The sequence below is a fragment of the Eubalaena glacialis genome, chromosome 17, assembly GCF_028564815.1.
Source record: "Eubalaena glacialis isolate mEubGla1 chromosome 17, mEubGla1.1.hap2.+ XY, whole genome shotgun sequence".
Classification (NCBI taxonomy): domain Eukaryota; kingdom Metazoa; phylum Chordata; class Mammalia; order Artiodactyla; family Balaenidae; genus Eubalaena; species Eubalaena glacialis.
The window spans coordinates 36,820,176-36,891,804 of record NC_083732.1 but is presented as its reverse complement, the minus strand read 5'-3'; positions in this window follow the sequence as shown (position 1 = coordinate 36,891,804).

Here is a 71,629-nt window from a genome sequence, read left to right as displayed (position 1 = left end):
TTGGGAGAGGCATATCGCTACATGCAGAACACCTTACCAAGAGAAGTGGATTCAGGGAAGGGACGCGTGTGCAGCTAGCGTCTCTTTTTACTTGTTGGAAATCACAAGGAGGTAGGCTGTGTGTTCACTGGAACCGCGGGCCTGATGGCACAAGCCTTGCTTTCTCATTTTGAAAGATCCATTCATGCTGCCTTGAAGTTCCCTAAATAACACTCTTTTCGACGGGCCTCTAGTCACTGCAGGCAGGACTCTGGGAAGAGAAGGAGTTTTCTCTAAATAAGCAGGGTGCTTTCATAAGCTTGGTGGGAGCTCCTTATGACATGCTCTAGGGCTAAATGGAAACTCGACGTGAGTACTTTCCTCAAGTGAAGTCTTTGAATAGCCCTCCTGAAGTGGAAGTGTGGAGCAGTTTCCATGAAACCTTAGTCGCCGTTCTGTTTATTTTAACGTTAGTACGCGTTTCAGGACAACTAGGCCCCTCGCGTGGGCACCCTATTCCCTGCAAGAACACTGAGTACCGGCAGGCTCCACTGGCCTGCTTAGAAACATCCAGTTCCGGAAGCCATTCCCAGTCATTCTGTGTATGCCGAGTGTAAGGCAACACACTGAACTCTTCCTTGGGAGAGCGAGATTTCCTCAGCACTCCACCGGCTCCAGGAACTCTTTTCTTTCACGTCCTACATGCCATGCAAATCTTCCTCATTGCCCTTGACGGAGCTGCACTAAGAAACCAAATCTGCTTCGCATTCCTTCTACAAACTCAAACCTGAAGACGCCAGACCGACAGGAGAAAGTCGGCTTGCGTTAATGCTGCAACGAAAGCACACTTCTTCCTTTTTCACTGCAGGATTTAAAAGAGGCTAAGGCCCGAGAGCGTACCTAGAGCTTTCCTTGGGAGAGGCAGATGGCTACATGCAGAACTCTGTGCGAAGAAAAATTTATTAAGGGGAGGGACCAGTGTGTAGCTAGAGTGTATATGTACTGGTTAGAAATCACAAGGAGGTAGGCTACGTGTTCACTGCAAACGGCGGTCTGATGGCACAAGCCTTGTTTTCCCATATTTAAATCTCCATTCATACTGCCTTGAAGCTACCTCAATAACACTGTTTTTGAGGGGTCTCTAGTCACTGTAGGCAGGGCTCTGGGAAGAGATGGAGTTTTCTCTAAATAAAGAGGGTTCTTTCATAAGCTGGCTGTGAGTTCCTCCTGACATGCTCTAGAGCTAAAGGGCAACTTGACGTGAGTACTTTCCTCAAGGTAAGGCCTTGAATAGCCCTCCTGAAGTGGAAGCGTGGAGCAGTTTCCATGAGACCTTAGTCGCCGTTCTCTTTATTTTAACGTTAGTACGTACGCTTTTCAGGACACCTAGGACCCCCGCATGGGCACCCTATTCCCTGCAAGAACACTGAGTACCGGCAGGCTCCATTGGCCTGCTAAGAAACATCCAGGCCCGGAAAACTTTCTCAGTCACTCTGTGTATGCTGAGTGTAGGGCAACACACTGCAGTCTTCCTTGGGAGAGCTAGATTTCCTCTGCACTCCAAGAGCTCCAGAAAATCTGTTCTCTCACGTACTACATGTCATGCAAATCTGCCTCATTGCCCTAGGCAGAGCTTCACTGAGAAACCAAATCTGCTTTGCATTCCTTCTACAAACTCATAGCTAAAAACCCCATACCTACAGAGAAAGTCGGCCTGCGTTCCTGCTGTAACCAAAGCACAGTTCTTCCTCTTACCCTGCAGGGCTTTAGAAGCGGCTAAGACCCGAGAGCGTACCTAGAACGTTCCTTGGGAGAGGCCTATCGCTACATGCAGAACACCTTACCAAGAAAAGTGGATTCAGGGAAGGGACCGTGTGAAGCTAGAGTCTCTTTTTACTTGTTAGAAATCACAAGGAGGTACGCTGTGTGTTCACTGGAAACGGGGGCCTGGTGGCCCAAGCCTTGCTTTCTCATTTTGAAAGATCCATTCATGCTGCCTTGAAGTTCCCTAAATAGCACTCTTTTCGACGGGCCTCTAGTCACTGCAGGCAGGACTCTGGGAAGAGAACGAGTTTTCTCTAAATAAGCAGGGTGCTTCCATAGGATGGGAGGGAGCTCTTCCTGACATGCTCTAGAGCTCAAGGGAAACTCGATGTGAGTAGTATTCTCAAGCTAAGGCCTTTAATATCCTTGCTGACGCCGGAGGGTGGAGGAGTTTCCTTGAGGCATTAGTTGCCGTTCTGCTTTATTTTAAACTTAGTAGGCTTTTCAGAACACATACGACCCTCGCGTGGCCACCCTATTCCCTGTAAGAACACTGAGTACCGGCAGGCTCCACTGGCCTGCTAAGAAACTTTCAGTTCTGGAAGCCATTCCCAGTCACTCTGTGTATGCTGAGTGTAGGGCAACACACCTCACACTGCCTTGGGAAAGCTAGATTTCCTCAGCACTCCAACAGCTCCAGGAAATGTGTTCTTCTCACGTCCTACATGCCATGCAAATAGGCCTCATTGCCCTAGACTGAGCTGCACTGAGAAAACAAATCTGCTTCGCATTCTTTCTACGAACTCATACCTGAAGACCCCATACCTACAGGAGAAAGTCAACTTGCGTTCCTGCTGTAACCAAAGCACAGTTCTTCCTCTTACGCTGCAGCGTGTTAGAAGAGGCTAAGGCCCGACAGCGTACCTACAGCGTTCCTTGGGAGAGGCAGATCGCTACGTGCAGAACTCCGGGCAAAGAAAAATTTATTGAGGGAAGGTTGCAGTGGGTAGCTAGAGTGTATATTTACTTGTTAGAAATCACAGGAGGTAGCCTGTGTGTTCACTGGAAACGGCGGCCTGATGGCACACGCCTTGCCTTGCCATTTGGAAAGCTCCATTCGTGCTGCCTTGAAGTTACCTAAATAACACTCATGTTGATGGGCCTCTAGTCACTGTACGCAGGGCTTTGGGAAGAGAAGGTCTTTCCTCTAAATGAGCAGGGGGCTTCCATAGCCTGGGAGGGAGCTCCTCCTGACATGTTCTAGAGCTAAAGGGAAACTCGACGTGAGTACTATCCTCAAGCGAAGGCCTTGAATAACCTTGCTGAATCGGAAGCGTGGAGGAGTTTCCTTGAGGTATTAGTGGCGGTTCTGCTTTCTTTTAAAGTTAGTACGCTTTTCAAAACACATCGGACCCTCGTGTTGGCACCCTATTCCCTGCAAGAACACTGAGTACCGGCAGGCGCCACTGGCCTGCTAAAACACATCCAGGTCCGGAAACCTTTCCCAGTCACTCTGTGTATGCTGAGTGTAGGGCAACACACTGCACCCTTCCTTGGGAGAGCTAGATTTCCTCTGCACTCCAACAGCTCCAGAAAATCTGTTCTCTCACGTACTACATGTCATGCAAATCTGCCTCACTACCCTAGGCAGAGCTACACTGAGCAACCAAATCTGCCTTGCATTCCTTCTACAAACTCAGAGCTAAAGACCCCATACCTACAGGAGAAAGTCGGCTTGCGTTCCTGCTGTAACCAAAGCACAGTTCTTCCTCTTACCCTGCAGGGTTTTAGAAGCGGCTAAGTCCCGATTGCGTACCTAGAGCGTTCATTGGGAGAGGCCTATCGCTACATGCAGAACACCTTACCAAGAAAAGTGGATTCCGGGAAGGGACCCGTGTGCAGCTAGCGTCTCTTTTTACTTGTTAGAAATCACAAGGAGGTAGGCTGTGTGTTCACTGGAACCGGGGGCCTGATGGCACAAGCCTTGCTTTCTCATTTTGAAAGATCCATTCATGCTGCCTTGAAGTTCCCTAAATAACACTCTTTTCGACGGGCCTCTAGTCACTGCAGGCAGGACTCTGGGAAGAGAAGGCGTTTTCTCTAAATAAGCAGGGTGCTTTCATAAGCTTGGTGGGAGCTCCTTATGACATGCTCTAGGGCTAAATGGAAACTCGACGTGAGTACTTTCCTCAAGTGAAGTCCTTGAATAGCCCTCCTGAAGTGGAAGTGTGGAGCAGTTTCCATGAAACCTTAGTCGCCGTTCTGTTTCTTTTAACGTTAGTACGCGTTTCAGGACAACTAGGCCCCTCGTGTGGGCACCCTATTCCCTGCAAGAACACTGAGTACCGGCAGGCTCCACTGGCCTGCTAGGAAACATCCAGTTCCGGAAGCCATTCCCAGTCATTCTGTGTATGCCGAGTGTAAGGCAACACACTGAACTCTTCCTTGGGTGAGCGAGATTTCCTCAGCACTCCAACGGCTCCAGGAACTCTTTCCTTTCACGTCCTACATGCCATGCAAATCTTCCTCATTGCCCTTGACGGAGCTGCACTAAGAAACCAAATCTGCTTCGCATTCCTTCTACAAACTCAAACCTGAAGACGCCATACCGACAGGAGAAAGTCGGCTTGCGTTAATGCTGCAACGAAAGCACACTTCTTCCTTTTTCACTGCAGGATTTAAAAGAGGCTAAGGCCCGAGAGCGTACCTAGAGCTTTCCTTGGGAGAGGCAGATGGCTACATGCAGAACTCTGTGCGAAGAAAAATTTATTAAGGGGAGGGACCAGTGTGTAGCTAGAGTGTATATGTACTGGTTAGAAATCACAAGGAGGTAGGCTACGTGTTCACTGCAAACGGCGGTCTGATGGCACAAGCCTTGTTTTCCCATATTTAAATCTCCATTCATACTGCCTTGAAGCTACCTCAATAACACTGTTTTTGAGGGGTCTCTAGTCACTGTAGGCAGGGCTCTGGGAAGAGATGGAGTTTTCTCTAAATAAAGAGGGTTCTTTCATAAGCTGGCTGTGAGTTCCTCCTGACATGCTCTAGAGCTAAAGGGCAACTTGACGTGAGTACTTTCCTCAAGGTAAGGCCTTGAATAGCCGTCCTGAAGTGGAAGCGTGGAGCAGTTTCCATGAGACCTTAGTCGCCGTTCTCTTTATTTTAACGTTAGTACGTACGCTTTTCAGGACACCTAGGACCCCCGCATGGGCACCCTATTCCCTGCAAGAACACTGAGTACCGGCAGGCTCCATTGGCCTGCTAAGAAACATCCAGGCCCGGAAAACTTTCTCAGTCACTCTGTGTATGCTGAGTGTAGGGCAACACACTGCAGTCTTCCTTGGGAGAGCTAGATTTCCTCTGCACTCCAAGAGCTCCAGAAAATCTGTTCTCTCACGTACTACATGTCATGCAAATCTGCCTCATTGCCCTAGGCAGAGCTGCACTGAGAAACCAAATCTGCTTTGCATTCCTTCTACAAACTCATAGCTAAAAACCCCATACCTACAGAGAAAGTCGGCCTGCGTTCCTGCTGTAACCAAAGCACAGTTCTTCCTCTTACCCTGCAGGGCTTTAGAAGCGGCTAAGACCCGAGAGCGTACCTAGAACGTTCCTTGGGAGAGGCCTATCGCTACATGCAGAACACCTTACCAAGAAAAGTGGATTCAGGGAAGGGACCGTGTGAAGCTAGAGTCTCTTTTTACTTGTTAGAAATCACAAGGAGGTACGCTGTGTGTTCACTGGAAACGGGGGCCTGGTGGCCCAAGCCTTGCTTTCTCATTTTGAAAGATCCATTCATGCTGCCTTGAAATTCCCTAAATAACACTCTTTTCGACGGGCCTCTAGTCACTGCAGGCAGGACTCTGGGAAGAGAACGAGTTTTCTCTAAATAAGCAGGGTGCTTCCATAGGATGGGAGGGAGCTCTTCCTGACATGCTCTAGAGCTCAAGGGAAACTCGATGTGAGTAGTATTCTCAAGCTAAGGCCTTTAATATCCTTGCTGACGCCGGAGGGTGGAGGAGTTTCCTTGAGGCATTAGTTGCCGTTCTGCTGTATTTTAAACTTAGTAGGCTTTTCAGAACACATACGACCCTCGCGTGGCCACCCTATTCCCTGTAAGAACACTGAGTACCGGCAGGCTCCACTGGCCTGCTAAGAAACTTTCAGTTCTGGAAGCCATTCCCAGTCACTCTGTGTATGCTGAGTGTAGGGCAACACACCTCACACTGCCTTGGGAAAGCTAGATTTCCTCAGCACTCCAACAGCTCCAGGAAATGTGTTCTTCTCACGTCCTACATGCCATGCAAATAGGCCTCATTGCCCTAGACTGAGCTGCACTGAGAAAACAAATCTGCTTCGCATTCTTTCTACGAACTCATACCTGAAGACCCCATACCTACAGGAGAAAGTCAACTTGCGTTCCTGCTGTAACCAAAGCACAGTTCTTCCTCTTACGCTGCAGCGTGTTAGAAGAGGCTAAGGCCCGAGAGCGTACCTACAGCGTTCCTTGGGAGAGGCAGATCGCTACGTGCAGAACTCCGGGCAAAGAAAAATTTATTGAGGGAAGGTTGCAGTGGGTAGCTAGAGTGTATATTTACTTGTTAGAAATCACAGGAGGTAGCCTGTGTGTTCACTGGAAACGGCGGCCTGATGGCACACGCCTTGCCTTGCCATTTGGAAAGCTCCATTCGTGCTGCCTTGAAGTTACCTAAATAACACTCATGTTGATGGGCCTCTAGTCACTGTACGCAGGGCTTTGGGAAGAGAAGGTCTTTCCTCTAAATGAGCAGGGGGCTTCCATAGCCTGGGAGGGAGCTCCTCCTGACATGTTCTAGAGCTAAAGGGAAACTCGACGTGAGTACTATCCTCAAGCGAAGGCCTTGAATAACCTTGCTGAATCGGAAGCGTGGAGGAGTTTCCTTGAGGTATTAGTGGCAGTTCTGCTTTCTTTTAAAGTTAGTACGCTTTTCAAAACACATCGGACCCTCGCGTTGGCACCCTATTCCCTGCAAGAACACTGAGTACCGGCAGGCTCCACTGGCCTGCTAAGAAACTTCCGGCCCAGAAACCTTTCCCAGTCACTCTGTGTATGCTGAGCGTAGGGCAACACACTGCACTCTGCCTTGGCAGAGCTACATTTCCTCAGCACTCCAACGGCGCAAGGAAATGTGTTCTCTCACATCCTATATGTCATGCATATATGCCTCATTGCCCTAGACTGAGCTGCAATTTGAAACCAAATCTGCTTCGCATTCTTTCTACAAACTGACACCTGAAGACGCCATACCGACAGGAGAAAGTCGGCTTGGGTTAATGCTGCAACTAAAGCACACTTCTTCCTCTTTCACTGCAGGATTATAAAAGAGGCTAAGGCCCGAGAGCGTACCTAGAGCTTTCCTTGGGAAAGGCAGATCGCTCCATGCAGAACTCTGTGCGAAGAAAAACTTATCAAGGGGAGGGACCAGTGTGTCGCTAGAGTGTGTATGTATTTGTTAGAAATCACAGGGAGGTAGGCTACCGTTCACTGGAAACGGAAGTCTGATGGCAAAAGCCTTGCTTTCCCGTTTTGAAATCTCCATTCATACTGCCTTGAAGCTACCTAAATAACACTGCTGTTGAGGGGTCTCTAGTCACTGTAGGCAGGGCTCTGGGAGGAGATGGAGTTTACCCTAAATACACAGGGTGCTTTCATAAGCTGGGTGGGAGCTCCTCCTGACATGCTCTAGAGCTAAAGGGCAACTTAACGTGAGTACTTTCCTCAAGGTAGGGCCTTGAATAGCCCTCCTGAAGTGGAAGCGTGGAGCACCTTCCCTGAGACCTTAGTCGCCGTTTGGTTTATTTAACGTTAGTACGCTTTTCAGGACACCTAGGACCCTCGCGTGTGCACCCTATTCCCTGCAAGAACACTGAGTACCGGCAGGCGCCACTGGCCTGCTAAAACACATCCAGGTCAGGAAACCTTTCCCAGTCACTCTGTGTATGCTGAGTGTAGGGCAACACACTGCACCCTTCCTTGGGAGAGCTAGATTTCCTCTGCACTCCAACAGCTCCAGAAAATCTGTTCTCTCACGTACTACATGTCATGCAAATCTGCCTCACTACCCTAGGCAGAGCTACACTGAGCAACCAAATCTGCCTTGCATTCCTTCTACAAACTCAGAGCTAAAGACCCCATACCTACAGGAGAAAGTCGGCTTGCGTTCCTGCTGTAACCAAAGCACAGTTCTTCCTCTTACCCTGCAGGGTTTTAGAAGCGGCTAAGTCCCGATTGCGTACCTAGAGCGTTCATTGGGAGAGGCCTATCGCTACATGCAGAACACCTTACCAAGAAAAGTGGATCCCGGGAAGGGACCCGTGTGCAGCTAGCGTCTCTTTTTACTTGTTAGAAATCACAAGGAGGTAGGCTGTGTGTTCACTGGAACCGGGGGCCTGATGGCCCAAGCCTTGCTTTCTCATTTTGAAAGATCCATTCATGCTGCCTTGAAGTTCCCTAAATAACACTCTTTTCGACGGGCCTCTAGTCACTGCAGGCAGGACTCTGGGAAGAGAAGGAGTTTTCTCTAAATAAGCAGGGTGCTTTCATAAGCTTGGTGGGAGCTCCTTATGACATGCTCTAGGGCTAAATGGAAACTCGACGTGAGTACTTTCCTCAAGTGAAGTCCTTGAATAGCCCTCCTGAAGTGGAAGTGTGGAGCAGTTTCCATGAAACCTTAGTCGCCGTTCTGTTTATTTTAACGTTAGTACGCGTTTCAGGACAACTAGGCCCCTCGCGTGGGCACCCTATTCCCTGCAAGAACACTGAGTACCGGCAGGCTCCACTGGCCTGCTAAGAAACATCCAGTTCCGGAAGCCATTCCCAGTCATTCTGTGTATGCCGAGTGTAAGGCAACACACTGAACTCTTCCTTGGGAGAGCGAGATTTCCTCAGCACTCCAACAGCTCCAGGAACTCTTTTCTTTCACGTCCTACATGCCATGCAAATCTTCCTCATTGCCCTTGACGGAGCTGCACTAAGAAACCAAATCTGCTTCGCATTCCTTCTACAAACTCAAACCTGAAGACGCCATACCGACAGGAGAAAGTCGGCTTGCGTTAATGCTGCAACGAAAGCACACTTCTTCCTTTTTCACTGCAGGATTTAAAAGAGGCTAAGGCCCGAGAGCGTACCTAGAGCTTTCCTTGGGAGAGGCAGATGGCTACATGCAGAACTCTGTGCGAAGAAAAATTTATTAAGGGGAGGGACCAGTGTGTAGCTAGAGTGTATATGTACTGGTTAGAAATCACAAGGAGGTAGGCTACGTGTTCACTGCAAACGGCGGTCTGATGGCACAAGCCTTGTTTTCCCATATTTAAATCTCCATTCATACTGCCTTGAAGCCACCTCAATAACACTGTTTTTGAGGGGTCTCTAGTCACTGTAGGCAGGGCTCTGGGAAGAGATGGAGTTTTCTCTAAATAAAGAGGGTTCTTTCATAAGCTGGCTGTGAGTTCCTCCTGACATGCTCTAGAGCTAAAGGGCAACTTGACGTGAGTACTTTCCTCAAGGTAAGGCCTTGAATAGCCCTCCTGAAGTGGAAGCGTGGAGCAGTTTCCATGAGACCTTAGTCGCCGTTCTCTTTATTTTAACGTTAGTACGTACGCTTTTCAGGACACCTAGGACCCCCGCATGGGCACCCTATTCCCTGCAAGAACACTGAGTACCGGCAGGCTCCATTGGCCTGCTAAGAAACATCCAGGCCCGGAAAACTTTCTCAGTCACTCTGTGTATGCTGAGTGTAGGGCAACACACTGCAGTCTTCCTTGGGAGAGCTAGATTTCCTCTGCACTCCAAGAGCTCCAGAAAATCTGTTCTCTCACGTACTACATGTCATGCAAATCTGCCTCATTGCCCTAGGCAGAGCTGCACTGAGAAAGCAAATCTGCTTTGCATTCCTTCTACAAACTCATAGCTAAAAACCCCATACCTACAGAGAAAGTCGGCCTGCGTTCCTGCTGTAACCAAAGCACAGTTCTTCCTCTTACCCTGCAGGGCTTTAGAAGCGGCTAAGACCCGAGAGCGTACCTAGAACGTTCCTTGGGAGAGGCCTATCGCTACATGCAGAACACCTTACCAAGAAAAGTGGATTCAGGGAAGGGACCGTGTGAAGCTAGAGTCTCTTTTTACTTGTTAGAAATCACAAGGAGGTACGCTGTGTGTTCACTGGAAACGGGGGCCTGGTGGCCCAAGCCTTGCTTTCTCATTTTGAAAGATCCATTCATGCTGCCTTGAAGTTCCCTAAATAACACTCTTTTCGACGGGCCTCTAGTCACTGCAGGCAGGACTCTGGGAAGAGAACGAGTTTTCTCTAAATAAGCAGGGTGCTTCCATAGGATGGGAGGGAGCTCTTCCTGACATGCTCTAGAGCTCAAGGGAAACTCGATGTGAGTAGTATTCTCAAGCTAAGGCCTTTAATATCCTTGCTGACGCCGGAGGGTGGAGGAGTTTCCTTGAGGCATTAGTTGCCGTTCTGCTTTATTTTAAACTTAGTAGGCTTTTCAGAACACATACGACCCTCGCGTGGCCACCCTATTCCCTGTAAGAACACTGAGTACCGGCAGGCTCCACTGGCCTGCTAAGAAACTTTCAGTTCTGGAAGCCATTCCCAGTCACTCTGTGTATGCTGAGTGTAGGGCAACACACCTCACACTGCCTTGGGAAAGCTAGATTTCCTCAGCACTCCAACAGCTCCAGGAAATGTGTTCTTCTCACGTCCTACATGCCATGCAAATAGGCCTCATTGCCCTAGACTGAGCTGCACTGAGAAAACAAATCTGCTTCGCATTCTTTCTACGAACTCATACCTGAAGACCCCATACCTACAGGAGAAAGTCAACTTGCGTTCCTGCTGTAACCAAAGCACAGTTCTTCCTCTTACGCTGCAGCGTGTTAGAAGAGGCTAAGGCCCGAGAGCGTACCTACAGCGTTCCTTGGGAGAGGCAGATCGCTACGTGCAGAACTCCGGGCAAAGAAAAATTTATTGAGGGAAGGTTGCAGTGGGTAGCTAGAGTGTATATTTACTTGTTAGAAATCACAGGAGGTAGCCTGTGTGTTCACTGGAAACGGCGGCCTGATGGCACACGCCTTGCCTTGCCATTTGGAAAGCTCCATTCGTGCTGCCTTGAAGTTACCTAAATAACACTCATGTTGATGGGCCTCTAGTCACTGTACGCAGGGCTTTGGGAAGAGAAGGTCTTTCCTCTAAATGAGCAGGGGGCTTCCATAGCCTGGGAGGGAGCTCCTCCTGACATGTTCTAGAGCTAAAGGGAAACTCGACGTGAGTACTATCCTCAAGCGAAGGCCTTGAATAACCTTGCTGAATCGGAAGCGTGGAGGAGTTTCCTTGAGGTATTAGTGGCGGTTCTGCTTTCTTTTAAAGTTAGTACGCTTTTCAAAACACATCGGACCCTCGCGTTGGCACCCTATTCCCTGCAAGAACACTGAGTACCGGCAGGCTCCACTGGCCTGCTAAGAAACTTCCGGCCCAGAAACCTTTCCCAGTCACTCTGTGTATGCTGAGCGTAGGGCAACACACTGCACTCTGCCTTGGCAGAGCTACATTTCCTCAGCACTCCAACGGCTCAAGGAAATGTGTTCTCTCACGTCCTATATGTCATGCATATATGCCTCATTGCCCTAGACTGAGCTGCAATTTGAAACCAAATCTGCTTCGCATTCTTTCTACAAACTGACACCTGAAGACGCCATACCGACAGGAGAAAGTCGGCTTGGGTTAATGCTGCAACTAAAGCACAATTCTTCCTCTTTCACTGCAGGATTATAAAAGAGGCTAAGGCCCGAGAGCGTACCTAGAGCTTTCCTTGGGAAAGGCAGATCGCTCCATGCAGAACTCTGTGCGAAGAAAAACTTATCAAGGGGAGGGACCAGTGTGTCGCTAGAGTGTGTATGTATTTGTTAGAAATCACAGGGAGGTAGGCTACCGTTCACTGGAAACGGAAGTCTGATGGCAAAAGCCTTGCTTTCCCGTTTTGAAATCTCCATTCATACTGCCTTGAAGCTACCTAAATAACACTGCTGTTGAGGGGTCTCTAGTCACTGTAGGCAGGGCTCTGGGAGGAGATGGAGTTTACCCTAAATACACAGGGTGCTTTCATAAGCTGGGTGGGAGCTCCTCCTGACATGCTCTAGAGCTAAAGGGCAACTTAACGTGAGTACTTTCCTCAAGGTAGGGCCTTGAATAGCCCTCCTGAAGTGGAAGCGTGGAGCACCTTCCCTGAGACCTTAGTCGCCGTTTGGTTTATTTAACGTTAGTACGCTTTTCAGGACACCTAGGACCCTCGCGTGTGCACCCTATTCCCTGCAAGAACACTGAGTACCGGCAGGCGCCACTGGCCTGCTAAAACACATCCAGGTCCGGAAACCTTTCCCAGTCACTCTGTGTATGCTGAGTGTAGGGCAACACACTGCACCCTTCCTTGGGAGAGCTAGATTTCCTCTGCACTCCAACAGCTCCAGAAAATCTGTTCTCTCACGTACTACATGTCATGCAAATCTGCCTCACTACCCTAGGCAGAGCTACACTGAGCAACCAAATCTGCCTTGCATTCCTTCTACAAACTCAGAGCTAAAGACCCCATACGTACAGGAGAAAGTCGGCTTGCGTTCCTGCTGTAACCAAAGCACAGTTCTTCCTCTTACCCTGCAGGGTTTTAGAAGCGGCTAAGTCCCGATTGCGTACCTAGAGCGTTCATTGGGAGAGGCCTATCGCTACATGCAGAACACCTTACCAAGAAAAGTGGATTCCGGGAAGGGACCCGTGTGCAGCTAGCGTCTCTTTTTACTTGTTAGAAATCACAAGGAGGTAGGCTGTGTGTTCACTGGAACCGGGGGCCTGATGGCCCAAGCCTTGCTTTCTCATTTGGAAAGATCCATTCATGCTGCCTTGAAGTTCCCTAAATAACACTCTTTTCGACGGGCCTCTAGTCACTGCAGGCAGGACTCTGGGAAGAGAAGGAGTTTTCTCTAAATAAGCAGGGTGCTTTCATAAGCTTGGTGGGAGCTCCTTATGACATGCTCTAGGGCTAAATGGAAACTCGACGTGAGTACTTTCCTCAAGTGAAGTCCTTGAATAGCCCTCCTGAAGTGGAAGTGTGGAGCAGTTTCCATGAAACCTTAGTCGCCGTTCTGTTTATTTTAACGTTAGTACGCGTTTCAGGACAACTAGGCCCCTCGCGTGGGCACCCTATTCCCTGCAAGAACACTGAGTACCGGCAGGCTCCACTGACCTGCTAAGAAACATCCACTTCCGGAAGCCATTCCCAGTCATTCTGTGTATGCCGAGTGTAAGGCAACACACTGAACTCTTCCTTGGGAGAGCGAGATTTCCTCAGCACTCCAACAGCTCAAGGAAATGTGTTCTCTCACGTCCTATATGTCATGCATATATGCCTCATTGCCCTAGACTGAGCTGCAATTTGAAACCAAATCTGCTTCACATTCTTTCTACAAACTGACACCTGAAGACGCCATACCGACAGGAGAAAGTCGGCTTGGGTTAATGCTGCAACTAAAGCACACTTCTTCCTCTTTCACTGCAGGATTATAAAAGAGGCTAAGGCCCGAGAGCGTACCTAGAGCTTTCCTTGGGAAAGGCAGATCGCTACATGCAGAGCTCTGTGCGAAGAAAAACTTATCAAGGGGAGGGACCAGTGTGTCGCTAGAGTGTGTATGTATTTGTTAGAAATCACAAGGAGGTAGGCTACCGTTCACTGGAAACGGAAGTCTGATGGCAAAAGCCTTGCTTTCCCGTTTTGAAATCTCCATTCATACTGCCTTGAAGCTACCTAAATAACACTGCTGTTGAGGGGTCTCTAGTCACTGTAGGCAGGGCTCTGGGAGGAGATGGGGTTTTCTCTAAATACACAGGGTGCTTTCATAAGCTGGGTGGGAGCTCCTCCTGACATGCTCTAGAGCTAAAGGGCAACTTAACGTGAGTACTTTCCTCAAGGTAAGGCTTTGAATAGCCCTCTTGAAGTGGAATCGTGGAGCACCTTCCCTGAGACCTTAGTCGCCGTTTTGTTTATTTAACTTTAGTACGCGTTTCAGGACACCTAGGACCCTCGCGTGTGCACCCTATTCCCTGCAAGAACACTGAGTACCGGCAGGCGCCACTGGCCTGCTAAAACACATCCAGGTCCGGAAACCTTTCCCAGTCACTCTGTGTATGCTGAGTGTAGGGCAACACACTGAACTCTTCCTTGGGAGAGCGAGATTTCCTCAGCACTCCACCGGCTCCAGGAACTCTTTTCTTTCACGTCCTACATGCCATGCAAATCTTCCTCATTGCCCTTGACGGAGCTGCACTAAGAAACCAAATCTGCTTCGCATTCCTTCTACAAACTCAAACCTGAAGACGCCAGACCGACAGGAGAAAGTCGGCTTGCGTTAATGCTGCAACGAAAGCACACTTCTTCCTTTTTCACTGCAGGATTTAAAAGAGGCTAAGGCCCGAGAGCGTACCTAGAGCTTTCCTTGGGAGAGGCAGATGGCTACATGCAGAACTCTGTGCGAAGAAAAATTTATTAAGGGGAGGGACCAGTGTGTAGCTAGAGTGTATATGTACTGGTTAGAAATCACAAGGAGGTAGGCTACGTGTTCACTGCAAACGGCGGTCTGATGGCACAAGCCTTGTTTTCCCATATTTAAATCTCCATTCATACTGCCTTGAAGCTACCTCAATAACACTGTTTTTGAGGGGTCTCTAGTCACTGTAGGCAGGGCTCTGGGAAGAGATGGAGTTTTCTCTAAATAAAGAGGGTTCTTTCATAAGCTGGCTGTGAGTTCCTCCTGACATGCTCTAGAGCTAAAGGGCAACTTGACGTGATGAGTACTTTCCTCAAGGTAAGGCCTTGAATAGCCCTCCTGAAGTGGAAGCGTGGAGCAGTTTCCATGAGACCTTAGTCGCCGTTCTCTTTATTTCAACGTTAGTACGCTTTTCAGGACACCTAGGACCCCCGCATGGGCACCCTATTCCCTGCAAGAACACTGAGTACCGGCAGGCTCCATTGGCCTGCTAAGAAACATCCAGGCCCGGAAAACTTTCTCAGTCACTCTGTGTATGCTGAGTGTAGGGCAACACACTGCAGTCTTCCTTGGGAGAGCTAGATTTCCTCTGCACTCCAAGAGCTCCGGAATATCTGTTCTCTCACGTACTACATGTCATGCAAATCTGCCTCATTGCCCTAGGCAGAGCTGCACTGAGAAACCAAATCTGCTTTGCATTCCTTCTACAAACTCATAGCTAAAAACCCCATACCTACAGAGAAAGTCGGCCTGCGGTCCTGCTGTAACCAAAGCACAGTTCTTCCTCTTACCCTGCAGGGCTTTAGAAGCGGCTAAGACCCGAGAGCGTACCTAGAACGTTCCTTGGGAGAGGCCTATCGCTACATGCAGAACACCTTACCAAGAAAAGTGGATTCAGGGAAGGGACCGTGTGAAGCTAGAGTCTCTTTTTACTTGTTAGAAATCACAAGGAGGTACGCTGTGTGTTCACTGGAAACGGGGGCCTGGTGGCCCAAGCCTTGCTTTCTCATTTGGAAAGATCCATTCATGCTGCCTTGAAGTTCCCTAAATAACACTCTTTTCGACGGGCCTCTAGTCACTGCAGGCAGGACTCTGGGAAGAGAACGAGTTTTCTCTAAATAAGCAGGGTGCTTCCATAGGATGGGAGGGAGCTCTTCCTGACATGCTCTAGAGCTCAAGGGAAACTCGATGTGAGTAGTATTCTCAAGCTAAGGCCTTTAATATCCTTGCTGACGCCGGAGGGTGGAGGAGTTTTCTTGAGGCATTAGTTGCCGTTCTGCTTTATTTTAAACTTAGTAGGCTTTTCAGAACACATACGACCCTCGCGTGGGCACCCCATTCCCTGTAAGAACACTGAGTACCGGCAGGCTCCACTGGCCTGCTAAGAAACTTTCAGTTCTGGAAGCCATTCCCAGTCACTTTGTGTATGCTGAGTGTAGGGCAACACACCTCACACTGCCTTGGGAAAGCTAGATTTCCTCAGCACTCCAACAGCTCCAGGAAATGTGTTCTTCTCACGTCCTACATGCCATGCAAATATGCCTCATTGCCCTAGACTGAGCTGCACTGAGAAAACAAATCTGCTTCGCATTCTTTCTACGAACTCATACCTGAAGACCCCATACCTACAGGAGAAAGTCAACTTGCGTTCCTGCTGTAACCAAAGCACAGTTCTTCCTCTTACGCTGCAGCGTGTTAGAAGAGGCTAAGGCCCGACAGCGTACCTACAGCGTTCCTTGGGAGAGGCAGATCGCTACGTGCAGAACTCCGTGCAAAGAAAAATTTATTGAGGGAAGGTTGCAGTGGGTAGCTAGAGTGCATATTTACTTGTTAGAAATCACAGGAGGTAGCCTGTGTGTTCACTGGAAACGGCGGCCTGATGGCACACGCCTTGCCTTGCCATTTGGAAAGCTCCATTCGTGCTGCCTTGAAGTTACCTAAATAACACTCATGTTGATGGGCCTCTAGTCACTGTACGCAGGGCTTTGGGAAGAGAAGGTCTTTCCTCTAAATGAGCAGGGTGCTTCCATAGCTTGGGAGGGAGCTCCTCCTGACATGTTCTAGAGCTAAAGGGAAACTCGACATGAGTACTATCCTCAAGCGAAGGCCTTGAATAACCTTGCTGAATCGGAAGCGTGGAGGAGTTTCCTTGAGGTATTAGTGGCAGTTCTGCTTTCTTTTAAAGTTAGTACGCTTTTCAAAACACATCGGACCCTCGCGTTGGCACCCTATTCCCTGCAAGAACACTGAGTACCGGCAGGCTCCACTGGCCTGCTAAGAAACTTCCGGCCCAGAAACCTTTCCCAGTCACTCTGTGTATGCTGAGTGTAGGGCAACACACTGCACTCTGCCTTGGCAGAGCTACATTTCCTCAGCACTCCAACAGCTCAAGGAAATGTGTTCTCTCACGTCCTATATGTCATGAATATATGCCTCATTGCCCTAGACTGAGCTGCAATTTGAAACCAAATCTGCTTCGCATTCTTTCTACAAACTGACACCTGAAGATGCCATACCGACAGGAGAAAGTCAGCTTGGGTTAATGCTGCAACTAAAGCACACTTCTTCCTCTTTCACTGCAGGATTATAAAAGAGGCTAAGGCCCGAGAGCGTACCTAGAGCTTTCCTTGGGAAAGGCAGATCGCTACATGCAGAACTCTGTGCGAAGAAAAACTTATCAAGGGGAGGGACCAGTGTGTAGCTAGAGTGTGTATGTATTTGTTAGAAATCACAAGGAGGTAGGCTACCGTTCACTGGAAACGGAAGTCTGATGGCAAAAGCCTTGCTTTCCCGTTTTGAAATCTCCATTCATACTGCCTTGAAGCTCCCTAAATAACACTGCTGTTGAGGGGTCTCTAGTCACTGTAGGCAGGGCTCTGGGAGGAGATGGAGTTTACCCTAAATACACAGGGTGCTTTCATAAGCTGGGTGGGAGCTCCTCCTGACATGCTCTAGAGCTAAAGGGCAACCTAACGTGAGTACTTTCCTCAAGGTAAGGCCTTGAATAGCCCTCCTGAAGTGGAATCGTGGAGCACCTTCCCTGAGACCTTAGTCGCCGTTTTGTTTATTTAACGTTAGTACGCTTTTCAGGACACCTAGGACCCTCGCGTGTGCACCCTATTCCCTGCAAGAACACTGAGTACCGGCAGGCTCCACTGGCCTGCTAAAACACATCCAGCTCCGGAAACCTTTCCCAGTCACTCTGTGTATGCTGAGTGTAGGGCAACACACTGCACCCTTCCTTGGGAGAGCTGGATTTCCTCTGCACTCCAACAGCTCCAGAAAATCTGTTCTCTCACGTACTACATGTCATGCAAATCTGCCTCACTACCCTAGGCAGAGCTACACTGAGCAACCAAATCTGCCTTGCATTCCTTCTACAAACTCAGAGCTAAAGACCCCATACGTACAGGAGAAAGTCGGCTTGCGTTCCTGCTGTAACCAAAGCACAGTTCTTTCTCTTACCCTGCAGGGTTTTAGAAGCGGCTAAGTCCCGATTGCGTACCTAGAGCGTTCATTGGGAGAGGCATATCGCTACATGCAGAACACCTTACCAAGAAAAGTGGATTCCGGGAAGGGACCCGTGTGCAGCTAGCATCTCTTTTTACTTGTGAGAAATCACCGGGGGCCTGATGGCACAAGCCTTGCTTTCTCATTTGGAAAGATCCATTCATGCTGCCTTGAAGTTTCCTAAATAACATTCTTTTCGACGGGCCTCTAGTCACTGCAGGCAGGACTCTGGGAAGAGAAGGAGTTTTCTCTAAATGAGCAGGGTGCTTTCATAAGCTTGGTGGGAGCTCCTTATGACATGCTCTAGGGCTAAATGGAAACTCGACGTGAGTACTTTCCTCAAGTGAAGTCCTTGAATAGCCCTCCTGAAGTGGAAGTGTGGAGCAGTTTCCATGAAACCTTAGTCGCCGTTCTGTTTATTTTAACGTTAGTACGCGTTTCAGGACAACTAGGCCCCTCGCGTGGGCACCCTATTCCCTGCAAGAACACTGAGTACCGGCAGGCTCCACTGGCCTGCTAAGAAACATCCAGTTCCGGAAGCCATTCCCAGTCATTCTGTGTATGCCGAGTGTAAGGCAACACACTGAACTCTTCCTTGGGAGAGCGAGATTTCCTCAGCACTCCAACAGCTCCAGGAACTCTTTTCTTTCACGTCCTACATGCCATGCAAATCTTCCTCATTGCCCTTGACGGAGCTGCACTAAGAAACCAAATCTGCTTCGCATTCCTTCTACAAACTCAAACCTGAAGACGCCAGACCGACAGGAGAAAGTCGGCTTGCGTTAATGCTGCAACGAAAGCACACTTCTTCCTTTTTCACTGCAGGATTTAAAAGAGGCTAAGGCCCGAGAGCGTACCTAGAGCTTTCCTTGGGAGAGGCAGATGGCTACATGCAGAACTCTGTGCGAAGAAAAATTTATTAAGGGGAGGGACCAGTGTGTAGCTAGAGTGTATATGTACTGGTTAGAAATCACAAGGAGGTAGGCTACGTGTTCACTGCAAACGGCGGTCTGATGGCACAAGCCTTGTTTTCCCATATTTAAATCTCCATTCATACTGCCTTGAAGCTACCTCAATAACACTGTTTTTGAGGGGTCTCTAGTCACTGTAGGCAGGGCTCTGGGAAGAGATGGAGTTTTCTCTAAATAAAGAGGGTTCTTTCATAAGCTGGCTGAGAGTTCCTCCTGACATGCTCTAGAGCTAAAGGGCAACTTGACGTGAGTACTTTCCTCAAGGTAAGGCCTTGAATAGCCCTCCTGAAGTGGAAGCGTGGAGCAGTTTCCATGAGACCTTAGTCGCCGTTCTCTTTATTTTAACGTTAGTACGTACGCTTTTCAGGACACCTAGGACCCCCGCATGGGCACCCTATTCCCTGCAAGAACACTGAGTACCGGCAGGCTCCATTGGCCTGCTAAGAAACATCCAGGCCCGGAAAACTTTCTCAGTCACTCTGTGTATGCTGAGTGTAGGGCAACACACTGCAGTCTTCCTTGGGAGAGCTAGATTTCCTCTGCACTCCAAGAGCTCCAGAAAATCTGTTCTCTCACGTACTACATGTCATGCAAATCTGCCTCATTGCCCTAGGCAGAGCTGCACTGAGAAACCAAATCTGCTTTGCATTCCTTCTACAAACTCATAGCTAAAAACCCCATACCTACAGAGAAAGTCGGCCTGCGTTCCTGCTGTAACCAAAGCACAGTTCTTCCTCTTACCCTGCAGGGCTTTAGAAGCGGCTAAGACCCGACAGCGTACCTAGAACGTTCCTTGGGAGAGGCCTATGGCTACATGCAGAACACCTTACCAAGAAAAGTTGATTCAGGGAAGGGACCGTGTGAAGCTAGAGTCTCTTTTTACTTGTTAGAAATCACAAGGAGGTACGCTGTGTGTCCACTGGAAACGGGGGCCTGACGGCCCAAGCCTTGCTTTCTCATTTTGAAAGATCCATTCATGCTGCCTTGAAGTTCCCTAAATAACACTCTTTTCGACGGGCCTCTAGTCACTGCAGGCAGGACTCTGGGAAGAGAAGGAGTTTTCTCTAAATAAGCAGGGTGCTTCCATAGGATGGGAGGGAGCTCTTCCTGACATGCTCTAGAGCTCAAGGGAAACTCGATGTGAGTAGTATTCTCAAGCTAAGGCCTTTAATATCCTCGCTGACGCCGGAGGGTGGAGGAGTTTTCTTGAGGCATTAGTTGCCGTTCTGCTTTATTTTAAACTTAGTAGGCTTTTCAGAATACATACGACCCTCGCGTGAGCACCCTATTCCCTGTAAGAACACTGAGTACCGGCAGGCTCCACTGGCCTGCTAAGAAACTTTCAGTTCTGGAAGCCATTCCCAGTCACTCTGTGTATGCTGAGTGTAAGGCAACACACCTCACACTGCCTTGGGAAAGCTAGATTTCCTCAGCACTCCAACAGCTCCAGGAAATGTGTTCTTCTCACGTCCTACATGCCATGCAAATATGCCTCATTGCCCTAGACCGAGCTGCACTGAGAAAACAAATCTGCTTCGCATTCTTTCTACGAACTCATACCTGAAGACCCCATACCTACAGGAGAAAGTCAACTTGCGTTCTTGCTGTAACCAAAGCACAGTTCTTCCTCTTACGCTGCAGCGTGTTAGAAGAGGCTAAGGCCCGATAGCGTACCTACAGCGTTCCTTGGGAGAGGCAGATCGCTACGTGCAGAACTCCGGGCAAAGAAAAATTTATTGAGGGAAGGTTGCAGTGGGTAGCTAGAGTGTATATTTACTTGTTAGAAATCACAGGAGGTAGCCTGTGTGTTCACTGGAAACGGCGGCCTGATGGCACACGCCTTGCCTTGCCATTTGGAAAGCTCCATTCGTGCTGCCTTGAAGTTACCTAAATAACACTCATGTTGATGGGCCTCTAGTCACTGTACGCAGGGCTTTGGGAAGAGAAGGTCTTTCCTCTAAATGAGCAGGGTGCTTCCATAGCCTGGGAGGGAGCTCCTCCTGACATGTTCTAGAGCTAAAGGGAAACTCGACGTGAGTACTATCCTCAAGCGAAGGCCTTGAATAACCTTGCTGAATCGGAAGCGTGGAGGAGTTTCCTTGAGGTATTAGTGGCGGTTCTGCTTTCTTTTAAAGTTAGTACGCTTTTCAAAACACATCGGACCCTCGCGTTGGCACCCTATTCCCTGCAAGAACACTGAGTACCGGCAGGCTCCACTGGCCTGCTTAGAAACTTCCGGCCCAGAAACCTTTCCCAGACACTCTGTGTATGCTGAGCGTAGGGCAACACAGGGCACTCTGCCTTGGCAGAGCTACATTTCCTCAGCACTCCAACAGCTCAAGGAAATGTGTTCTCTCACGTCCTATATGTCATGCATATATGCCTCATTGCCCTAGACTGAGCTGCAATTTGAAACCAAATCTGCTTCGCATTCTATCTACAAACTGACACCTGAAGACGCCATACCGACAGGAGAAAGTCGGCTTGGGTTAATGCTGCAACTAAAGCACACTTCTTCCTCTTTCACTGCAGGATTATAAAAGAGGCTAAGGCCCGAGAGCGTACCTAGAGCTTTCCTTGGGAAAGGCAGATCGCTCCATGCAGAACTCTGTGCGAAGAAAAACTTATCAAGGGGAGGGACCAGTGTGTAGCTAGAGTGTGTATGTATTTGTTAGAAATCACAAGGAGGTAGGCTACCGTTCACTGGAAACGGAAGTCTGATGGCAAAAGCCATGCTTTCCCGTTTTGAAATCTCCATTCATACTGCCTTGAAGCTCCCTAAATAACACTGCTGTTGAGGGGTCTCTAGTCACTGTAGGCAGGGCTCTGGGAGGAGATGGAATTTACCCTGAATACACAGGGTGCTTTCATAAGCTGGGTGGGAGCTCCTCCTGACATGCTCTAGAGCTAAAGGGCAACCTAACGTGAGTACTTTCCTCAAGGTAAGGCCTTGAATAGCCCTCCTGAAGTGGAATCGTGGAGCACCTTCCCTGAGACCTTAGTCGCCGTTTTGTTTATTTAACGTTAGTACGCTTTTCAGGACACCTAGGACCCTCGCGTGTGCACCCTATTCCCTGCAAGAACACTGAGTACCGGCAGGCTCCACTGGCCTGCTAAAACACATCCAGGTCCGGAAACCTTTCCCAGTCACTCTGTGTATGCTGAGTGTAGGGCAACACACTGCACCCTTCCTTGGGAGAGCTGGATTTCCTCTGCACTCCAACAGCTCCAGAAAATCTGTTCTCTCACGTACTACATGTCATGCAAATCTGCCTCACTACCCTAGGCAGAGCTACACTGAGCAACCAAATCTGCCTTGCATTCCTTCTACAAACTCAGAGCTAAAGACCCCGTACCTACAGGAGAAAGTCGGCTTGCGTTCCTGCTGTAACCAAAGCACAGTTCTTCCTCTTACCCTGCAGGGTTTTAGAAGCGGCTAAGTCCCGATTGCGTACCTAGAGCGTTCATTGGGAGAGGCATATCGCTGCATGCAGAACACCTTACCAAGAAAAGTGGATTCCGGGAAGGGACCCGTGTGCAGCTAGCGTCTCTTTTTACTTGTTAGAAATCACAAGGAGGTAGGCTGTGTGTTCACTGGAACCGGGGGCCTGATGGCACAAGCCTTGCTTTCTCATTTGGAAAGATCCATTCATGCTGCCTTGAAGTTCCCTAAATAACACTCTTTTCGACGGGCCTCTAGTCACTGCAGGCAGGACTCTGGGAAGAGAAGGAGTTTTCTCTAAATAAGCAGGGTGCTTTCATAAGCTTGGTGGGAGCTCCTTATGACATGCTCTAGGGCTAAATGGAAACTCGACGTGAGTACTTTCCTCAAGTGAAGTCCTTGAATAGCCCTCCTGAAGTGGAAGTGTGGAGCAGTTTCCATGAAACCTTAGTCGCCGTTCTGTTTATTTTAACGTTAGTACGCGTTTCAGGACAACTAGGCCCCTCGCGTGGGCACCCTATTCCCTGCAAGAACACTGAGTACCGGCAGGCTCCACTGGCCTGCTAAGAAACATCCAGTTCCGGAAGCCATTCCCAGTCATTCTGTGTATGCCGAGTGTAAGGCAACACACTGAACTCTTCCTTGGGAGAGCGAGATTTCCTCAGCACTCCAACAGCTCCAGGAACTCTTTTCTTTCACGTCCTACATGCCATGCAAATCTTCCTCATTGCCCTTGACGGAGCTGCACTAAGAAACCAAATCTGCTTCGCATTCCTTCTACAAACTCAAACCTGAAGACGCCAGACCGACAGGAGAAAGTCGGCTTGCGTTAATGCTGCAACGAAAGCACACTTCTTCCTTTTTCACTGCAGGATTTAAAAGAGGCTAAGGCCCGAGAGCGTACCTAGAGCTTTCCTTGGGAGAGGCAGATGGCTACATGCAGAACTCTGTGCGAAGAAAAATTTATTAAGGGGAGGGACCAGTGTGTAGCTAGAGTGTATATGTACTGGTTAGAAATCACAAGGAGGTAGGCTACGTGTTCACTGCAAACGGCGGTCTGATGGCACAAGCCTTGTTTTCCCATATTTAAATCTCCATTCATACTGCCTTGAAGCTACCTCAATAACACTGTTTTTGAGGGGTCTCTAGTCACTGTAGGCAGGACTCTGGGAAGAGATGGAGTTTTCTCTAAATAAAGAGGGTTCTTTCATAAGCTGGGTGTGAGTTCCTCCTGACATGCTCTAGAGCTAAAGGGCAACTTGACGTGAGTACTTTCCTCAAGGTAAGGCCTTGAATAGCCGTCCTGAAGTGGAAGCGTGGAGCAGTTTCCATGAGACCTTAGTCGCCGTTCTCTTTATTTTAACGTTAGTACGTACGCTTTTCAGAACACCTAGGACCCCCGCATGGGCACCCTATTCCCTGCAAGAACACTGAGTACCTGCAGGCTCCATTGGCCTGCTAAGAAACATCCAGGCCCGGAAAACTTTCTCAGTCACTCTGTGTATGCTGAGTGTAGGGCAACACACTGCAGTCTTCCTTGGGAGAGCTAGATTTCCTCTGCACTCCAAGAGCTCCAGAAAATCTGTTCTCTCACGTACTACATGTCATGCAAATCTGCCTCATTGCCCTAGGCAGAGCTTCACTGAGAAAGCAAATCTGCTTTGCATTCCTTCTACAAACTCATAGCTAAAAACCCCATACCTACAGAGAAAGTCGGCCTGCGTTCCTGCTGTAACCAAAGCACAGTTCTTCCTCTTACCCTGCAGGGCTTTAGAAGCGGCTAAGACCCGAGAGCGTACCTAGAACGTTCCTTGGGAGAGGCCTATCGCTACATGCAGAACACCTTACCAAGAAAAGTTGATTCAGGGAAGGGACCGTGTGAAGCTAGAGTCTCTTTTTACTTGTTAGAAATCACAAGGAGGTACGCTGTGTGTTCACTGGAAACGGGGGCCTGACGGCCCAAGCCTTGCTTTCTCATTTTGAAAGATCCATTCATGCTGCCTTGAAGTTCCCTAAATAACACTCTTTTCGACGGGCCTCTAGTCACTGCAGGCAGGACTCTGGGAAGAGAACGAGTTTTCTCTAAATAAGCAGGGTGCTTCCATAGGATGGGAGGGAGCTCTTCCTGACATGCTCTAGAGCTCAAGGGAAACTCGATGTGAGTAGTATTCTCAAGCTAAGGCCTTTAATATCCTTGCTGACGCCGGAGGGTGGAGGAGTTTCCTTGAGGCATTAGTTGCAGTTCTGCTTTATTTTAAACTTAGTAGGCTTTTCAGAACACATACGACCCTCGCGTGGCCACCCTATTCCCTGTAAGAACACTGAGTACCGGCAGGCTCCACTGGCCTGCTAAGAAACTTTCAGTTCTGGAAGCCATTCCCAGTCACTCTGTGTATGCTGAGTGTAGGGCAACACACCTCACACTGCCTTGGGAAAGCTAGATTTCCTCAGCACTCCAACAGCTCCAGGAAATGTGTTCTTCTCACGTCCTACATGCCATGCAAATATGCCTCATTGCCCTAGACTGAGCTGCACTGAGAAAACAAATCTGCTTCGCATTCTTTCTACGAACTCATACCTGAAGACCCCATACCTACAGGAGAAAGTCAACTTGCGTTCCTGCTGTAACCAAAGCACAGTTCTTCCTCTTACGCTGCAGCGTGTTAGAAGAGGCTAAGGCCCGAGAGCGTACCTACAGCGTTCCTTGGGAGAGGCAGATCGCTACGTGCAGAACTCCGGGCAAAGAAAAATTTATTGAGGGAAGGTTGCAGTGGGTAGCTAGAGTGTATATTTACTTGTTAGAAATCACAGGAGGTAGCCTGTGTGTTCACTGGAAACGGTGGCCTGATGGCACACGCCTTGCCTTGCCATTTGGAAAGCTCCATTCGTGCTGCCTTGAAGTTACCTAAATAACACTCATGTTGATGGGCCTCTAGTCACTGTACGCAGGGCTTTGGGAAGAGAAGGTCTTTCCTCTAAATGAGCAGGGTGCTTCCATAGCCTGGGAGGGAGCTCCTCCTGACATGTTCTAGAGCTAAAGGGAAACTCGACGTGAGTACTATCCTCAAGCGAAGGCCTTGAATAACCTTGCTGAATCGGAAGCGTGGAGGAGTTTCCTTGAGGTATTAGTGGCGGTTCTGCTTTCTTTTAAAGTTAGTACGCTTTTCAAAACACATCGGACCCTCGCGTTGGCACCCTATTCCCTGCAAGAACACTGAATACCGGCAGGCTCCACTGGCCTGCTAAGAAACTTCCGGCCCAGAAACCTTTCCCAGTCACTCTGTGTATGCTGAGCGTAGGGCAACACACTGCACTCTGCCTTGGCAGAGCTACATTTCCTCAGCACTCCAACAGCTCAAGGAAATGTGTTCTCTCACGTCCTATATGTCATGCATATATGCCTCATTGCCCTAGACTGAGCTGCAATTTGAAACCAAATCTGCTTCGCATTCTTTCTACAAACTGACACCTGAAGACCCCATACCGACAGGAGAAAGTCGGCCTGGGTTAATGCTGCAACTAAAGCACACTTCTTCCTCTTTCACTGCAGGATTATAAAAGAGGCTAAGGCCCGAGAGCGTACCTAGAGCTTTCCTTGGGAAAGGCAGATCGCTCCATGCAGAACTCTGTGCGAAGAAAAACTTATCAAGGGGAGGGACCAGTGTGTAGCTAGAGTGTGTATGTATTTGTTAGAAATCACAAGGAGGTAGGCTACCGTTCACTGGAAACGGAAGTCTGATGGCAAAAGCCTTGCTTTCCCGTTTTGAAATCTCCATTCATACTGCCTTGAAGCTACCTAAATAACACTGCTGTTGAGGGGTCTCTAGTCACTGTAGGCAGGGCTCTGGGAGGAGATGGAGTTTACCCTAAATACACAGGGTGCTTTCATAAGCTGGGTGGGAGCTCCTCCTGACATGCTCTAGAGCTAAAGGGCAACTTAACGTGAGAACTTTCCTCAAGGTAAGGCCTTGAATAGCCCCCTGAAGTGGAAGCGTGGAGCACCTTCCCTGAGACCTTAGTCGCCGTTCTCTTTATTTTAACTTTAGTACGCTTTTCAGGACACCTAGGACCCCCGCATGAGCACCCTATTCCCTGCAAGAACACTGAGTACCGGCAGGCTCTATTGGCCTGCTAAGAAACATCCAGGCCCGGAAAACTTTCTCAGTCACTCTGTGTATGCTGAGTGTAGGGCAACACACTGCAGTCTTCCTTGGGAGAGCTAGATTTCCTCTGCACTCCAACAGCTCCAGAAAATCTGTTCTCTCACGTACTACATGTCATGCAAATCTGCCTCACTACCCTAGGCAGAGCTACACTGAGCAACCAAATCTGCCTTGCATTCCTTCTACAAACTCAGAGCTAAAGACCCCATACCTACAGGAGAAAGTCGGCTTGCATTCCTGCTGTAACCAAAGCACAGTTCTTCCTCTTACCCTGAGGGGTTTTAGAAGCGGCTAAGTCCCGATTGCGTACCTAGAGCGTTCATTGGGAGAGGCCTATCGCTACATGCAGAACACCTTACCAAGAAAAGTGGATTCCGGGAAGGGACCCGTGTGCAGCTAGCGTCTCTTTTTACTTGTTAGAAATCACAAGGAGGTAGGCTGTGTGTTCACTGGAACCGGGGGCCTGATGGCACAAGCCTTGCTTTCTCATTTGGAAAGATCCATTCATGCTGCCTTGAAGTTCCCTAAATAACACTCTTTTCGACGGGCCTCTAGTCACTGCAGGCAGGACTCTGGGAAGAGAAGGAGTTTTCTCTAAATAAGCAGGGTGCTTTCATAAGCTTGGTGGGAGCTCCTTATGACATGCTCTAGGGCTAAATGGAAACTCGACGTGAGTACTTTCCTCAAGTGAAGTCCTTGAATAGCCCTCCTGAAGTGGAAGTGTGGAGCAGTTTCCATGAAACCTTAGTCGCCGTTCTGTTTGTTTTAACGTTAGTACGCGTTTCAGGACAACTAGGCCCCTCGCGTGGGCACCCTATTCCCTGCAAGAACACTGAGTACCGGCAGGCTCCACTGGCCTGCTAAGAAACATCCAGTTCCGGAAGCCATTCCCAGTCATTCTGTGTATGCCGAGTGTAAGGCAACACACTGAACTCTTCCTTGGGAGAGCGAGATTTCCTCAGCACTCCAACAGCTCCAGGAACTCTTTTCTTTCACGTCCTACATGCCATGCAAATCTTCCTCATTGCCCTTGACGGAGCTGCACTAAGAAATCAAATCTGCTTCGCATTCCTTCTACAAACTCAAACCTGAAGACGCCATACCGACAGGAGAAAGTCAGCTTGCGTTAATGCTGCAACGAAAGCACACTTCTTCCTTTTTCACTGCAGGATTTAAAAGAGGCTAAGGCCCGAGAGCGTGCCTAGAGCTTTCCTTGGGAGAGGCAGATGGCTACATGCAGAACTCTGTGCGAAGAAAAATTTATTAAGCGGAGGGACCAGTGTGTAGCTAGAGTGTATATGTACTGGTTAGAAATCACAAGGAGGTAGGCTACGTGTTCACTGCAAACGGCGGTCTGATGGCACAAGCCTTGTTTTCCCATATTTAAATCTCCATTCATACTGCCTTGAAGCTACCTCAATAACACTGTTTTTGAGGGGTCTCTAGTCACTGTAGGCAGGGCTCTGGGAAGAGATGGAGTTTTTTCTAAATAAAGAGGGTTCTTTCATAAGCTGGCTGTGAGTTCCTCCTGACATGCTCTAGAGCTAAAGGGCAACTTGACGTGATGAGTACTTTCCTCAAGGTAAGGCCTTGAATAGCCCTCCTGAAGTGGAAGCGTGGAGCAGTTTCCATGAGACCTTAGTCGCCGTTCTCTTTATTTCAACGTTACTACGCTATTCAGGACACCTAGGACCCCCGCATGGGCACCCTATTCCCTGCAAGAACACTGAGTACCGGCAGGCTCCATTGGCCTGCTAAGAAACATCCAGGCCCGGAAAACTTTCTCAGTCACTCTGTGTATGCTGAGTGTAGGGCAACACACTGCAGTCTTCCTTCGGAGAGCTAGATTTCCTCTGCACTCCAAGAGCTCCGGAATATCTGTTCTCTCACGTACTACATGTCATGCAAATCTGCCTCATTGCCCTAGGCAGAGCTGCACTGAGAAACCAAATCTGCTTTGCATTCCTTCTACAAACTCATAGCTAAAAACCCCATACCTACAGAGAAAGTCGGCCTGCCTTCCTGCTGTAACCAAAGCACAGTTCTTCCTCTTACCCTGCAGGGCTTTAGAAGCGGCTAAGACCCGAGAGCGTACCTAGAACGTTCCTTGGGAGAGGCCTATCGCTACATGCAGAACACCTTACCAAGAAAAGTTGATTCAGGGAAGGGACCGTGTGAAGCTAGAGTTTCTTTTTACTTGTTAGAAATCACAAGGAGGTACGCTGTGTGTTCACTGGAAACGGGGGCCTGATGGCCCAAGCCTTGCTTTCTCATTTTGAAAGATCCATTCATGCTGCCTTGAAGTTCCCTAAATAACACTCTTTTCGACGGGCCTCTAGTCACTGCAGGCAGGACTCTGGGAAGAGAACGAGTTTTCTCTAAATAAGCAGGGTGCTTCCATAGGATGGGAGGGAGCTCTTCCTGACATGCTCTAGAGCTCAAGGGAAACTCGATGTGAGTAGTATTCTCAAGCTAAGGCCTTTAATATCCTTGCTGACGCCGGAGGGTGGAGGAGTTTTCTTGAGGCATTAGTTGCCGTTCTGCTTTATTTTAAACTTAGTAGGCTTTTCAGAACACATACGACCCTCGCGTGGGCACCCCATTCCCTGTAAGAACACTGAGTACCGGCAGGCTCCACTGGCCTGCTAAGAAACTTTCAGTTCTGGAAGCCATTCCCAGTCACTTTGTGTATGCTGAGTGTAGGGCAACACACCTCACACTGCCTTGGGAAAGCTAGATTTCCTCAGCACTCCAACAGCTCCAGGAAATGTGTTCTTCTCACGTCCTACATGCCATGCAAATATGCCTCATTGCCCTAGACTGAGCTGCACTGAGAAAACAAATCTGCTTCGCATTCTTTCTACGAACTCATACCTGAAGACCCCATACCTACAGGAGAAAGTCAACTTGCGTTCCTGCTGTAACCAAAGCACAGTTCTTCCTCTTACGCTGCAGCGTGTTAGAAGAGGCTAAGGCCCGATAGCGTACTTACAGCGTTCCTTGGGAGAGGCAGATTGCTACGTGCAGAACTCCGGGCAAAGAAAAATTTATTGAGGGAAGGTTGCAGTGGGTAGCTAGAGTGCATATTTACTTGTTAGAAATCACAGGAGGTAGCCTGTGTGTTCACTGGAAACGGCGGCCTGATGGCACACGCCTTGCCTTGCCATTTGGAAAGCTCCATTCGTGCTGCCTTGAAGTTACCTAAATAACACTCATGTTGATGGGCCTCTAGTCACTGTACGCAGGGCTTTGGGAAGAGAAGGTCTTTCCTCTAAATGAGCAGGGTGCTTCCATAGCCTGGGAGGGAGCTCCTCCTGACATGTTCTAGAGCTAAAGGGAAACTCGACGTGAGTACTATCCTCAAGCGAAGGCCTTGAATAACCTTGCTGAATCGGAAGCGTGGAGGAGTTTCCTTGGGGTATTAGTGGCAGTTCTGCTTTCTTTTAAAGTTAGTACGCTTTTCAAAACACATCGGACCCTCGCGTTGGCACCCTATTCCCTGCAAGAACACTGAGTACCAGCAGGCTCCACTGGCCTGCTAAGAAACTTCCGGCCCAGAAACCTTTCCCAGTCACTCTGTGTATGCTGAGTGTAGGGCAACACACTGCACTCTGCCTTGGCAGAGCTACATTTCCTCAGCACTCCAACAGCTCAAGGAAATGTGTTCTCTCACGTCCTATATGTCATGAATATATGCCTCATTGCCCTAGACTGAGCTGCAATTTGAAACCAAATCTGCTTCGCATTCTTTCTACAAACTGACACCTGAAGATGCCATACCGACAGGAGAAAGTCGGCTTGGGTTAATGCTGCAACTAAAGCACACTTCTTCCTCTTTCACTGCAGGATTATAAAAGAGGCTAAGGCCCGAGAGCGTACCTAGAGCTTTCCTTGGGAAAGGCAGATCGCTACATGCAGAACTCTGTGCGAAGAAAAACTTATCAAGGGGAGGGACCAGTGTGTAGCTAGAGTGTGTATGTATTTGTTAGAAATCACAAGGAGGTAGGCTACCGTTCACTGGAAACGGAAGTCTGATGGCAAAAGCCTTGCTTTCCCGTTTTGAAATCTGCATTCATACTGCCTTGAAGCTCCCTAAATAACACTGCTGTTGAGGGGTCTCTAGTCACTGTAGGCAGGGCTCTGGGAGGAGATGGAGTTTACCCTAAATACACAGGGTGCTTTCATAAGCTGGGTGGGAGCTCCTCCTGACATGCTCTAGAGCTAAAGGGCAACTTAACGTGAGTACTTTCCTCAAGGTAAGGCCTTGAATAGCCCTCCTGAAGTGGAAGCGTGGAGCACCTTCCCTGAGACCTTAGTCGCCGTTTTGTTTATATAACGTTAGTACGCTTTTCAGGACACCTAGGACCCCCGCATGGGCACCCTATTCCCTGCAAGAACACTGAGTACCGGCAGGCTCTATTGGCCTGCTAAGAAACATCCAGGCCTGGAAAACTTTCTCAGTCACTCTGTGTATGCTGAGTGTAGGGCAACACACTGCACTCTTCCTTGGGAGAGCTAGATTTCCTCTGCACTCCAACAGCTCCAGAAAATCTGTTCTCTCACGTACTACATGTCATGCAAATCTGCCTCACTACCCTAGGCAGAGCTACACTGAGCAACCAAATCTGCCTTGCATTCCTTCTACAAACTCAGAGCTAAAGACCCCGTACCTACAGGAGAAAGTCGGCTTGCGTTCCTGCTGTAACCAAAGCACAGTTCTTCCTCTTACCCTGCAGGGTTTTAGAAGCGGCTAAGTCCCGATTGCGTACTTAGAGCGTTCATTGGGAGAGGCATATCGCTACATGCAGAACACCTTACCAAGAAAAGTGGATTCCGGGAAGGGACCCGTGTGCAGCTAGCGTCTCTTTTTACTTGTTAGAAATCACAAGGAGGTAGGCTGTGTGTTCACTGGAACCGGGGGCCTGATGGCACAAGCCTTGCTTTCTCATTTGGAAAGATCCATTCATGCTGCCTTGAAGTTCCCTAAATAACACTCTTTTCGACGGGCCTCTAGTCACTGCAGGCAGGACTCTTGGAAGAGAGGGAGTTTTCTCTAAATAAGCAGGGTGCTTTCATAAGCTTGGTGGGAGCTCCTTATGACATGCTCTAGGGCTAAATGGAAACTCGACGTGAGTACTTTCCTCAAGTGAAGTCCTTGAATAGCCCTCCTGAAGTGGAAGTGTGGAGCAGTTTCCATGAAACCTTAGTCGCCGTTCTGTTTATTTTAACGTTAGTACGCGTTTCAGGACAACTAGGCCCCTCGCGTGGGCACCCTATTCCCTGCAAGAACACTGAGTACCGGCAGGCTCCACTGGCCTGCTAAGAAACATCCAGTTCCGGAAGCCATTCCCAGTCATTCTGTGTATGCCGAGTGTAAGGCAACACACTGAACTCTTCCTTGGGAGAGCGAGATTTCCTCAGCACTCCAACAGCTCCAGGAACTCTTTTCTTTCACGTCCTACATGCCATGCAAATCTTCCTCATTGCCCTTGACGGAGCTGCACTAAGAAACCAAATCTGCTTCGCATTCCTTCTACAAACTCAAACCTGAAGACGCCAGACCGACAGGAGAAAGTCGGCTTGCGTTAATGCTGCAACGAAAGCACACTTCTTCCTTTTTCACTGCAGGATTTAAAAGAGGCTAAGGCCCGAGAGCGTACCTAGAGCTTTCCTTGGGAGAGGCAGATGGCTACATGCAGAACTCTGTGCGAAGAAAAATTTATTAAGGGGAGGGACCAGTGTGTAGCTAGAGTGTATATGTACTGGTTAGAAATCACAAGGAGGTAGGCTACGTGTTCACTGCAAACGGCGGTCTGATGGCACAAGCCTTGTTTTCCCATATTTAAATCTCCATTCATACTGCCTTGAAGCTACCTCAATAACACTGTTTGTGAGGGGTCTCTAGTCACTGTAGGCAGGACTCTGGGAAGAGATGGAGTTTTCTCTAAATAAAGAGGGTTCTTTCATAAGCTGGGTGTGAGTTCCTCCTGACATGCTCTAGAGCTAAAGGGCAACTTGACGTGAGTACTTTCCTCAAGGTAAGGCCTTGAATAGCCGTCCTGAAGTGGAAGCGTGGAGCAGTTTCCATGAGACCTTAGTCGCCGTTCTCTTTATTTTAACGTTAGTACGTACGCTTTTCAGGACACCTAGGACCCCCGCATGGGCACCCTATTCCCTGCAAGAACACTGAGTACCGGCAGGCTCCATTGGCCTGCTAAGAAACATCCAGGCCCGGAAAACTTTCTCAGTCACTCTGTGTATGCTGAGTGTAGGGCAACACACTGCAGTCTTCCTTGGGAGAGCTAGATTTCCTCTGCACTCCAAGAGCTCCAGAAAATCTGTTCTCTCACGTACTACATGTCATGCAAATCTGCCTCATTGCCCTAGGCAGAGCTGCACTGAGAAACCAAATCTGCTTTGCATTCCTTCTACAAACTCATAGCTAAAAACCCCATACCTACAGAGAAAGTCGGCCTGCGTTCCTGCTGTAACCAAAGCACAGTTCTTCCTCTTACCCTGCAGGGCTTTAGAAGCGGCTAAGACCCGATAGCGTACCTAGAACGTTCCTTGCGAGAGGCCTATCGCTACATGCAGAACACCTTACCAAGAAAAGTTGATTCAGGGAAGGGACCGTGTGAAGCTAGAGTCTCTTTTTACTTGTTAGAAATCACAAGGAGGTACGCTGTGTGTTCACTGGAAACGGGGGCCTGATGGCCCAAGCCTTGCTTTCTCGTTTTGAAAGATCCATTCATGCTGCCTTGAAGTTCCCTAAATAACACTCTTTTTGACGGGCCTCTAGTCACTGCAGGCAGGACTCTGGGAAGAGAACGAGTTTTCTCTAAATAAGCAGGGTGCTTCCATAGGATGGGAGGGAGCTCTTCCTGACATGCTCTAGAGCTCAAGGGAAACTCGATGTGAGTAGTATTCTCAAGCTAAGGCCTTTAATATCCTTGCTGACGCCGGAGGGTGGAGGAGTTTCCTTGAGGCATTAGTTGCAGTTCTGCTTTATTTTAAACTTAGTAGGCTTTTCAGAACACATACGACCCTCGCGTGGCCACCCTATTCCCTGTAAGAACACTGAGTACCGGCAGGCTCCACTGGCCTGCTAAGAAACTTTCAGTTCTGGAAGCCATTCCCAGTCACTCTGTGTATGCTGAGTGTAGGGCAACACACCTCACACTGCCTTGGGAAAGCTAGATTTCCTCAGCACTCCAACAGCTCCAGGAAATGTGTTCTTCTCACGTCCTACATGCCATGCAAATATGCCTCATTGCCCTAGACTGAGCTGCACTGAGAAAACAAATCTGCTTCGCATTCTTTCTACGAACTCATACCTGAAGACCCCATACCTACAGGAGAAAGTCAACTTGCGTTCCTGCTGTAACCAAAGCACAGTTCTTCCTCTTACGCTGCAGCGTGTTAGAAGAGGCTAAGGCCCGAGAGCGTACCTACAGCGTTCCTTGGGAGAGGCAGTTCGCTACGGGCAGAACTCCGGGCAAAGAAAAATTTATTGAGGGAAGGTTGCAGTGGGTAGCTAGAGTGTATATTTACTTGTTAGAAATCACAGGAGGTAGCCTGTGTGTTCACTGGAAACGGCGGCCTGATGGCACACGCCTTGCCTTGCCATTTGGAAAGCTCCATTCGTGCTGCCTTGAAGTTACCTAAATAACACTCATGTTGATGGGCCTCTAGTCACTGTACGCAGGGCTTTGGGAAGAGAAGGTCTTTCCTCTAAATGAGCAGGGGGCTTCCATAGCCTGGGAGGGAGCTCCTCCTGACATGTTCTAGAGCTAAAGGGAAACTCGACGTGAGTACTATCCTCAAGCGAAGGCCTTGAATAACCTTGCTGAATCGGAAGCGTGGAGGAGTTTCCTTGAGGTATTAGTGGCGGTTCTGCTTTCTTTTAAAGTTAGTACGCTTTTCAAAACACATCGGACCCTCGCGTTGGCACCCTATTCCCTGCAAGAACACTGAGTACCGGCAGGCTCCACTGGCCTGCTAAGAAACTTCCGGCCCAGAAACCTTTCCCAGTCACTCTGTGTATGCTGAGCGTAGGGCAACACACTGCACTCTGCCTTGGCAGAGCTACATTTCCTCAGCACTCCAACAGCTCAAGGAAATGTGTTCTCTCACGTCCTATATGTCATGCATATATGCCTCATTGCCCTAGACTGAGCTGCAATTTGAAACCAAATCTGCTTCGCATTCTTTCAACAAACTGACACCTGAAGTGGCCATACCGACAGGAGAAAGTCGGCTTGGGTTAATGCTGCAACTAAAGCACACTTCTTCCTCTTTCACTGCAGGATTATAAAAGAGGCTAAGGCCCGAGAGCGTACCTAGAGCTTTCCTTGGGAAAGGCAGATCGCTCCATGCAGAACTCTGTGCGAAGAAAAACTTATCAAGGGGAGGGACCAGTGTGTAGCTAGAGTGTGTATGTATTTGTTAGAAATCACAAGGAGGTAGGCTACCGTTCACTGGAAACGGAAGTCTGATGGCAAAAGCCTTGCTTTCCCGTTTTGAAATCTCCATTCATACTGCCTTGAAGCTACCTAAATAACACTGCTGTTGAGGGGTCTCTAGTCACTGTAGGCAGGGCTCTGGGAGGAGATGGAGTTTACCCTAAATACACAGGGTGCTTTCATAAGCTGGGTGGGAGCTCCTCCTGACATGCTCTAGAGCTAAAGGGCAACTTAACGTGAGAACTTTCCTCAAGGTAAGGCCTTGAATAGCCCCCTGAAGTGGAAGCGTGGAGCACCTTCCCTGAGACCTTAGTCGCCGTTCTCTTTATTTTAACATTAGTACGCTTTTCAGGACACCTAGGACCCCCGCATGGGCACCCTATTCCCTGCAAGAACACTGAGTACCGGCAGGCTCTATTGGCCTGCTAAGAAACATTAAGGCCTGGAAAACTTTCTCAGTCACTCTGTGTATGCTGAGTGTAGGGCAACACACTGCACCGTTCCTTGGGAGAGCTGGATTTCCTCTGCACTCCAACAGCTCCAGAAAATCTGTTCTCTCACGTACTACATGTCATGCAAATCTGCCTCACTACCCTAGGCAGAGCTACACTGAGCAACCAAATCTGCCTTGCATTCCTTCTACAAACTCAGAGCTAAAGACCCCGTACCTACAGGAGAAAGTCGGCTTGCGTTCCTGCTGTAACCAAAGCACAGTTCTTCCTCTTACCCTGCAGGGTTTTAGAAGCGGCTAAGTCCCGATTGCGTACCTAGAGCGTTCATTGGGAGAGGCATATCGCTACATGCAGAACACCTTACCAAGAAAAGTGGATTCCGGGAAGGGACCCGTGTGCAGCTAGCGTCTCTTTTTACTTGTTAGAAATCACAAGGAGGTAGTCTGTGTGTTCACTGGAACCGGGGGCCTGATGGCACAAGCCTTGCTTTCTCATTTGGAAAGATCCATTCATGCTGCCTTGAAGTTCCCTAAATAACACTCTTTTCGACGGGCCTCTAGTCACTGCAGGCAGGACTCTGGGAAGAGAAGGAGTTTTCTCTAAATAAGCAGGGTGCTTTCATAAGCTTGGTGGGAGCTCCTTATGACATGCTCTAGGGCTAAATGGAAACTCGACGTGAGTACTTTCCTCAAGTGAAGTCCTTGAATAGCCCTCCTGAAGTGGAAGTGTGGAGCAGTTTCCATGAATCCTTAGTCGCCGTTCTGTTTATTTTAACGTTAGTACGCGTTTCAGGACAACTAGGCCCCTCGCGTGGGCACCCTATTCCCTGCAAGAACACTGAGTACCGGCAGGCTCCACTGGCCTGCTAAGAAACATCCAGTTCCGGAAGCCATTCCCAGTCATTCTGTGTATGCCGAGTGTAAGGCAACACACTGAACTCTTCCTTGGGAGAGCGAGATTTCCTCAGCACTCCAACAGCTCCAGGAACTCTTTTCTTTCACGTCCTACATGCCATGCAAATCTTCCTCATTGCCCTTGACGGAGCTGCACTAAGAAACCAAATCTGCTTCGCATTCCTTCTACAAACTCAAACCTGAAGACGCCAGACCGACAGGAGAAAGTCGGCTTGCGTTAATGCTGCAACGAAAGCACACTTCTTCCTTTTTCACTGCAGGATTTAAAAGAGGCTAAGGCCCGAGAGCGTACCTAGAGCTTTCCTTGGGAGAGGCAGATGGCTACATGCAGAACTCTGTGCTAAGAAAAATTTATTAAGGGGAGGGACCAGTGTGTAGCTAGAGTGTATATGTACTGGTTAGAAATCACAAGGAGGTAGGCTACGTGTTCACTGCAAACGGCGGTCTGATGGCACAAGCCTTGTTTTCCCATATTTAAATCTCCATTCATACTGCCTTGAAGCTACCTCAATAACACTGTTTGTGAGGGGTCTCTAGTCACTGTAGGCAGGGCTCTGGGAAGAGATGGAGTTTTCTCTAAATAAAGAGGGTTCTTTCATAAGCTGGCTGTGAGTTCCTCCTGACATGCTCTAGAGCTAAAGGGCAACTTGACGTGAGTACTTTCCTCAAGGTAAGGCCTTGAATAGCCCTCCTGAAGTGGAAGCGTGGAGCAGTTTCCATGAGACCTTAGTCGCCGTTCTCTTTATTTTAACGTTAGTACGTACGCTTTTCAGGACACCTAGGACCCCCGCATGGGCACCCTATTCCCTGCAAGAACACTGAGTACCGGCAGGCTCCATTGGCCTGCTAAGAAACATCCAGGCCCGGAAAACTTTCTCAGTCACTCTGTGTATGCTGAGTGTAGGGCAACACACTGCAGTCTTCCTTGGGAGAGCTAGATTTCCTCTGCACTCCAAGAGCTCCAGAAAATCTGTTCTCTCACGTACTACATGTCATGCAAATCTGCCACATTGCCCTAGGCAGAGCTGCACTGAGAAACCAAATCTGCTTTGCATTCCTTCTACAAACTCATAGCTAAAAACCCCATACCTACAGAGAAAGTCGGCCTGCGTTCCTGCTGTAACCAAAGCACAGTTCTTCCTCTTACCCTGCAGGGCTTTAGAAGCGGCTAAGACCCGATAGCGTACCTAGAACGTTCCTTGGGAGAGGCCTAACGCTACATGCAGAACACCTTACCAAGAAAAGTGGATTCAGGTAAGGGACCGTGTGAAGCTAGAGTCTCTTTTCACTTGTTAGAAATCACAAGGAGGTACGCTGTGTGTTCACTGGAAACGGGGGCCTGATGGCCCAAGCCTTGCTTTCTCATTTTGAAAGATCCATTCATGCTGCCTTGAAGTTCCCTAAATAACACTCTTTTCGACGGGCCTCTAGTCACTGCAGGCAGGACTCTGGGAAGAGAACGAGTTTTCTCTAAATAAGCAGGGTGCTTCCATAGGATGGGAGGGAGCTCTTCCTGACATGCTCTAGAGCTCAAGGGAAACTCGATGTGAGTAGTATTCTCAAGCTAAGGCCTTTAATATCCTTGCTGACGCCGGAGGGTGGAGGAGTTTCTTTGAGGCATTAGTTGCAGTTCTGCTTTATTTTAAACTTAGTAGGCTTTTCAGAACACATACGACCCTCGCGTGGCCACCCTATTCCCTGTAAGAACACTGAGTACCGGCAGGCTCCACTGGCCTGCTAAGAAACTTTCAGTTCTGGAAGCCATTCCCAGTCACTCTGTGTATGCTGAGTGTAGGGCAACACACCTCACACTGCCTTGGGAAAGCTAGATTTCCTCAGCACTCCAACAGCTCCAGGAAATGTGTTCTTCTCACGGCCTACATGCCATGCAAATATGCCTCATTGCCCTAGACTGAGCTGCACTGAGAAAACAAATCTGCTTCGCATTCTTTCTACGAACTCATACCTGAAGACCCCATACCTACAGGAGAAAGTCAACTTGCGTTCCTGCTGTAACCAAAGCACAGTTCTTCCTCTTACGCTGCAGCGTGTTAGAAGAGGCTAAGGCCCGAGAGCGTACCTACAGCGTTCTTTGGGAGAGGCGGATCGCTACGTGCAGAACTCCGGGCAAAGAAAAATTTATTGAGGGAAGGTTGCAGTGGGTAGCTAGAGTGTATATTTACTTGTTAGAAATCACAGGAGGTAGCCTGTGTGTTCACTGGAAACGGCGGCCTGATGGCACACGCCTTGCCTTGCCATTTGGAAAGCTCCATTCGTGCTGCCTTGAAGTTACCTAAATAACACTCATGTTGATGGGCCTCTAGTCACTGTACGCAGGGCTTTGGGAAGAGAAGGTCTTTCCTCTAAATGAGCAGGGTGCTTCCATAGCCTGGGAGGGAGCTCCTCCTGACATGTTCTAGAGCTAAAGGGAAACTCGACGTGAGTACTATCCTCAAGCGAAGGCCTTGAATAACCTTGCTGAATCGGAAGCGTGGAGGAGTTTCCTTGAGGTATTAGTGGCGGTTCTGCTTTCTTTTAAAGTTAGTACGCTTTTCAAAACACATCGGACCCTCGCGTTGGCACCCTATTCCCTGCAAGAACACTGAATACCGGCAGGCTCCACTGGCCTGCTAAGAAACTTCCGGCCCAGAAACCTTTCCCAGTCACTCTGTGTATGCTGAGCGTAGGGCAACACACTGCACTCTGCTTTGGCAGAGCTACATTTCCTCAGCACTCCAACAGCTCAAGGAAATGTGTTCTCTCACGTCCTATATGTCATGCATATATGCCTCATTGCCCTAGACTGAGCTGCAATTTGAAACCAAATCTGCTTCGCATTCTTTCTACAAACTGACACCTGAAGACGCCATACCGACAGGAGAAAGTCGGCTTGGGTTAATGCTGCAACTAAAGCACACTTCTTCCTCTTTCACTGCAGGATTATAAAAGAGGCTAAGGCCCGAGAGCGTACCTAGAGCTTTCCTTGGGAAAGGCAGATCGCTCCATGCAGAACTCTGTGCGAAGAAAAACTTATCAAGGGGAGGGACCAGTGTGTAGCTAGAGTGTGTATGTATTTGTTAGAAATCACAAGGAGGTAGGCTACCGTTCACTGGAAACGGAAGTCTGATGGCAAAAGCCTTGCTTTCCCGTTTTGAAATCTCCATTCATACTGCCTTGAAGCTACCTAAATAACACTGCTGTTGAGGGGTCTCTAGTCACTGTAGGCAGGGCTCTGGGAGGAGATGGAGTTTACCCTAAATACACAGGGTGCTTTCATAAGCTGGGTGGGAGCTCCTCCTGACATGCTCTAGAGCTAAAGGGCAACTTAACGTGAGAACTTTCCTCAAGGTAAGGCCTTGAATAGCCCCCTGAAGTGGAAGCGTGGAGCACCTTCCCTGAGACCTTAGTCGCCGTTCTCTTTATTTTAACGTTAGTACGCTTTTCAGGACACCTAGGACCCCCGCATGGGCACCCTATTCCCTGCAAGAACACTGAGTACCGGCAGGCTCCACTGGCCTGCTAAAACACATCCAGGTCCGGAAACCTTTCCCAGTCACTCTGTGTATGCTGAGTGTAGGGCAACACACTGCACCCTTCCTTGGGAGAGCTGGATTTCCTCTGCACTCCAACAGCTCCAGAAAATCTGTTCTCTCACGTACTACATGTCATGCAAATCTGCCTCACTACCCTAGGCAGAGCTACACTGAGCAACCAAATCTGCCTTGCATTCCTTCTACAAACTCAGAGCTAAAGACCCCGTACCTACAGGAGAAAGTCGGCTTGCGTTCCTGCTGTAACCAAAGCACAGTTCTTCCTCTTACCCTGCAGGGTTTTAGAAGCGGCTAAGTCCCGATTGCGTACCTAGAGCGTTCATTGGGAGAGGCCTATCGCTACATGCAGAACACCTTACCAAGAAAAGTGGATTCCGGGAAGGGACCCGTGTGCAGCTAGCGTCTCTTTTTACTTGTTAGAAATCACAAGGAGGTAGGCTGTGTGTTCACTGGAACCGGGGGCCTGATGGCACAAGCCTTGCTTTCTCATTTGGAAAGATCCATTCATGCTGCCTTGAAGTTCCCTAAATAACACTCTTTTCGACGGGCCTCTAGTCACTGCAGGCAGGACTCTGGGAAGAGAGGGAGTTTTCTCTAAATAAGCAGGGTGCTTTCATAAGCTTGGTGGGAGCTCCTTATGACATGCTCTAGGGCTAAATGGAAACTCGACGTGAGTACTTTCCTCAAGTGAAGTCCTTGAATAGCCCTCCTGAAGTGGAAGTGTGGAGCAGTTTCCATGAAACCTTAGTCGTCGTTCTGTTTATTTTAACGTTAGTACGCGTTTCAGGACAACTAGGCCCCTCGCGTGGGCACCCTATTCCCTGCAAGAACACTGAGTACCGGGAGGCTCCACTGGCCTGCTAAGAAACATCCAGTTCCGGAAGCCATTCCCAGTCATTCTGTGTATGCCGAGTGTAAGGCAACACACTGAACTCTTCCTTGGGAGAGCGAGATTTCCTCAGCACTCCAACAGCTCCAGGAACTCTTTTCTTTCACGTCCTACATGCCATGCAAATCTTCCTCATTGCCCTTGACGGAGCTGCACTAAGAAACCAAATCTGCTTCGCATTCCTTCTACAAACTCAAACCTGAAGACGCCAGACCGACAGGAGAAAGTCGGCTTGCGTTAATGCTGCAACGAAAGCACACTTCTTCCTTTTTCACTGCAGGATTTAAAAGAGGCTAAGGCCCGAGAGCGTACCTAGAGCTTTCCTTGAGAGAGGCAGATGGCTACATGCAGAACTCTGTGCGAAGAAAAATTTATTAAGGGGAGGGACCAGTGTGTAGCTAGAGTGTATATGTACTGGTTAGAAATCACAAGGAGGTAGGCTACGTGTTCACTGCAAACGGCGGTCTGATGGCACAAGCCTTGTTTTCCCATATTTAAATCTCCATTCATACTGCCTTGAAGCTACCTCAATAACACTGTTTTTGAGGGGTCTCTAGTCACTGTAGGCAGGGCTCTGGGAAGAGATGGAGTTTTCTCTAAATAAAGAGGGTTCTTTCATAAGCTGGCTGTGAGTTCCTCCTGACATGCTCTAGAGCTAAAGGGCAACTTGACGTGAGTACTTTCCTCAAGGTAAGGCCTTGAATAGCCCTCCTGAAGTGGAAGCGTGGAGCAGTTTCCATGAGACCTTAGTCGCCGTTCTCTTTATTTTAACGTTAGTACGTACGCTTTTCAGGACACCTAGGACCCCCGCATGGGCACCCTATTCCCTGCAAGAACACTGAGTACCGGCAGGCTCCATTGGCCTGCTAAGAAACATCCAGGCCCGGAAAACTTTCTCAGTCACTCTGTGTATGCTGAGTGTAGGGCAACACACTGCAGTCTTCCTTGGGAGAGCTAGATTTCCTCTGCACTCCAAGAGCTCCAGAAAATCTGTTCTCTCACGTACTACATGTCATGCAAATCTGCCTCATTGCCCTAGGCAGAGCTGCACTGAGAAACCAAATCTGCTTTGCATTCCTTCTACAAACTCATAGCTAAAAACCCCATACCTACAGAGAAAGTCGGCCTGCGTTCCTGCTGTAACCAAAGCACAGTTCTTCCTCTTACCCTGCAGGGCTTTAGAAGCGGCTAAGACCCGAGAGCGTACCTAGAACGTTCCTTGGGAGAGGCCTATCGCTACATGCAGAACACCTTACCAAGAAAAGTGGATTCAGGGAAGGGACCGTGTGAAGCTAGAGTCTCTTTTTACTTGTTAGAAATCACAAGGAGGTACGCTGTGTGTTCACTGGAAACGGGGACCTTGTGGCCCAAGCCTTGCTTTCTCATTTTGAAAGATCCATTCATGCTGCCTTGAAGTTCCCTAAATAACACTCTTTTCGACGGGCCTCTAGTCACTGCAGGCAGGACTCTGGGAAGAGAAGGAGTTTTCTCTAAATAAGCTGGGTGCTTCCATAGGATGGGAGGGAGCTCTTCCTGACATGCTCTAGAGCTCAAGGGAAACTCGATGTGAGTAGTATTCTCAAGCTAAGGCCTTTAATATCCTTGCTGACGCCGGAGGGTGGAGGAGTTTTCTTGAGGCATTAGTTGCCGTTCTGCTTTATTTTAAACTTAGTAGGCTTTTCAGAACACATACGACCCTCGCGTGAGCACCCTATTCCCTGTAAGAACACTGAGTACCGGCAGGCTCCACTGGCCTGCTAAGAAACTTTCAGTTCTGGAAGCCATTCCCAGTCACTCTGTGTATGCTGAGTGTAGGGCAACACACCTCACACTGCCTTGGGAAAGCTAGATTTCCTCAGCACTCCAACAGCTCCAGGAAATGTGTTCTTCTCACGTCCTACATGCCATGCAAATATGCCTCATTGCCCTAGACCGAGCTGCACTGAGAAAACAAATCTGCTTCGCATTCTTTCTACGAACTCATACCTGAAGACCCCATACCTACAGGAGAAAGTCAACTTGCGTTCTTGCTGTAACCAAAGCACAGTTCTTCCTCTTACGCTGCAGCGTGTTAGAAGAGGCTAAGGCCCGATAGCGTACCTACAGCGTTCCTTGGGAGAGGCAGATCGCTACGTGCAGAACTCCGGGCAAAGAAAAATTTATTGAGGGAAGGTTGCAGTGGGTAGCTAGAGTGTATATTTACTTGTTAGAAATCACAGGAGGTAGCCTGTGTGTTCACTGGAAACGGCGGCCTGATGGCACACGCCTTGCCTTGCCATTTGGAAAGCTCCATTCGTGCTGCCTTGAAGTTACCTAAATAACACTCATGTTGATGGGCCTCTAGTCACTGTACGCAGGGCTTTGGGAAGAGAAGGTCTTTCCTCTAAATGAGCAGGGTGCTTCCATAGCCTGGGAGGGAGCTCCTCCTGACATGTTCTAGAGCTAAAGGGAAACTCGACGTGAGTACTATCCTCAAGCGAAGGCCTTGAATAACCTTGCTGAATCGGAAGCGTGGAGGAGTTTCCTTGAGGTATTAGTGGCGGTTCTGCTTTCTTTTAAAGTTAGTACGCTTTTCAAAACACATCGGACCCTCGCGTTGGCACCCTATTCCCTGCAAGAACACTGAGTACCGGCAGGCTCCACTGGCCTGCTAAGAAACTTCCGGCCCAGAAACCTTTCCCAGTCACTCTGTGTATGCTGAGCGTAGGGCAACACACTGCACTCTGCCTTGGCAGAGCTACATTTCCTCAGCACTCCAACGGCTCAAGGAAATGTGTTCTCTCACGTCCTATATGTCATGCATATATGCCTCATTGCCCTAGACTGAGCTGCAATTTGAAACCAAATCTGCTTCGCATTCTTTCTACAAACTGACACCTGAAGACGCCATACCGACAGGAGAAAGTCGGCTTGGGTTAATGCTGCAACTAAAGCACACTTCTTCCTCTTTCACTGCAGGATTATAAAAGAGGCTAAGGCCCGAGAGCGTACCTAGAGCTTTCCTTGGGAAAGGCAGATCGCTACATGCAGAACTCTGTGCGAAGAAAAACTTATCAAGGGGAGGGACCAGTGTGTCGCTAGAGTGTGTATGTATTTGTTAGAAATCACAAGGAGGTAGGCTACCGTTCACTGGAAACGGAAGTCTGATGGCAAAAGCCTTGCTTTCCCGTTTTGAAATCTCCATTCATACTGCCTTGAAGCTACCTAAATAACACTGCTGTTGAGGGGTCTCTAGTCACTGTAGGCAGGGCTCTGGGAGGAGATGGAGTTTACCCTAAATACACAGGGTGCTTTCATAAGCTGGGTGGGAGCTCCTCCTGACATGCTCTAGAGCTAAAGGGCAACTTAACGTGAGTACTTTCCTCAAGGTAAGGCCTTGAATTCCCCTCCTGAAGTGGAATCGTGGAGCACCTTCCCTGAGACCTTAGTCGCCGTTTTGTTTATTTAACGTTAGTACGCTTTTCAGGACACCTAGGACCCTCGCGTGTGCACCCTATTCCCTGCAAGAACACTGAGTACCGGCAGGCTCCACTGGCCTGCTAAAACACATCCAGGTCCGGAAACCTTTCCCAGTCACTCTGTGTATGCTGAGTGTAGGGCAACACACTGCACCCTTCCTTGGGAGAGCTGGATTTCCTCTGCACTCCAACAGCTCCAGAAAATCTGTTCTCTCACGTACTACATGTCATGCAAATCTGCCTCACTACCCTAGGCAGAGCTACACTGAGCAACCAAATCTGCCTTGCATTCCTTCTACAAACTCAGAGCTAAAGACCCCGTACCTACAGGAGAAAGTCGGCTTGCGTTCCTGCTGTAACCAAAGCACAGTTCTTCCTCTTACCCTGCAGGGTTTTAGAAGCGGCTAAGTCCCGATTGCGTACCTAGAGCGTTCATTGGGAGAGGCCTATCGCTACATGCAGAACACCTTACCAAGAAAAGTGGATTCCGGGAAGGGACCCGTGTGCAGCTAGCGTCTCTTTTTACTTGTTAGAAATCACAAGGAGGTAGGCTGTGTGTTCACTGGAACCGGGGGCCTGATGGCACAAGCCTTGCTTTCTCATTTGGAAAGATCCATTCATGCTGCCTTGAAGTTCCCTAAATAACACTCTTTTCGACGGGCCTCTAGTCACTGCAGGCAGGACTCTGGGAAGAGAAGGAGTTTTCTCTAAATAAGCAGGGTGCTTTCATAAGCTTGGTGGGAGCTCCTTATGACATGCTCTAGGGCTAAATGGAAACTCGACGTGAGTACTTTCCTCAAGTGAAGTCCTTGAATAGCCCTCCTGAAGTGGAAGTGTGGAGCAGTTTCCATGAAACCTTAGTCGCCGTTCTGTTTATTTTAACGTTAGTACGCGTTTCAGGACAACTAGGCCCCTCGCGTGGGCACCCTATTCCCTGCAAGAACACTGAGTACCGGCAGGCTCCACTGGCCTGCTAAGAAACATCCAGTTCCGGAAGCCATTCCCAGTCATTCTGTGTATGCCAAGTGTAAGGCAACACACTGAACTCTTCCTTGGGAGAGCGAGATTTCCTCAGCACTCCAACAGCTCCAGGAACTCTTTTCTTTCACGTCCTACATGCCATGCAAATCTTCCTCATTGCCCTTGACGGAGCTGCACTAAGAAACCAAATCTGCTTCGCATTCCTTCTACAAACTCAAACCTGAAGACGCCAGACCGACAGGAGAAAGTCGGCTTGCGTTAATGCTGCAACGAAAGCACACTTCTTCCTTTTTCACTGCAGGATTTAAAAGAGGCTAAGGCCCGAGAGCGTACCTAGAGCTTTCCTTGGGAGAGGCAGATGGCTACATGCAGAACTCTGTGTGAAGAAAAATTTATTAAGGGGAGGGACCAGTGTGTAGCTAGAGTGTATATGTACTGGTTAGAAATCACAAGGAGGTAGGCTACGTGTTCACTGCAAACGGCGGTCTGATGGCACAAGCCTTGTTTTCCCATATTTAAATCTCCATTCATACTGCCTTGAAGCTACCTCAATAACACTGTTTTTGAGGGGTCTCTAGTCACTGTAGGCAGGGCTCTGGGAAGAGATGGAGTTTTCTCTAAATAAAGAGGGTTCTTTCATAAGCTGGGTGTGAGTTCCTCCTGACATGCTCTAGAGCTAAAGGGCAACTTGACGTGAGTACTTTCCTCAAGGTAAGGCCTTGAATAGCCGTCCTGAAGTGGAAACGTGGAGCAGTTTCGATGAGACCTTAGTCGCCGTTCTCTATTTTAACGTTAGTACGTACGCTTTTCAGGACACCTAGGACCCCCGCATGGGCACCCTATTCCCTGCAAGAACACTGAGTACCGGCAGGCTCCATTGGCCTGCTAAGAAACATCCAGGCCCGGAAAACTTTCTCAGTCACTCTGTGTATGCTGAGTGTAGGGCAACACACTGCAGTCTTCCTTGGGAGAGCTAGATTTCCTCTGCACTCCAAGAGCTCCAGAAAATCTGTTCTCTCACGTACTACATGTCATGCAAATCTGCCTCATTGCCCTAGGCAGAGCTGCACTGAGAAACCAAATCTGCTTTGCATTCCTTCTACAAACTCATAGCTAAAAACCCCATACCTACAGAGAAAGTCGGCCTGCGTTCCTGCTGTAACCAAAGCACAGTTCTTCCTCTTACCCTGCAGGGCTTTAGAAGCGGCTAAGACCCGAGAGCGTACCTTGAACGTTCCTTGGGAGAGGCCTATCGCTACATGCAGAACACCTTACCAAGAAAAGTGGATTCAGGGAAGGGACCGTGTGAAGCTAGAGTCTCTTTTTACTTGTTAGAAATCACAAGGAGGTACGCTGTGTGTTCACTGGAAACGGGGGCCTGATGGCCCAAGCCTTGCTTTCTCATTTTGAAAGATCAATTCATGCTGACTTGAAGTTCCCTAAATAACACTCTTTTCGACGGGCCTCTAGTCACTGCAGGCAGGATTCTGGGAAGAGAACGAGTTTTCTCTAAATAAGCAGGGTGCTTCCATAGGATGGGAGGGAGCTCTTCCTGACATGCTCTAGAGCTCAAGGGAAACTCGATGTGAGTAGTATTCTCAAGCTAAGGCCTTTAATATCCTCGCTGACGCCGGAGGGTGGAGGAGTTTCCTTGAGGCATTAGTTGCCATTCTGCTTTATTTTAAACTTAGTAGGCTTTTCAGAACACATACGACCCTCGCGTGGCCACCCTATTCCCTGTAAGAACACTGAGTAACGGCAGGCTCCACTGGCCTGCTAAGAAACTTTCAGTTCTGGAAGCCATTCCCAGTCACTCTGTGTATGCTGAGTGTAGGGCAACACACCTCACACTGCCTTGGGAAAGCTAGATTTCCTCAGCCCTCCAACAGCTCCAGGAAATGTGTTCTTCTCAGGTCCTACATGCCATGCAAATAGGCCTCATTGCCCTAGACCGAGCTACACTGAGAAGACAAATCTGCTTCGCATTCTTTCTACGAACTCATACCTGAAGACCCCATACCTACAGGAGAAAGTCGCCTTGCGTTCCTGCTGTAACCAAAGCACAGTTCTTCCTCTTACGCTGCAGCGTGTTAGAAGAGGCTAAGGCCCGATAGCGTACCTACAGCGTTCCTTGGGAGAGGCAGATCGCTACGTGCAGAACTCCGTGCAAAGAAAAATTTATTGAGGGAAGGTTGCAGTGGGTAGCTAGAGTGCATATTTACTTGTTAGAAATCACAGGAGGTAGCCTGTGTGTTCACTGGAAACGGCGGCCTGATGGCACACGCCTTGCCTTGCCATTTGGAAAGCTCCATTCGTGCTGCCTTGAAGTTACCTAAATAACACTCATGTTGATGGGCCTCTAGTCACTGTACGCAGGGCTTTGGGAAGAGAAGGTCTTTCCTCTAAATGAGCAGGGTGCTTCCATAGCCTGGGAGGGAGCTCCTCCTGACATGCTCTAGAGCTAAAGGGAAACTCGACGTGAGTACTATCATCAAGGGAAGGCCTTGAATAACCTTGCTGAATCGGAAGCGTGGAGGAGTTTCCTTGAGGTATTAGTGGCGGTTCTGCTTTCTTTTAAAGTTAGTACGCTTTTCAAAACACATCGGACCCTCGCGTTGGCACCCTATTCCCTGCAAGAACACTGAGTACCGGCAGGCTCCACTGGCCTGCTAAGAAACTTCCGGCCCAGAAACCTTTCCCAGTCCCTCTGTGTATGCTGAGTGTAGGGCAACACACTGCACTCTGCCTTGGCAGAGCTACATTTCTTCAGCACTCCAACAGCTCAAGGAAATGTGTTCTCTCACGTCCTATATGTCATGCATATATGCCTCATTGCCCTAGACTGAGCTGCAATTTGAAACCAAATCTGCTTCGCATTCTTTCAACAAACTGACACCTGAAGTGGCCATACCGACAGGAGAAAGTCGGCTTGCGTTAATGCTGCAACGAAAGCACACTTCTTCCTTTTTCACTGCAGGATTTAAAAGAGGCTAAGGCCCGAGAGCGTACCTAGAGCTTTCCTTGGGAAAGGCAGATCGCTACATGCAGAACTCTGTGCGAAGAAAAACTTATCAAGGGGAGGGACCAGTGTGTAGCTAGAGTGTGTATGTATTTGTTAGAAATCACAAGGAGGTAGGCTACCGTTCACTGGAAACGGAAGTCTGATGGCAAAAGCCTTGCTTTCCCGTTTTGAAATCTCCATTCATACTGCCTTCAAGCTACCTAAATAACACTGCTGTTGAGGGGTCTCTAGTCACTGTAGGCAGGGCTCTGGGAGGAGATGGAGTTTACCCTAAATACACAGGGTGCTTTCATAAGCTGGGTGGGAGCTCCTCCTGACATGCTCTAGAGCTAAAGGGCAACTTAACGTGAGTACTTTCCTCAAGGTAAGGCCTTGAATAGCCCTCCTGAAGTGGAATCGTGGAGCACCTTCCCTGAGACCTTAGTCGCCGTTTTGTTTATTTAACGTTAGTACGCTTTTCAGGACACCTAGGACCCTCGCGTGTGCACCCTATTCCCTGCAAGAACACTGAGTACCGGCAGGCTCCACTGGCCTGCTAAAACACATCCAGGTCCGGAAACCTTTCCCAGTCACTCTGTGTATGCTGAGTGTAGGGCAACACACTGCACCCTTCCTTGGGAGAGCTGGATTTCCTCTGCACTCCAACAGCTCCAGAAAATCTGTTCTCTCACGTACTACATGTCATGCAAATCTGCCTCACTACCCTAGGCAGAGCTACACTGAGCAACCAAATCTGCCTTGCATTCCTTCTACAAACTCAGAGCTAAAGACCCCGTACCTACAGGAGAAAGTCGGCTTGCGTTCCTGCTGTAACCAAAGCACAGTTCTTCCTCTTACCCTGCAGGGTTTTAGAAGCGGCTAAATCCCGATTGCGTACCTAGAGCGTTCATTGGGAGAGGCATATCGCTACATGCAGAACACCTTACCAAGAAAAGTGGATTCCGGGAAGGGACCCGTGTGCAGCTAGCGTCTCTTTTTACTTGTTAGAAATCACAAGGAGGTAGGCTGTGTGTTCACTGGAACCGGGGGCCTGATGGCACAAGCCTTGCTTTCTCATTTGGAAAGATCCATTCATGCTGCCTTGAAGTTCCCTAAATAACACTCTTTTCGACGGGCCTCTAGTCACTCCAGGCAGGACTCTGGGAAGAGAAGGAGTTTTCTCTAAATAAGCAGGGTGCTTTCATAAGCTTGGTGGGAGCTCCTTATGACATGCTCTACGGATAAATGGAAACTCGACGTGAGTACTTTCCTCAAGTGAAGTCCTTGAATAGCCCTCCTGAAGTGGAAGTGTGGAGCAGTTTCCATGAAACCTTAGTCGCCGTTCTGTTTATTTTAACGTTAGTACGCGTTTCAGGACAACTAGGCCTCTCGCGTGGGCACCCTATTCCCTGCAAGAACACTGAGTACCGGCAGGCTCCACTGGCCTGCTAAGAAACATCCAGTTCCGGAAGCCATTCCCAGTCATTCTGTGTATGCCGAGTGTAAGGCAACACACTGAACTCTTCCTTGGGAGAGCGAGATTTCCTCAGCACTCCAACAGCTCCAGGAACTCTTTTCTTTCACGTCCTACATGCCATGCAAATCTTCCTCATTGCCCTTGACGGAGCTGCACTAAGAAACCAAATCTGCTTCGCATTCCTTCTACAAACTCAAACCTGAAGACGCCATACCGACAGGAGAAAGTCGGCTTGCGTTAATGCTGCAACGAAAGCACACTTCTTCCTTTTTCACTGCAGGATTTAAAAGAGGCTAAGGCCCGAGAGCGTACCTAGAGCTTTCCTTGAGAGAGGCAGATGGCTACATGCAGAACTCTGTGCGAAGAAAAATTTATTAAGGGGAGGGACCAGTGTGTAGCTAGAGTGTATATGTACTGGTTAGAAATCACAAGGAGGTAGGCTACGTGTTCACTGCAAACGGCGGTCTGATGGCACAAGCCTTGTTTTCCCATATTTAAATCTCCATTCATACTGCCTTGAAGCTACCTCAATAACACTGTTTTTGAGGGGTCTCTAGTCACTGTAGGCAGGGCTCTGGGAAGAGATGGAGTTTTCTCTAAATAAAGAGGGTTCTTTCATAAGCTGGCTGTGAGTTCCTCCTGACATGCTCTAGAGCTAAAGGGCAACTTGACGTGAGTACTTTCCTCAAGGTAAGGCCTTGAATAGCCCTCCTGAAGTGGAAGCGTGGAGCAGTTTCCATGAGACCTTAGTCGCCGTTCTCTTTATTTTAACGTTAGTACGTACGCTTTTCAGGACACCTAGGACCCCCGCATGGGCACCCTATTCCCTGCAAGAACACTGAGTACCGGCAGGCTCCATTGGCCTGCTAAGAAACATCCAGGCCCGGAAAACTTTCTCAGTCACTCTGTGTATGCTGAGTGTAGGGCAACACACTGCAGTCTTCCTTGGGAGAGCTAGATTTCCTCTGCACTCCAAGAGCTCCAGAAAATCTGTTCTCTCACGTACTACATGTCATGCAAATCTGCCTCATTGCCCTAGGCAGAGCTGCACTGAGAAACCAAATCTGCTTTGCATTCCTTCTACAAACTCATAGCTAAAAACCCCATACCTACAGAGAAAGTCGGCCTGCGTTCCTGCTGTAACCAAAGCACAGTTCTTCCTCTTACCCTGCAGGGCTTTAGAAGCGGCTAAGACCCGAGAGCGTACCTAGAACGTTCCTTGGGAGAGGCCTATCGCTACATGCAGAACACCTTACCAAGAAAAGTGGATTCAGGGAAGGGACCGTGTGAAGCTAGAGTCTCTTTTTACTTGTTAGAAATCACAAGGAGGTACGCTGTGTGTTCACTGGAAACGGGGGCCTGGTGGCCCAAGCCTTGCTTTCTCATTTTGAAAGATCCATTCATGCTGCCTTGAAGTTCCCTAAATAACACTCTTTTCGACGGGCCTCTAGTCACTGCAGGCAGGACTCTGGGAAGAGAACGAGTTTTCTCTAAATAAGCTGGGTGCTTCCATAGGATGGGAGGGAGCTCTTCCTGACATGCTCTAGAGCTCAAGGGAAACTCGATGTGAGTAGTATTCTCAAGCTAAGGCCTTTAATATCCTTGCTGACGCCGGAGGGTGGAGGAGTTTTCTTGAGGCATTAGTTGCCGTTCTGCTTTATTTTAAACTTAGTAGGCTTTTCAGAACACATACGACCCTCGCGTGAGCACCCTATTCCCTGTAAGAACACTGAGTACCGGCAGGCTCCACTGGCCTGCTAAGAAACTTTCAGTTCTGGAAGCCATTCCCAGTCACTCTGTGTATGCTGAGTGTAGGGCAACACACCTCACACTGCCTTGGGAAAGCTAGATTTCCTCAGCACTCCAACAGCTCCAGGAAATGTGTTCTTCTCACGTCCTACATGCCATGCAAATATGCCTCATTGCCCTAGACCGAGCTGCACTGAGAAAACAAATCTGCTTCGCATTCTTTCTACGAACTCATACCTGAAGACCCCATACCTACAGGAGAAAGTCAACTTGCGTTCTTGCTGTAACCAAAGCACAGTTCTTCCTCTTACGCTGCAGCGTGTTAGAAGAGGCTAAGGCCCGATAGCGTACCTACAGCGTTCCTTGGGAGAGGCAGATCGCTACGTGCAGAACTCCGGGCAAAGAAAAATTTATTGAGGGAAGGTTGCAGTGGGTAGCTAGAGTGTATATTTACTTGTTAGAAATCACAGGAGGTAGCCTGTGTGTTCACTGGAAACGGCGGCCTGATGGCACACGCCTTGCCTTGCCATTTGGAAAGCTCCATTCGTGCTGCCTTGAAGTTACCTAAATAACACTCATGTTGATGGGCCTCTAGTCACTGTACGCAGGGCTTTGGGAAGAGAAGGTCTTTCCTCTAAATGAGCAGGGTGCTTCCATAGCCTGGGAGGGAGCTCCTCCTGACATGTTCTAGAGCTAAAGGGAAACTCGACGTGAGTACTATCCTCAAGCGAAGGCCTTGAATAACCTTGCTGAATCGGAAGCGTGGAGGAGTTTCCTTGAGGTATTAGTGGCGGTTCTGCTTTCTTTTAAAGTTAGTACGCTTTTCAAAACACATCGGACCCTCGCGTTGGCACCCTATTCCCTGCAAGAACACTGAGTACCGGCAGGCTCCACTGGCCTGCTAAGAAACTTCCGGCCCAGAAACCTTTCCCAGTCACTCTGTGTATGCTGAGCGTAGGGCAACACACTGCACTCTGCCTTGGCAGAGCTACATTTCCTCAGCACTCCAACGGCTCAAGGAAATGTGTTCTCTCACGTCCTATATGTCATGCATATATGCCTCATTGCCCTAGACTGAGCTGCAATTTGAAACCAAATCTGCTTCGCATTCTTTCTACAAACTGACACCTGAAGACGCCATACCGACAGGAGAAAGTCGGCTTGGGTTAATGCTGCAACTAAAGCACACTTCTTCCTCTTTCACTGCAGGATTATAAAAGAGGCTAAGGCCCGAGAGCGTACCTAGAGCTTTCCTTGGGAAAGGCAGATCGCTACATGCAGAACTCTGTGCGAAGAAAAACTTATCAAGGGGAGGGACCAGTGTGTCGCTAGAGTGTGTATGTATTTGTTAGAAATCACAAGGAGGTAGGCTACCGTTCACTGGAAACGGAAGTCTGATGGCAAAAGCCTTGCTTTCCCGTTTTGAAATCTCCATTCATACTGCCTTGAAGCTACCTAAATAACACTGCTGTTGAGGGGTCTCTAGTCACTGTAGGCAGGGCTCTGGGAGGAGATGGAGTTTACCCTAAATACACAGGGTGCTTTCATAAGCTGGGTGGGAGCTCCTCCTGACATGCTCTAGAGCTAAAGGGCAACTTAACGTGAGTACTTTCCTCAAGGTAAGGCCTTGAATTCCCCTCCTGAAGTGGAATCGTGGAGCACCTTCCCTGAGACCTTAGTCGCCGTTTTGTTTATTTAACGTTAGTACGCTTTTCAGGACACCTAGGACCCTCGCGTGTGCACCCTATTCCCTGCAAGAACACTGAGTACCGGCAGGCTCCACTGGCCTGCTAAAACACATCCAGGTCCGGAAACCTTTCCCAGTCACTCTGTGTATGCTGAGTGTAGGGCAACACACTGCACCCTTCCTTGGGAGAGCTGGATTTCCTCTGCACTCCAACAGCTCCAGAAAATCTGTTCTCTCACGTACTACATGTCATGCAAATCTGCCTCACTACCCTAGGCAGAGCTACACTGAGCAACCAAATCTGCCTTGCATTCCTTCTACAAACTCAGAGCTAAAGACCCCGTACCTACAGGAGAAAGTCGGCTTGCGTTCCTGCTGTAACCAAAGCACAGTTCTTCCTCTTACCCTGCAGGGTTTTAGAAGCGGCTAAGTCCCGATTGCGTACCTAGAGCGTTCATTGGGAGAGGCCTATCGCTACATGCAGAACACCTTACCAAGAAAAGTGGATTCCGGGAAGGGACCCGTGTGCAGCTAGCGTCTCTTTTTACTTGTTAGAAATCACAAGGAGGTAGGCTGTGTGTTCACTGGAACCGGGGGCCTGATGGCACAAGCCTTGCTTTCTCATTTGGAAAGATCCATTCATGCTGCCTTGAAGTTCCCTAAATAACACTCTTTTCGACGGGCCTCTAGTCACTGCAGGCAGGACTCTGGGAAGAGAAGGAGTTTTCTCTAAATAAGCAGGGTGCTTTCATAAGCTTGGTGGGAGCTCCTTATGACATGCTCTAGGGCTAAATGGAAACTCGACGTGAGTACTTTCCTCAAGTGAAGTCCTTGAATAGCCCTCCTGAAGTGGAAGTGTGGAGCAGTTTCCATGAAACCTTAGTCGCCGTTCTGTTTATTTTAACGTTAGTACGCGTTTCAGGACAACTAGGCCCCTCGCGTGGGCACCCTATTCCCTGCAAGAACACTGAGTACCGGCAGGCTCCACTGGCCTGCTAAGAAACATCCAGTTCCGGAAGCCATTCCCAGTCATTCTGTGTATGCCAAGTGTAAGGCAACACACTGAACTCTTCCTTGGGAGAGCGAGATTTCCTCAGCACTCCAACAGCTCCAGGAACTCTTTTCTTTCACGTCCTACATGCCATGCAAATCTTCCTCATTGCCCTTGACGGAGCTGCACTAAGAAACCAAATCTGCTTCGCATTCCTTCTACAAACTCAAACCTGAAGACGCCAGACCGACAGGAGAAAGTCGGCTTGCGTTAATGCTGCAACGAAAGCACACTTCTTCCTTTTTCACTGCAGGATTTAAAAGAGGCTAAGGCCCGAGAGCGTACCTAGAGCTTTCCTTGGGAGAGGCAGATGGCTACATGCAGAACTCTGTGCGAAGAAAAATTTATTAAGGGGAGGGACCAGTGTGTAGCTAGAGTGTATATGTACTGGTTAGAAATCACAAGGAGGTAGGCTACGTGTTCACTGCAAACGGCGGTCTGATGGCACAAGCCTTGTTTTCCCATATTTAAATCTCCATTCATACTGCCTTGAAGCTACCTCAATAACACTGTTTTTGAGGGGTCTCTAGTCACTGTAGGCAGGGCTCTGGGAAGAGATGGAGTTTTCTCTAAATAAAGAGGGTTCTTTCATAAGCTGGGTGTGAGTTCCTCCTGACATGCTCTAGAGCTAAAGGGCAACTTGACGTGAGTACTTTCCTCAAGGTAAGGCCTTGAATAGCCGTCCTGAAGTGGAAGCGTGGAGCAGTTTTGATGAGACCTTAGTCGCCGTTCTCTATTTTAACGTTAGTACGTACGCTTTTCAGGACACCTAGGACCCCCGCATGGGCACCCTATTCCCTGCAAGAACACTGAGTACCGGCAGGCTCCATTGGCCTGCTAAGAAACATCCAGGCCCGGAAAACTTTCTCAGTCACTCTGTGTATGCTGAGTGTAGGGCAACACACTGCAGTCTTCCTTGGGAGAGCTAGATTTCCTCTGCACTCCAAGAGCTCCAGAAAATCTGTTCTCTCACGTACTACATGTCATGCAAATCTGCCTCATTGCCCTAGGCAGAGCTGCACTGAGAAACCAAATCTGCTTTGCATTCCTTCTACAAACTCATAGCTAAAAACCCCATACCTACAGAGAAAGTCGGCCTGCGTTCCTGCTGTAACCAAAGCACAGTTCTTCCTCTTACCCTGCAGGGCTTTAGAAGCGGCTAAGACCCGAGAGCGTACCTTGAACGTTCCTTGGGAGAGGCCTATCGCTACATGCAGAACACCTTACCAAGAAAAGTGGATTCAGGGAAGGGACCGTGTGAAGCTAGAGTCTCTTTTTACTTGTTAGAAATCACAAGGAGGTACGCTGTGTGTTCACTGGAAACGGGGGCCTGATGGCCCAAGCCTTGCTTTCTCATTTTGAAAGATCAATTCATGCTGACTTGAAGTTCCCTAAATAACACTCTTTTCGACGGGCCTCTAGTCACTGCAGGCAGGATTCTGGGAAGAGAACGAGTTTTCTCTAAATAAGCAGGGTGCTTCCATAGGATGGGAGGGAGCTCTTCCTGACATGCTCTAGAGCTCAAGGGAAACTCGATGTGAGTAGTATTCTCAAGCTAAGGCCTTTAATATCCTCGCTGACGCCGGAGGGTGGAGGAGTTTCCTTGAGGCATTAGTTGCCATTCTGCTTTATTTTAAACTTAGTAGGCTTTTCAGAACACATACGACCCTCGCGTGGCCACCCTATTCCCTGTAAGAACACTGAGTAACGGCAGGCTCCACTGGCCTGCTAAGAAACTTTCAGTTCTGGAAGCCATTCCCAGTCACTCTGTGTATGCTGAGTGTAGGGCAACACACCTCACACTGCCTTGGGAAAGCTAGATTTCCTCAGCCCTCCAACAGCTCCAGGAAATGTGTTCTTCTCAGGTCCTACATGCCATGCAAATAGGCCTCATTGCCCTAGACCGAGCTGCACTGAGAAGACAAATCTGCTTCGCATTCTTTCTACGAACTCATACCTGAAGACCCCATACCTACAGGAGAAAGTCGCCTTGCGTTCCTGCTGTAACCAAAGCACAGTTCTTCCTCTTACGCTGCAGCGTGTTAGAAGAGGCTAAGGCCCGATAGCGTACCTACAGCGTTCCTTGGGAGAGGCAGATCGCTACGTGCAGAACTCCGTGCAAAGAAAAATTTATTGAGGGAAGGTTGCAGTGGGTAGCTAGAGTGCATATTTACTTGTTAGAAATCACAGGAGGTAGCCTGTGTGTTCACTGGAAACGGCGGCCTGATGGCACACGCCTTGCCTTGCCATTTGGAAAGCTCCATTCGTGCTGCCTTGAAGTTACCTAAATAACACTCATGTTGATGGGCCTCTAGTCACTGTACGCAGGGCTTTGGGAAGAGAAGGTCTTTCCTCTAAATGAGCAGGGTGCTTCCATAGCCTGGGAGGGAGCTCCTCCTGACATGCTCTAGAGCTAAAGGGAAACTCGACGTGAGTACTATCATCAAGGGAAGGCCTTGAATAACCTTGCTGAATCGGAAGCGTGGAGGAGTTTCCTTGAGGTATTAGTGGCGGTTCTGCTTTCTTTTAAAGTTAGTACGCTTTTCAAAACACATCGGACCCTCGCGTTGGCACCCTATTCCCTGCAAGAACACTGAGTACCGGCAGGCTCCACTGGCCTGCTAAGAAACTTCCGGCCCAGAAACCTTTCCCAGTCCCTCTGTGTATGCTGAGTGTAGGGCAACACACTGCACTCTGCCTTGGCAGAGCTACATTTCTTCAGCACTCCAACAGCTCAAGGAAATGTGTTCTCTCACGTCCTATATGTCATGCATATATGCCTCATTGCCCTAGACTGAGCTGCAATTTGAAACCAAATCTGCTTCGCATTCTTTCAACAAACTGACACCTGAAGTGGCCATACCGACAGGAGAAAGTCGGCTTGCGTTAATGCTGCAACGAAAGCACACTTCTTCCTTTTTCACTGCAGGATTTAAAAGAGGCTAAGGCCCGAGAGCGTACCTAGAGCTTTCCTTGGGAAAGGCAGATCGCTACATGCAGAACTCTGTGCGAAGAAAAACTTATCAAGGGGAGGGACCAGTGTGTAGCTAGAGTGTGTATGTATTTGTTAGAAATCACAAGGAGGTAGGCTACCGTTCACTGGAAACGGAAGTCTGATGGCAAAAGCCTTGCTTTCCCGTTTTGAAATCTCCATTCATACTGCCTTCAAGCTACCTAAATAACACTGCTGTTGAGGGGTCTCTAGTCACTGTAGGCAGGGCTCTGGGAGGAGATGGAGTTTACCCTAAATACACAGGGTGCTTTCATAAGCTGGGTGGGAGCTCCTCCTGACATGCTCTAGAGCTAAAGGGCAACTTAACGTGAGTACTTTCCTCAAGGTAAGGCCTTGAATAGCCCTCCTGAAGTGGAATCGTGGAGCACCTTCCCTGAGACCTTAGTCGCCGTTTTGTTTATTTAACGTTAGTACGCTTTTCAGGACACCTAGGACCCTCGCGTGTGCACCCTATTCCCTGCAAGAATACTGAGTACCGGCAGGCTCCACTGGCCTGCTAAAACACATCCAGGTCCGGAAACCTTTCCCAGTCACTCTGTGTATGCTGAGTGTAGGGCAACACACTGCACCCTTCCTTGGGAGAGCTGGATTTCCTCTGCACTCCAACAGCTCCAGAAAATCTGTTCTCTCACGTACTACATGTCATGCAAATCTGCCTCACTACCCTAGGCAGAGCTACACTGAGCAACCAAATCTGCCTTGCATTCCTTCTACAAATTCAGAGCTAAAGACCCCGTACCTACAGGAGAAAGTCGGCTTGCGTTCCTGCTGTAACCAAAGCACAGTTCTTCCTCTTACCCTGCAGGGTTTTAGAAGCGGCTAAATCCCGATTGCGTACCTAGAGCGTTCATTGGGAGAGGCATATCGCTACATGCAGAACACCTTACCAAGAAAAGTGGATTCCGGGAAGGGACCCGTGTGCAGCTAGCGTCTCTTTTTACTTGTTAGAAATCACAAGGAGGTAGGCTGTGTGTTCACTGGAACCGGGGGCCTGATGGCACAAGCCTTGCTTTCTCATTTGGAAAGATCCATTCATGCTGCCTTGAAGTTCCCTAAATAACACTCTTTTCGACGGGCCTCTAGTCACTGCAGGCAGGACTCTGGGAAGAGAAGGAGTTTTCTCTAAATAAGCAGGGTGCTTTCATAAGCTTGGTGGGAGCTCCTTATGACATGCTCTACGGCTAAATGGAAACTCGACGTGAGTACTTTCCTCAAGTGAAGTCCTTGAATAGCCCTCCTGAAGTGGAAGTGTGGAGCAGTTTCCATGAAACCTTAGTCGCCGTTCTGTTTATTTTAACGTTAGTACGCGTTTCAGGACAACTAGGCCTCTCGCGTGGGCACCCTATTCCCTGCAAGAACACTGAGTACCGGCAGGCTCCACTGGCCTGCTAAGAAACATCCAGTTCCGGAAGCCATTCCCAGTCATTCTGTGTATGCCGAGTGTAAGGCAACACACTGAACTCTTCCTTGGGAGAGCGAGATTTCCTCAGCACTCCAACAGCTCCAGGAACTCTTTTCTTTCACGTCCTACATGCCATGCAAATCTTCCTCATTACCCTTGACGGAGCTGCACTAAGAAACCAAATCTGCTTCGCATTCCTTCTACAAACTCAAACCTGAAGACGCCAGACCGACAGGAGAAAGTCGGCTTGCGTTAATGCTGCAACGAAAGCACACTTCTTCCTTTTTCACTGCAGGATTTAAAAGAGGCTAAGGCCCGAGAGCGTACCTAGAGCTTTCCTTGGGAGAGGCAGATGGCTACATGCAGAACTCTGTGCGAAGAAAAATTTATTAAGGGGAGGGACCAGTGTGTAGCTAGAGTGTATATGTACTGGTTAGAAATCACAAGGAGGTAGGCTACGTGTTCACTGCAAACGGCGGTCTGATGGCACAAGCCTTGTTTTCCCATATTTAAATCTCCATTCATACTGCCTTGAAGCTACCTCAATAACACTGTTTTTGAGGGGTCTCTAGTCACTGTAGGCAGGGCTCTGGGAAGAGATGGAGTTTTCTCTAAATAAAGAGGGTTCTTTCATAAGCTGGCTGTGAGTTCCTCCTGACATGCTCTAGAGCTAAAGGGCAACTTGACGTGAGTACTTTCCTCAAGGTAAGGCCTTGAATAGCCCTCCTGAAGTGGAAGCGTGGAGCAGTTTCCATGAGACCTTAGTCGCCGTTCTCTTTATTTTAACGTTAGTACGTACGCTTTTCAGGACACCTAGGACCCCCGCATGGGCACCCTATCCCCTGCAAGAACACTGAGTACCGGCAGGCTCCATTGGCCTGCTAAGAAACATCCAGGCCCGGAAAACTTTCTCAGTCACTCTGTGTATGCTGAGTGTAGGGCAACACACTGCAGTCTTCCTTGGGAGAGCTAGATTTCCTCTGCACTCCAAGAGCTCCAGAAAATCTGTTCTCTCACGTACTACATGTCATGCAAATCTGCCTCATTGCCCTAGGCAGAGCTGCACTGAGAAACCAAATCTGCTTTGCATTCCTTCTACAAACTCATAGCTAAAAACCCCATAACTACAGAGAAAGTCGGCCTGCGTTCCTGCTGTAACCAAAGCACAGTTCTTCCTCTTACCCTGCAGGGCTTTAGAAGCGGCTAAGACCCGAGAGCTTACCTAGAACGTTCCTTGGGAGAGGCCTATCGCTACATGCAGAACACCTTACCAAGAAAAGTTGATTCAGGGAAGGGACCGTGTGAAGCTAGAGTCTCTTTTTACTTGTTAGAAATCACAAGGAGGTACGCTGTGTGTTCACTGGAAACGGGGGCCTGATGGCCCAAGCCTTGCTTTCTCATTTTGAAAGATCCATTCATGCTGCCTTGAAGTTCCCTAAATAACACTCTTTTCGACGGGCCTCTAGTCACTGCAGGCAGGACTCTGGGAAGAGAACGAGTTTTCTCTAAATAAGCAGGGTGCTTCCATAGGATGGGAGGGAGCTCTTCCTGACATGCTCTAGAGCTCAAGGGAAACTCGATGTGAGTAGTATTCTCAAGCTAAGGCCTTTAATATCCTCGCTGACGCCGGAGGGTGGAGGAGTTTCCTTGAGGCATTAGTTGCCGTTCTGCTTTATTTTAAACTTAGTAGGCTTTTCAGAACACATACGACCCTCGCGTGGCCACCCTATTCCCTGTAAGAACACTGAGTACCGGCAGGCTCCACTGGCCTGCTAAGAAACTTTCAGTTCTGGAAGCCATTCCCAGTCACTCTGTGTATGCTGAGTGTAGGGCAACACACCTCACACTGCCTTGGGAAAGCTAGATTTCCTCAGCACTCCAACAGCTCCAGGAAATGTGTTCTTCTCACGTCCTACATGCCATGCAAATATGCCTCATTGCCCTAGACTGAGCTGCACTGAGAAAACAAATCTGCTTCGCATTCTTTCTACGAACTCATACCTGAAGACCCCATACCTACAGGAGAAAGTCAACTTGCGTTCCTGCTGTAACCAAAGCACAGTTCTTCCTCTTACGCTGCAGCGTGTTAGAAGAGGCTAAGGCCCGATAGCGTACCTACAGCGTTCCTTGGGAGAGGCAGATCGCTACGTGCAGAACTCCGGGCAAAGAAAAATTTATTGAGGGAAGGTTGCAGTGGGTAGCTAGAGTGTATATTTACTTGTTAGAAATCACAGGAGGTAGCCTGTGTGTTCACTGGAAACGGCGGCCTAATGGCACACGCCTTGCCTTGCCATTTGGAAAGCTCCATTCGTGCTGCCTTGAAGTTACCTAAATAACACTCATGTTGATGGGCCTCTAGTCACTGTACGCAGGGCTTTGGGAAGAGAAGGTCTTTCCTCTAAATGAGCAGGGAGCTTCCATAGCCTGGGAGGGAGCTCCTCCTGACATGTTCTAGAGCTAAAGGGAAACTCGACGTGAGTACTATCCTCAAGTGAAGGCCTTGAATAACCTTGCTGAATCGGAAGCGTGGAGGAGTTTCCTTGAGGTATTAGTGGCGGTTCTGCTTTCTTTTAAAGTTAGTAAGCTTTTCAAAACACATCGGACCCTCGCGTTGGCACCCTATTCCCTGCAAGAACACTGAATACCGGCAGGCTCCACTGGCCTGCTAAGAAACTTCCGGCCCAGAAACCTTTCCCAGTCACTCTGTGTATGCTGAGCGTAGGGCAACACACTGCACTCTGCCTTGGCAGAGCTACATTTCCTCAGCACTCCAACAGCTCAAGGAAATGTGTTCTCTCACGTCCTATATGTCATCCATATATGCCTCATTGCCCTAGACTGAGCTGCAATTTGAAACCAAATCTGCTTCGCATTCTTTCTACAAACTGACACCTGAAGACGCCATACCGACAGGAGAAAGTCGGCTTGGGTTAATGCTGCAACTAAAGCACACTTCTTCCTCTTTCACTGCAGGATTATAAAAGAGGCTAAGGCCCGAGAGCGTACCTAGAGCTTTCCTTGGGAAAGGCAGATCGCTCCATGCAGAACTCTGTGCGAAGAAAAACTTATCAAGGGGAGGGACCAGTGTGTAGCTAGAGTGTGTATGTATTTGTTACAAATCACAAGGAGGTAGGCTACCGTTCACTGGAAACAGAAGTCTGATGGCAAAAGCCTTGCTTTCCCGTTTTGAAATCTCCATTCATACTGCCTTGAAGCTACCTAAATAACACTGCTGTTGAGGGGTCTCTAGTCACTGTAGGCAGGGCTCTGGGAGGAGATGGAGTTTACCCTAAATACACAGGGTGCTTTCATAAGCTGGGTGGGAGCTCCTCCTGACATGCTCTAGAGCTAAAGGGCAACTTAACGTGAGAACTTTCCTCAAGGTAAGGCCTTGAATAGCCCCCTGAAGTGGAAGCGTGGAGCACCTTCCCTGAGACCTTAGTCGCCGTTCTCTTTATTTTAACGTTAGTACGCTTTTCAGGACACCTAGGACCCCCGCATGGGCACCCTATACCCTGCAAGAACACTGAGTACCGGCAGGCTCCACTGGCCTGCTAAGAAACATCCAGGCCTGGAAAACTTTCTCAGTCACTCTGTGTATGCTGAGTGTAGGGCAACACACTGCACTCTTCCTTGGGAGAGCTAGATTTCCTCTGCACTCCAACAGCTCCAGAAAATCTGTTCTCTCACGTACTACATGTCATGCAAATCTGCCTCACTACCCTAGGCAAAGCTACACTGAGCAACCAAATCTGCCTTGCATTCCTTCTACAAACTCAGAGCTAAAGACCCCATACCTACAGGAGAAAGTCGGCTTGCGTTCCTGCTGTAACCAAAGCACAGTTCTTCCTCTTACCCTGCAGGGTTTTAGAAGCGGCTAAGTCCCGATTGCGTACCTAGAGCGTTCATTGGGAGAGGCATATCGCTACATGCAGAACACCTTACCAAGAAAAGTGGATTCCGGGAAGGGACCCGTGTGCAGCTAGCGTCTCTTTTTACTTGTTAGAAATCACAAGGAGGTAGGCTGTGTGTTCACTGGAACCGGGGGCCTGATGGCACAAGCCTTGCTTTCTCATTTGGAAAGATCCATTCATGCTGCCTTGAAGTTCCCTAAATAACACTCTTTTCGACGGGCCTCTAGTCACTGCAGGCAGGACTCTGGGAAGAGAAGGAGTTTTCTCTAAATAAGCAGGGTGCTTTCATAAGCTTGGTGGGAGCTCCTTATGACATGCTCTAGGGCTAAATGGAAACTCGACGTGAGTACTTTCCTCAAGTGAAGTCCTTGAATAGCCCTCCTGAAGTGGAAGTGTGGAGCAGTTTCCATGAAACCTTAGTCGCCGTTCTGTTTATTTTAACGTTAGTACGCGTTTCAGGACAACTAGGCCCCTCGCGTGGGCACCCTATTCCCTGCAAGAACACTGAGTACCGGCAGGCTCCACTGGCCTGCTAAGAAACATCCAGTTCCGGAAGCCATTCCCAGTCATTCTGTGTATGCCGAGTGTAAGGCAACACACTGAACTCTTCCTTGGGAGAGCGAGATTTCCTCAGCACTCCAACAGCTCCAGGAACTCTTTTCTTTCACGTCCTACATGCCATGCAAATCTTCCTCATTGCCCTTGACGGAGCTGCACTAAGAAACCAAATCTGCTTCGCTTTCCTTCTACAAACTCAAACCTGAAGACGCCAGACCGACAGGAGAAAGTCGGCTTGCGTTAATGCTGCAACGAAAGCACACTTCTTCCTTTTTCACTGCAGGATTTAAAAGAGGCTAAGGCCCGAGAGCGTACCTAGAGCTTTCCTTGGGAGAGGCAGATGGCTACATGCAGAACTCTGTGCGAAGAAAAATTTATTAAGGGGAGGGACCAGTGTGTAGCTAGAGTGTATATGTACTGGTTAGAAATCACAAGGAGGTAGGCTACGTGTTCACTGCAAACGGCGGTCTGATGGCACAAGCCTTGTTTTCCCATATTTAAATCTCCATTCATACTGCCTTGAAGCTACCTCAATAACACTGTTTTTGAGGGGTCTCTAGTCACTGTAGGCAGGACTCTGGGAAGAGATGGAGTTTTCTCTAAATAAAGAGGGTTCTTTCATAAGCTGGCTGTGAGTTCCTCCTGACATGCTCTAGAGCTAAAGGGCAACTTGACGTGAGTACTTTCCTCAAGGTAAGGCCTTGAATAGCCGTCCTGAAGTGGAAGAGTGGAGCAGTTTCCATGAGACCTTAGTCGCCGTTCTCTATTTTAACGTTAGTACGTACGCTTTTCAGGACACCTAGGACCCCCGCATGGGCACCCTATTCCCTGCAAGAACACTGAGTACCGGCAGGCTCCATTGGCCTGCTAAGAAACATCCAGGCCCGGAAAACTTTCTCAGTCACTCTGTGTATGCTGAGTGTAGGGCAACACACTGCAGTCTTCCTTGGGAGAGCTAGATTTCCTCTGCACTCCAAGAGCTCCAGAAAATCTGTTCTCTCACGTACTACATGTCATGCAAATCTGCCTCATTGCCCTAGGCAGAGCTGCACTGAGAAAGCAAATCTGCTTTGCATTCCTTCTACAAACTCATAGCTAAAAACCCCATACCTACAGAGAAAGTCGGCCTGCGTTCCTGCTGTAACCAAAGCACAGTTCTTCCTCTTACCCTGCAGGGCTTTAGAAGCGGCTAAGACCCGAGAGCGTACCTAGAACGTTCCTTGGGAGAGGCCTATGGCTACATGCAGAACACCTTACCAAGAAAAGTGGATTCAGGGAAGGGACCGTGTGAAGCTAGAGTCTCTTTTTACTTGTTAGAAATCACAAGGAGGTACGCTGTGTGTTCACTGGAAACGGGGGCCTGATGGCCCAAGCCTTGCTTTCTCATTTTGAAAGATCCATTCATGCTGCCTTGAAGTTCCCTAAATAACACTCTTTTCGACGGGCCTCTAGTCACTGCAGGCAGGACTCTGGGAAGAGAACGAGTTTTCTCTAAATAAGCAGGGTGCTTCCATAGGATGGGAGGGAGCTCTTCCTGACATGCTCTAGAGCTCAAGGGAAACTCGATGTGAGTAGTATTCTCAAGCTAAGGCCTTTAATATCCTCGCTGACGCCGGAGGGTGGAGGAGTTTCCTTGAGGCATTAGTTGCCGTTCTGCTTTATTTTAAACTTAGTAGGCTTTTCAGAACACATACGACCCTCGCGTGGCCACCCTATTCCCTGTAAGAACACTGAGTACCGGCAGGCTCCACTGGCCTGCTAAGAAACTTTCAGTTCTGGAAGCCATTCCCAGTCACTCTGTGTATGCTGAGTGTAGGGCAACACACCTCACACTGCCTTGGGAAAGCTAGATTTCCTCAGCCCTCCAACAGCTCCAGGAAATGTGTTCTTCTCAGGTCCTACATGCCATGCAAATAGGCCTCTTTGCCCTAGACCGAGCTGCACTGAGAAGACAAATCTGCTTCGCATTCTTTCTACGAACTCATACCTGAAGACCCCATACCTACAGGAGAAAGTCAACTTGCGTTCCTGCTGTAACCAAAGCACAGTTCTTCCTCTTACGCTGCAGCGTGTTAGAAGAGGCTAAGGCCCGATAGCGTACCTACAGCGTTCCTTGGGAGAGGCAGATCGCTACGTGCAGAACTCCGTGCAAAGAAAAATTTATTGAGGGAAGGTTGCAGTGGGTAGCTAGAGTGCATATTTACTTGTTAGAAATCACAGGAGGTAGCCTGTGTGTTCACTGGAAACGGCGGCCTGATGGCACACGCCTTGCCTTGCCATTTGGAAAGCTCCATTCGTGCTGCCTTGAAGTTACCTAAATAACACTCATGTTGATGGGCCTCTAGTCACTGTACGCAGGGCTTTGGGAAGAGAAGGTCTTTCCTCTAAATGAGCAGGGTGCTTCCATAGCCTGGGAGGGAGCTCCTCCTGACATGCTCTAGAGCTAAAGGGAAACTCGACGTGAGTACTATCCTCAAGGGAAGGCCTTGAATAACCTTGCTGAATAGGAAGCGTGGAGGAGTTTCCTTGAGGTATTAGTGGCGGTTCTGCTTTCTTTTAAAGTTAGTACGCTTTTCAAAACACATCGGACCCTCGCGTTGGCACCCTATTCCCTGCAAGAACACTGAGTACCGGCAGGCTCCACTGGCCTGCTAAGAAACTTCCGGCCCAGAAACCTTTCCCAGTCCCTCTGTGTATGCTGAGTGTAGGGCAACACACTGCACTCTGCCTTGGCAGAGCTACATTTCTTCAGCACTCCAACAGCTCAAGGAAATGTGTTCTCTCACGTCCTATATGTCATGCATATATGCCTCATTGCCCTAGACTGAGCTGCAATTTGAAACCAAATCTGCTTCGCATTCTTTCTACAAACTGACACCTGAAGTGGCCATACCGACAGGAGAAAGTCGGCTTGGGTTAATGCTGCAACTAAAGCACACTTCTTCCTCTTTCACTGCAGGATTATAAAAGAGGCTAAGGCCTGAGAGCGTACCTAGAGCTTTCCTTGGGAAAGGCAGATCGCTACATGAAGAACTCTGTGCGAAGAAAAACTTATCAAGGGGAGGGACCAGTGTGTCGCTAGAGTGTGTATGTATTTGTTAGAAATCACAAGGAGGTAGGCTACCGTTCACTGGAAACGGAAGTCTGATGGCAAAAGCCTTGCTTTCCCGTTTTGAAATCTCCATTCATACTGCCTTGAAGCTACCTAAATAACACTGCTGTTGAGGGGTCTCTAGTCACTGTAGGCAGGGCTCTGGGAGGAGATGGAGTTTACCCTAAATACACAGGGTGCTTTCATAAGCTGGGTGGGAGCTCCTCCTGACATGCTCTAGAGCTAAAGGGCAACTTAACGTGAGAACTTTCCTCAAGGTAAGGCCTTGAATAGCCCCCTGAAGTGGAAGCATGGAGCACCTTCCCTGAGACCTTAGTCGCCGTTCTCTTTATTTTAACGTTAGTACGCTTTTCAGGACACCTAGGACCCCCGCATGGGCACCCTATTCCCTGCAAGAACACTGAGTACCGGCAGGCTCCACTGGCCTGCTAAGAAACATCCAGGCCTGGAAAACTTTCTCAGTCACTCTGTGTATGCTGAGTGTAGGGCAACACACTGCACTCTTCCTTGGGAGAGCTAGATTTCCTCTGCACTCCAACAGCTCCAGAAAATCTGTTCTCTCACGTACTACATGTCATGCAAATCTGCCTCACTACCCTAGGCAAAGCTACACTGAGCAACCAAATCTGCCTTGCATTCCTTCTACAAACTCAGAGCTAAAGACCCCATACCTACAGGAGAAAGTCGGCTTGCGTTCCTGCTGTAACCAAAGCACAGTTCTTCCTCTTACCCTGCAGGGTTTTAGAAGCGGCTAAGTCCCGATTGCGTACCTAGAGCGTTCATTGGGAGAGGCATATCGCTACATGCAGAACACCTTACCAAGAAAAGTGGATTCCGGGAAGGGACCCGTGTGCAGCTAGCGTCTCTTTTTACTTGTTAGAAATCACAAGGAGGTAGGCTGTGTGTTCACTGGAACCGGGGGCCTCATGGCACAAGCCTTGCTTTCTCATTTGGAAAGATCCATTCATGCTGCCTTGAAGTTCCCTAAATAACACTCTTTTCGATGGGCCTCTAATCACTGCAGGCAGGACTCTGGGAAGAGAGGGAGTTTTCTCTAAATAAGCAGGGTGCTTTCATAAGCTTGGTGGGAGCTCCTTATGACATGCTCTAGGGCTAAATGGAAACTCGACGTGAGTACTTTCCTCAAGTGAAGTCCTTGAATAGCCCTCCTGAAGTGGAAGTGTGGAGCAGTTTCCATGAAACCTTAGTCGCCGTTCTGTTTATTTTAACGTTAGTACGCGTTTCAGGACAACTAGGCCCCTCGCGTGGGCACCCTATTCCCTGCAAGAACACTGAGTACCGGCAGGCTCCACTGGCCTGCTAAGAAACATCCAGTTCCGGAAGCCATTCCCAGTCATTCTGTGTATGCCGAGTGTAAGGCAACACACTGAACTCTTCCTTGGGAGAGCGAGATTTCCTCAGCACTCCAACAGCTCCAGGAACTCTTTTCTTTCACGTCCTACATGCCACGCAAATCTTCCTCATTGCCCTTGACAGAGCTGCACTAAGAAACCAAATCTGCTTCGCATTCCTTCTACAAACTCAAACCTGAAGACGCCATACCGACAGGAGAAAGTCGGCTTGCGTTAATGCTGCAACGAAAGCACACTTCTTCCTTTTTCACTGCAGGATTTAAAAGAGGCTAAGGCCCGAGAGCGTACCTAGAGCTTTCCTTGGGAGAGGCAGATGGCTACATGCAGAACTCTGTGCGAAGAAAAATTTATTAAGGGGAGGGACCAGTGTGTAGCTAGAGTGTATATGTACTGGTTAGAAATCACAAGGAGGTAGGCTACGTGTTCACTGCAAACGGCGGTCTGATGGCACAAGCCTTGTTTTCCCATATTTAAATCTCCATTCATACTGCCTTGAAGCTACCTCAATAACACTGTTTTTGAGGGGTCTCTAGTCACTGTAGGCAGGGCTCTGGGAAGAGATGGAGTTGTCTCTAAATAAAGAGGGTTCTTTCATAAGCTGGGTGTGAGTTCCTCCTGATATGCTCTAGAGCTAAAGGGCAACTTGACGTGAGTACTTTCCTCAAGGTAAGGCCTTGAATAGCCCTCCTGAAGTGGAAGCGTGGAGCAGTTTCCATGAGACCTTAGTCGCCGTTCTCTTTATTTTAACGTTAGTACGTACGCTTTTCAGGACACCTAGGACCCCCGCATGGGCACCCTATTCCCTGCAAGAACACTGAGTACCGGCAGGCTCCATTGGCCTGCTAAGAAACATCCAGGCCCGGAAAACTTTCTCAGTCACTCTGTGTATGCTGAGTGTAGGGCAACACACTGCAGTCTTCCTTGGGAGAGCTAGATTTCCTCTGCACTCCAGGAGCTCCAGAAAATCTGTTCTCTCACGTACTACATGTCATGCAAATCTGCCTCATTGCCCTAGGCAGAGCTGCACTGAGAAACCAAATCTGCTTTGCATTCCTTCTACAAACTCATAGCTAAAAACCCCATACCTACAGAGAAAGTCGGCCTGCGTTCCTGCTGTAACCAAAGCACAGTTCTTCCTCTTACCCTGCAGGGCTTTAGAAGCGGCTAAGACCCGAGAGCGTACCTAGAACGTTCCTTGGGAGAGGCCTATCGCTACATGCAGAACACCTTACCAAGAAAAGTTGATTCAGGGAAGGGACCGTTTGAAGCTAGAGTCTCTTTTTACTTGTTAGAAATCACAAGGAGGTACGCTGTGTGTTCACTGGAAACGGAGGCCTGATGGCCCAAGCCTTGCTTTCTCATTTTGAAAGATCCATTCATGCTGCCTTGAAGTTCCCTAAATAACACTCTTTTCGACGGGCCTCTAGTCACTGCAGGCAGGACTCTGGGAAGAGAACGAGTTTTCTCTAAATAAGCAGGGTGCTTCCATAGGATGGGAGGGAGCTCTTCCTGACATGCTCTAGAGCTCAAGGGAAACTCGATGTGAGTAGTATTCTCAAGCTAAGGCCTTTAATATCCTTGCTGACGCCGGAGGGTGGAGGAGTTTCCTTGAGGCATTAGTTGCAGTTCTGCTTTATTTTAAACTTAGTAGGCTTTTCAGAACACATACGACCCTCGCGTGGCCACCCTATTCCCTGTAAGAACACTGAGTACCGGCAGGCTCCACTGACCTGCTAAGAAACTTCCGGCCCAGAAACCTTTCCCAGACACTCTGGGTATGCTGAGCGTAAGGCAACACACTGCACTCTGCCTTGGCAGAGCTACATTTCCTCAGCACTCCAACAGCTCAAGGAAATGTGTTCTCTCACGTCCTATATGTCATGCATATATGCCTCATTGCCCTAGACTGAGCTGCAATTTGAAACCAAATCTGCTTCGCATTCTTTCTACAAACTGACACCTGAAGACGCCATACCGACAGGAGAAAGTCGGCTTGGGTTAATGCTGCAACTAAAGCACACTTCTTCCTCTTTCACTGCAGGATTATAAAAGAGGCTAAGGCCCGATAGCGTACCTAGAGCTTTCCTTGGGAAAGGCAGATCGCTCCATGCAGAACTCTGTGCGAAGAAAAACTTATCAAGGGGAGGGACCAGTGTGTCGCTAGAGTGTGTATGTATTTGTTAGAAATCACAGGGAGGTAGGCTACCGTTCACTGGAAACGGAAGTCTGATGGTAAAAGCCTTGCTTTCCCGTTTTGAAATCTCCATTCATACTGCCTTGAAGCTACCTAAATAACACTGCTGTTGAGGGGTCTCTAGTCACTGTAGGCAGGGCTCTGGGAGGAGATGGAGTTTACCCTAAATACACAGGGTGCTTTCATAAGCTGGGTGGGAGCTCCTCCTGACATGCTCTAGAGCTAAAGGGCAACTTAACGTGGGTACTTTCCTCAAGGTAAGGCCTTGAATAGCCCTCCTGAAGTGGAATCGTGGAGCACCTTCCCTGAGACCTTAGTCGCCGTTTGGTTTATTTAACGTTAGTACGCTTTTCAGGACACCTAGGACCCTCGCGTGTGCACCCTATTCCCTGCAAGAACACTGAGTACCGGCAGGCGCCACTGGCCTGCTAAAACACATCCAGGTCCGGAAACCTTTCCCAGTCACTCTGTGTATGCTGAGTGTAGGGCAACACACTGCACCCTTCCTTGGGAGAGCTGGATTTCCTCTGCACTCCAACAGCTCCAGAAAATCTGTTCTCTCACGTACTACATGTCATGCAAATCTGCCTCACTACCCTAGGCAGAGCTACACTGAGCAACCAAATCTGCCTTGCATTCCTTCTACAAACTCAGAGCTAAAGACCCCGTACCTACAGGAGAAAGTCGGCTTGCGTTCCTGCTGTAACCAAAGCACAGTTCTTCCTCTTACCCTGCAGGGTTTTAGAAGCGGCTAAGTCCCGATTGCGTACCTAGAGCGTTCATTGGGAGAGGCCTATCGCTACATGCAGAACACCTTACCAAGAAAAGTGGATTCCGGGAAGGGACCCGTGTGCAGCTAGCGTCTCTTTTTACTTGTTAGAAATCACAAGGAGGTAGGCTGTGTGTTCACTGGAACCGCGGGCCTGATGGCACAAGCCTTGCTTTCTCATTTGGAAAGATCCATTCATGCTGCCTTGAAGTTCCCTAAATAACACTCTTTTCGATGGGCCTCTAGTCACTGCAGGCAGGACTCTGGGAAGAGAAGGAGTTTTCTCTAAATAAGCAGGGTGCTTTCATAAGCTTGGTGGGAGCTCCTTATGACATGCTCTAGGGCTAAATGGAAACTCGACGTGAGTACTTTCCTCAAGTGAAGTCCTTGAATAGCCCTCCTGAAGTGGAAGTGTGGAGCAGTTTCCATGAAACCTTAGTCGCCGTTCTGTTTATTTTAACGTTAGTACGCGTTTCAGGACAACTAGGCCCCTCGCGTGGGCACCCTATTCCCTGCAAGAACACTGAGTACCGGCAGGCTCCACTGGCCTGCTAAGAAACATCCAGTTCCGGAAGCCATTCCCAGTCATTCTGTGTATGCCGAGTGTAAGGCAACACACTGAACTCTTCCTTGGGAGAGCGAGATTTCCTCAGCACTCCAACAGCTCCAGGAACTCTTTTCTTTCACGTCCTACATGCCATGCAAATCTTCCTCATTGCCCTTGACGGAGCTGCACTAAGAAACCAAATCTGCTTCGCATTCCTTCTACAAACTCAAACCTGAAGACGCCATACCGACAGGAGAAAGTCAGCTTGCGTTAATGCTGCAACGAAAGCACACTTCTTCCTTTTTCACTGCAGGATTTAAAAGAGGCTAAGGCCCGAGAGCGTACCTAGAGCTTTCCTTGGGAGAGGCAGATGGCTACATGCAGAACTCTGTGCGAAGAAAAATTTATTAAGGGGAGGGACCAGTGTGTAGCTAGAGTGTATATGTACTGGTTAGAAATCACAAGGAGGTAGGCTACGTGTTCACTGCAAACGGCGGTCTGATGGCACAAGCCTTGTTTTCCCATATTTAAATCTCCATTCATACTGCCTTGAAGCTACCTCAATAACACTGTTTTTGACGGGTCTCTAGTCACTGTAGGCAGGACTCTGGGAAGAGATGGAGTTTTCTCTAAATAAAGAGGGTTCTTTCATAAGCTGGGTGTGAG